At 47.9% G+C, this 71,782-nt stretch overlaps 1 protein-coding gene across 1 annotated transcript; it reads left to right on the top strand.

The window, feature by feature from the left end:
* The first annotated feature begins 27,255 nt into the window (after positions 1–27,255).
* On the top strand, positions 27,256–65,286 carry RSPO4 (R-spondin 4). The gene is made up of 5 exons (XM_088789211.1): positions 27,256–27,865; positions 57,276–57,464; positions 58,171–58,311; positions 60,686–60,871; positions 63,028–65,286. Exons 1-5 carry the CDS (start codon positions 27,787–27,789, stop codon positions 63,129–63,131), a joined length of 699 nt encoding a protein of 232 aa, XP_088645337.1. The 5' UTR covers positions 27,256–27,786; the 3' UTR covers positions 63,132–65,286.
* Positions 65,287–71,782: the final 6,496 nt, after the last annotated feature.

The raw sequence follows: 71,782 nt of genomic DNA, 5'->3' as shown, positions 1-71,782 counted from the left end.
CTCTGCCTCTCTTGGACACCCCCTTCCTCTCTGTGAGCCTCAGTTTCCCTGTCTGCCATATAAAAGGACTAAACTTGGGGCTGCAACCTAAGGTCCTTTCCATTGGTCTAATAACCCAGATTCCAAACTTTTCTGATTTGAAGTCTCCAAGAGTCTAGAATTCCAGAATTGTAAAATGCCTGGATTTTATGATTGCAGAATTTGACAAGTCAATGATGGCAGATTCTGAAATGCTGTGACTTTAAGATTCAGTGGCTCTAAGAGTCTGCCCATGAAACTTTCTATGATTTTGAAATTCTGAGTCTCAATTATTTTAAGCGTCTGAGGCAGTGCAGTGTGCCTTCAAGCCAGCTGGCCTGGGTTTGTCTACTGCCAGCCCCACCCACACTAACTGGGTGAACTTGGGCAAATTACACAACCTTCTGGTGCCTCGATTTCTACTTCTGTAAGTAAGGAGTGTAACAGTTACGCCCCATGGAGTGGTTATGAGGACTAAATGAGTTAATATTTGTAAACAGTGCCTGGAACATAGTAAGCACTCAATAAATGTTTTGCTCCTGCCATTATTTCAGATTGGAAAGTTTCTACTCAGAGTCTGAGATGGGTGGTTCTGAGCTTCCAAGACTCCAGGGTTAAAAGTTTCAAAGAATCCATTGTTTAAAGATTCAGGGATGCACTGATTCTGGAAGCTGGCTGTAAACATATGTTTCGGTGTCCCTATCTCAGGATCAGGGGGGTTTGCCAGGGCAGGCTGAGAAGCCTGGCTGGTTGGCCTGATTCTGGCACACTCAGCCACCAGCCCAAAGAGCATGACAAGCTTGGGACACACAACCTCTGAGATGTCCCCTCCTCTGCCCTCAACACACACATGCCCCTGGAGATAACTTGACCTTCTGGCCAAAGGTTCATTGACATTGACTAACTCCTGGAACCCAGGGAGACACAGGAAGACAGTTACCCCCATTGCTTGGAATTCCCTTTCTCAAGAACCGCCTGTGGCTCCCTGTTGTCTTTCAAATCAAATCCTATTTCTCAGCCTGGCTTTTGGAGCCCCTTTATACCTTGTCCACTTCAAGGTAAGTTGAGGTCATCTGGAATGGGGAAGGGAGAATTGGGATGGTTCCTTGGGACGTTACTTCTAGGTCCATATACCTTCATTCATTCATTTATTCACTCCAGAAACACTTATTAAACATCTACTATATGTTAACCTGTGTTCTAGACTCTAGGGACATAGAAGTAAATCAGGCAGACAATGTCTTGGGAACTTAGGTTGCTTTTGGGAGCCTACAAACCTCATTTCAGCTCCCACTCACTGTGGAGAATTGTGCCCAGAGGGTAAGAGCACAGGCTATTTCCTGACTGTGGAACTGTAGACCAGTGTTCTGTGCCTCATTTGCAAAATGGGCCAATCACACCATCTACCATGTAGAGTTACTGTAAAGATACAAAGAGAACGTGATGATGAAGAACTCAGCACAGCATCCGGCACACAGCGAGTCTGCAATCCCTGGAAGCTGCTATTATTGCGATTATTGTTGTTGTTGTTGTTGTTGTTGTAACTTGATTTCTACCCCCAGCTCCCTTCAGAGCACTTAATGGGTAGGTTAAAAGCCAGACAGTCCTGGGCTCAAGTCCTGGGATGTGAAAAAATGTTATAATCATAGTGCCTGCTTCCCAGGGCTAGCTGCCTGGCATGCTGGGCATACCCAGCCAGGGCTGAAATTGTAACAAAAACATATTCTCACTTCCCTCTAGCTCTCTCTGAGAACTCATCCCAACCAACCTCACCACCCGCACCAGTTGTCACACAGCACACAACCTGACAACTTCCTTTCCCTTCTCAGTTCTAGTGTCTGCCACCCAGGGCCTGAGGAAAACCAGCTCTAAGACATAGGCTGAGACCTTTGGGCATGATACAAAGGGCAATAGGGAGCCAAGGCTGGCTCTGGAGAGAGGGAGTCTCCAGATGAAGAGCATCCCCTGTCGTCCAGTGGCTCTTCTGTACCCTTTGCATCTTGTCCTCAGAGGTGCCAGGACCTCCCGCCAAGTGCTGGCCATGAGTCCTTGCTATGTCTTAGGGTGAGGTTATTTTTTCATTAAGTTTGCAATTATCTTAAAAAATGCATTGAGTTTGCAATTATTTTTTAAAAAATGCAAGTCAAATTGTGACGTGCTGAGCAGGATGGAAGTTAAAGCTTTTTCCCTGCCTGCAGCCCACTGGGCCCCCAACCTATTCTGAGTAAAGGGGAACATTTTCGGGGAAATAAACAAAAAGGCCTTGATCATTTGGGGACTTTATGAACTTGACCCTACCCCCACTCCACACCCCACCCCGTTAACAGGCTTGGTTGCTCTCCCTGTTAATTAAAGGGAAGATTAGTTTCCAGGGCAATTTCAGCTCTGGCCAAGCCTGTGCCCACATCCTTGACAGGGAGACCATGGTGATTGGGTGGCTGGTGGCCTCGGAGGTAACAATTTGTCCTGAGATGGAATCCACTCCCCAAATAAAGGGACTTTGTGTTCTCTTCCTTTCTCATAGCCCCCTGGCTTCCAAGAAGGGAGTTATTAGAGGGGGGAAAGCTGTGGTTCCCCAAGAGAAGGGGCTGCCATGGTAGGCAGCTTGAGACCCACTGCCTGGACCAGCAAGCCTCTCCCTGCCCCTCAGCCGCCATCTGTGTCCTCAGAGCTCCTGCCTTCTCATAGAAACCTGTGCAGTCATATACTCATTCATTCACTTGTTCGTTCAACACCTCTTTATTGAGCATCTATTGCAACAGGCACTATGCGAGGCACTGGGCATACGGAATTGAAAAAGAGAAACTCCCTCCCATAATGGAGCTCACATTCTAGTGGGTAGACAGACACTAAAGATGAATTAGTCAATACATGATCCATTGCCAGGCAGTCAGGTGAAGACAAAACTAAGGTAGTAGGTAGGAAGCGGTGGGTGGGCAGGAGTCCTCTCTGAGGAGGTAATGTTTGGGCAGAGACCTGCAGGTAGGGAGGGGCGAGCTGTGGGGACAGTGGCACTTCTGCCATTTCAGAGACAGACTGGCCTCGTGCCTCCACCACTCTTTTCCATTTCTGAGTTTTGCCAGGCTTCCTGGATTGCCCTTCTCTCTGCTCTGCCTAATCAGGGATGACTTATCTAAATTTTCCTTAACATATAATTCGCTATTTTATTAACCGTATCAAACACATTTGTAAAAGCAGAACACAAAGCCATCTGGGTTCTAATACAGGCAGTCCACAGAGAGTCATGAAACCCAGGTTGCTGACCCACATTGCTCAACATCATGGCGATTTTACCATTTCAAACTCTAATAAAATGGCATCTTCAAGATGGCAGACTATAGGCATTTCTGCTCCCCTTCTCGATCTCCCCAAAACAAGAAACAGAAACACAAACTCTTTGAGAAACCTTGGGAGATATTGTAACCCTGAACCACAATATACAAAGAAGAAAATGAGTAAAGAAATGGCCAGTGACTTAGCAGAGAGGAATAAACTCAAACCCAAATGCTTGGGGTGTGTGGTCACTGTGGAGGTGGACTGCTATAAAGAGAAACAAGCAGATTTTCCTGAAAGGCTCAAAAATTGGAGATGCCAAGTGTCACAGAAGGTGCTTGTGAGGTGGTGAGTGAAAGCAGCGGGAGGGTTTGGAAGTCTGTACAAGGAGCACTGAACCCCTGGGTCCCTAACCCCTGCCCTTCCCAGCCAACCAATAGCTCCTCTCACATCCAGGCCAGCAAAGGGAGGTTTATTATTTTGAGAAAAGGAACCAAAGAAACTAAAAACAGGCTCAGATCCTTAGCTCCATTCATCTGTCTAGTTTAGAGTGTCGTTGGATGGGCTTATGCCCTCCTCTTACTCTGAGGCAGAAAATTATCTCGAGGACCACTTCTAAGACAAAGACCTACAGGTATGACAATTTGGGGAAGAGGGAGAGCGCTGTATAGAATAGGAAAACTAGTATCCACCTGATCCCCCAAAATACACAGAAGCCCACCAGTCCAGCGTCCCCACCCACAGCTTTCAATCAGATTGTTAATATGAATGGACAGACAAGGATCACTACATATTTAGAGGAATTTCCAACATGGAAGAGAGACCAAAGCAAACCATGGGGGTGAAGGGAAAGAACTTGGAGAAAGAATGCAGAGAACAGGAGAAAACATAAAAATAAATCCTACAATTAATATCCTTTCAGAGATGAAGATATTACATCCATAAAACACGAGCTGGAAGCTATTAAAAAGGAAAAGAGAACAAGAAAGTAGATTTAAAAATATATGTGGTGGGTTGTACAAATGGCCACAAGTTCCTTCCATCCCAGAACACCTGCCCCTTCGCCCCTCAGGAAATGGAGTCTGGTTACTTATTGCTGTAAAACAAACAACCCCCAAAGTTAGTGGGCTAATTTTTTGGGTTAGAAACTCAGAGAGGGCTGGTCTGGGTGATTATTCTGTTCCACCTGGTGTTGATGGAGGTCACTCAGTGGTTTTCAGCTGGTAGATGGGCTGGGTCTCTGGAGTTCAAGATGGTGGCACTCATGTCTGGTACCTTTGGCAGGGATGGCTGGAGGACTGAGCTCAGCTGGCACTGTTGACTAGTTACATGTGTGTTTCCAGCACGGAAGTGTAAGGTAGTCAGACCTCTTATAGAGGGTGGCTTCCCCCAGAGTGACAGTCCCAAGAGAACCAGGGGGAGACTACATGGCCTCTTCTGACCTCACCTCAGAAGTGATGTCACATGACTTTTGTGGTACTACTAAGGCTGGTCCTGGAGGATATGCTCCATCGCAAAGGGAGACTAAACCAAGGAAGAGGAATCCATGTACCAGTCAGCTCTTCCTATGTTTCAAACTGCCTCAAAACTTAATGGTTTAAAACAGCCACCATTGATTTGCTCGTGAACCTGTGGTTCAGCAGTACGGCCTGGGTGCCCTCATGTGTCTGCACTTATGTGTCTGGTGGTTGATATCAGCTGGGGTAATGGAGATGCTCTGGCCATGAGTCTCTTACTCCCAGCAAACCAGCCTGGGTGCACACCAGTTGATGCTGTCTATAGCAGGGGTGTCCAAACTTTTTTCAACTTTTTCACCAAGGGCCATATGCGGTAAAATACACAAACAGCCGGGCCACTCACTCGAGGTGAAGTACGTATTGCCTCACCTGGTTTATTTAAGTAAACTAAATATATTTTTGGAATTTGCTGCAGGCCAATTAAAAATGGATTGCGGGCCGCAGTTGGCCCACGGGCCGCAGTTTGGACACCCCTGGTTTATAGGGTTCCCCAGGGCTGCAAAGGCCAAAGATCCAAAAGCACAAATATTTTTCAATCCTCTGCTGTGTCATGTTTGTTGTTACCCTATTGGTCGAAGCAAGTCACATGACTGTGTCCAGCATCAGTGTGGGAGGGGCTTGGACAAGGGCTCAGACCAGGAGGAAACTGTGGGGTTCAGCATTCGGTAAACTTCTAGACAGCATGATATTCAGGAGACTGTGGAGAAAAGCAAAGGAATTCCTCGTGGGTACCTATATTCCAGGCTCAGCAAAACTAGTTGAGGGCACTAAACATCAGAGAGCCCAGAAAAAAGATGGCAGCATTACATTATTGAAGGAGTTTGTAAGGAAATCACATTGAGGGATGTTTTACAGAGCTGTTTTCAGGATATGGGAAAGCTTGGCTCAAATGTTCAAAGAAAACTAAACAGTTAAAAATAGGCAATAATTAATTCAAGGAGAAAGTGCTGAGAGGTTAAGAGCAGGAAACAATATTTGCATAGCCACAATAATGAAAACACTGATGTGAAATTAGCAAAAAAGTGGGTATTAGGAGGAGGAGAGAGGAGAAATGGGTATATAATTGAGTTAAAATCCCTCTTTTTTTATAATGGGCAGTCAACATAATGTCTAAAACGGATACATCAAGAGATAGCTATATATTTGTAAGATTTAGAAATATGGAAGTCAACAGCAGAAGACACAGCTGAAAGATATTAAAATATATTTTGGGTCAAGTGAGGCAATGGTTACATCCCAAAAAAAGGGAGGTAAACTTAGAATTTCACTACATCACTCAAGAGCACTATAAATGCCAGACTCCTGGTTATGCCACCATGTGCAGCACTCATATTTTAGAGCCACCCAAAGGGTATATGCTGAGAGAAACTTCCTTGACCCCCTACGCCAGCAGGGATAGGGACATCCCCTGGGCTCCCAATGGCTCCCACATGGGTTCTCTGAAGGACAATTACATCTCTTCATCACTGTATATTGGGGTCCACCTAAACTGAGTTGAATGTAGCCTACCCCTCAATTTTAGGGATGGGAGCTCTGAGAAGAAATTTGATCAAGACCACAGTGAGGCAAGGGACAGTTGACAGAGCGGAGTGTTGGGCCCACTAGTCTTAAGTTCTAGTCCCTGCTTTCCCGCTTACTTGGCTGTGTGGCCTTGAACCCCTAACTTCTCTGAGACTCAGTTTCTTCATCTGTAAAATGGGGTAATACATCTGGTCCTTGGGATTGTTCCAAAGGCTAAACAGAATCGTGTGATCAGGTAACCCAGTGGGTCTTTAAAGATCTTGGTCTCTTATTCTAAACAGTGAACATTCACCCCCACTATATTGTATATGTTACAAAGTAAAAACATAGATCACTGCACCAACATATCATTCATTACCTTATATCATACCGTATTTCCCTCAAAATAAGATAAGACCAGCTCTTACATCAATTTTTGCTCCAAAAGACGCATTAGGGCTTATTGTCCGGGGATGTCATCCTGAAAAATCAAGCTAGAGCTTATTTTCTGGTTAGGTCTTATTTTCAGGGAAACACCGTATACACAAAAGTAGAAATTTTTTAAAAATGAGATTTAAAAAATTACTAATTGTTTCTGGGGTTCCTGTTTAAGTTTTGCCCCAACTTTAAAAAATTGGGTTGTTCGTTTATTATTGATATGTTCTATATATGAGTCCTTTGTCAGAGAACTAAAATGTCTTCTCCCAGCATGTGGGTTGCATTTTTCTTCTCTTAATGACATATTTTGATAAACAGAATTCTTAATTTTAATGTAAACTATCAATTCTTTTCTTTTGTGATTGTGCTTTTTGTGTTCTGTGTAAGATATATCACAATTGTCAAGATTATTAAAATATTTTCCTATGTTTTCTTCAAGAATAGGTCCATTAGGCCCAAGAGGATTTATTATTATCACACATAACAAGAAATCTGTGGTCCCAGGGTTGATTCGGTGGGTCAATAATATCATTGAAGTCTCAGGCTCCTTTGATCACTTTACCACCATCAGTGCATGGTGAGGATGTTTCCTCATGATCACAAGATGGCTGCCATAGCGCCAAGCATCACTTCCTCACATGGCAATATCCAAAATCAGGAAGAAGGGGAGTGAGGGAGATAAGGGTAGGTAGAGAGAAGAAACCCTCTCAGCTTGACTCATCCTTTTGTCTCATTGGCCCAGACTGGGTCACATGACCACCCCTTACCACAAGGGAGGCTGGGAAAGTACCTGTCATTTTCTGCCTCTATCTTGAGAGATGACCTCTACCAGCATTGGAGAAGGGGAGGAGGGAGAAAGATAATGTCTGGTTGATGAACAAATACAATATCTGATACAGGGAATCAGTGGCAAACAATATCCAGATTTTTGCATTCTGCATCAGTGTCCCAAACTCCCACCGTCCCATTCTGTCCCCACCCCACGCCCATCCACGCCTCCTGCGTGTGTCTTGGTTAGCACGTTTTCATCATTTTCTTGGCTGTCCATTTCATCACCAAACTGTAAGCTACTGGTTCCGAACCTGAAGCCCCCCTGCACCAAGTCACGTCTCCTCTCTGGCTTGTAAGAGCAGGAGCTAATGCCTGCAAACACTTGGGGGGGGGAGTGGGGGGCGGGGATTCACACCTTGGAAGCTGCATTATCAGGAAAAATGAGCACCATCTGCCAAAACTCTAGTCCCATAAAAGCCTCAGCCAAAACCCAAAGAAACTCCAGCCACTTGGTCTGGGATGAGGGGTCTGAAACAGCAGCCTGCGACCTGCTCAGCAATCCCCATTCTCTCATTTTGTGAAACTCGCTGGTGTACTTGGTGAAGGCAAATTGTTGGTGCATACACATCGTCTGTGTGGATTTATCTTAATAATTTGTAATTATCCAACTCACATATGTAGAATACAAGTGATACAATCTCTTTGAAAATACTTGAAATGTACAGAAATATATCAGCAAAAAAAGTAAAAATAATGAAACCTGTAAACAGACCATTGCGTGAAAATAGCCAAACACAAAATGGTATCCACTTTATGATCCCATTTATACCAAGTTTGAAAATTTGCAAAAGAAATCTAACGGGATAAAGGCGATAGAAGGATAGTGACAACTCACCTTGACAGGATAACGAGCAGGGCTGTGTCGTACGGGCAGGAGGCTGTCATCTGAGTGGTGGTTACAGGGGTGTGTACAGTTGGTGAAAATTTACCACCTTTTACACTTATCTGTGTACATTTTAAATGTATGTTATACGTCAATAGAATTTTGAAGTAAAAATAGCCCTTTGCACACCTCCCTGTTCATTCTTGTTTTCAGAAGTTACCACTGTTAACAGTTTGGTGTTTCCTTCCAAAATATTTTTCTATTTGTTTATATTGATAGATTGGTAGATGATAAATCTATCGTCTGGATGGATAGATATACAGATGGATGGATAGACAGATAGATGATAGATAGATAGATAGATAGATAGATAGATAGATAGATAGATAGATAGATTTTTGTTTTTCCCAGAGCTATTACATACTGTCATTCTGTGACTGGATATTTTCTTTTATATGTTGTAGAGATTAAACCACATTGGTACCGTAGATCTGTTCTTGTACTTTTTAAGAATACACGTAGTATTCCATGGTGAGGATACCCCATAAGCATCATTGCAGTGCTCTTGGGCTTTTAGGTTATTTCCAATCTTTGCCATTTAAACAATGCTGCACTGAATGTTCTTCTACCCATTTCTTTGCAAATTTGTGTATTTCTATTGAGCAGATGGCTAAAGGAGGAATTTCTGAATCAGTGAATGTGTATTTAAAATTCTCATGGGTGTTGCCAAATCGCCTACCAAAAAATGTACCAGTTTACATGCTGTCCATTTATTCACTCAATCATGGCTTTGATAAATATTTATTGTGCACCTACTCTGTGCTGGGCCGTTCTAGGTGCTGGTGATTCAACAGTGAGCAGGAGGTCGTCCTCATCCTCATGGACCTCACAGTTTGGTAAAGAAAACAGCCCCAAATAAATAAACATATGAATATAGATAGCATGTCAGGTGATGAGAAATGCTAAAAGAAAGTAAAGGTGTCTGAGCATGCCTATTTCCCCGTACCTTTACCAACACTGGTATCGCCCTTTCTTTTGATTTTTTGGCTGATTTCATAGCTATTTCTTCTCGTGTGAATTGTATTGTGACTTGTGTCTTTATTTCCCTTCATCCGTTTTCTGAGGGAGTGCTTTGTCTTATTGACTTGTGTAAGCTTTTGATTGATTATGGATTTTAATCCTCTGACTTATATATGTTACAGCTGTTTTCTCCAGCCTATTACTTGCCTTTTATCTTTGCTCCTGGTGTCTCACAAAGTCCTTACAATGGAGAACCCCAGGGAATTTATTTCCAATTTTCATTCCAGAAAAAGTTGGGCTTCTTCTCAGGAATTGGTTTGGGGTTTCCCCCCTACGAGTCCACGTAACTGTGTTTCTCTTTTCTCACTTTGGCTGCAAGGAAGCTCAGAACAAACTTTTCTATTCATCTCTAGAAGCAGTCAGAACCTCCCAGCAGGCATTCGGTCACCTGATCTCATCCTTGAGTTCACATTCTTTTCCCTTCTCATGATTTCATTGTCCTTTTCCTAGTCTCTGGTTTTATAATATCTGTAAACTGCCTGAACTCATTTTTGCAACAAGATGGGACATACAGAAATGATTTTATTTCCTGCTCATAGCAGCCCATTTCACAGATGATGAAACTGAGGCCCACAAAGGGGCAATGACTTGAGACAGGGCTGCAGTGAGTGAGTCAGCAAAGAAGCCCAGACTCCCACTCAGCCTCTCTATGTCTGCTATGCTCCTTCCCTATTCTATCTGTTTCTACAGAGGAAGCCTGTCTCTGATTTGCTGACTGTATTAATTGTAATTCTTTCAGTTGCTTATGACAGACATCCTGTTAAACAAGCAAAGGGAATTTATTGATTCACATACAGGGCAAATCCAATGGGCTGCAGGTACGTCTGCATCCAGACACATAGGCAATATTGGCAGGCCTCCCTCCATGCTCAGCTTTGCTTCTTTCTGTCTCTCTGATTGGTAGAATCATCCTTCCCTGCTTCAGACAGCATCACTTCACGTGGAATAAATATGACACCAGCAGCCCCCAAACTACATCCTGATAGCTTGAAGAAAGACACCCCCCCCCCACAGCCCCAAGAGAAAGAAAAGATTCCAAGTGGCCCCACCTGAAAGCCCTCTTATTGTAGCCAGAGTGACAGGCATTGACTGACAGATCCATCCATGCTCCTGGAATCAGGACAGAGTTCTCCAGAGACAGAGGAAAGCGGAAGAGAAAGTGTGTTGGGCAAACAAACTCTGTGCTGACCAGTGACCCAGGGAAACAGATCTCCCCAGCAGGGGAGGAAAGAGATGCTCATCCCAAGAACTAATGAGCCAATGAGTGACTTTGGTCTTTCTTTACTGGAAACTCAGCTTTTCCCATCCTGCTCGTGAGCTCTCAGTGGCTTTGCGGGGCTGATAGCCCATCATCCCCTCCAACCATAGCATCTTTCAGGTCAGTCCTGACTGCACACACTGACTTTTTCTGTTTCCACGTCCTGAATGCCCCCTTCTTACCACCTAAACAATTCCTAGTGCTTCTTTTCTAGGGATCCTTCCTTGAAGATGCCAACCCAGGAGATAGATGTCTCCCTCTTTTGAATGCACCACCCCATCCAAATACATTTTTCCAGCAATGGCTATGCGCTTAGCTCGATGGGGAGAGAAAAAGATGTGCCAAAGTAAGAAGGTACATCAGATTTTACCTGAAACGCCATTTCAGAGAGGTGGCTGGATGGTTTCTGGAAGACTCGAGTTCATGCTGGAGAAAGCAAACCACATTCCTACCATGGTCCCCAAGGTTGGTTAGGAGACTAAGTGAGAAGAGAAATGGGAAGAGTAGACAGTGACTATGTGCTATGGCAAGTTTTTTATATATGTGATCTAGTTTAGAGCGCCCCAAATCTCTGCCAGGTAAATGTTAATTTACAAACAAGGAAACAGGTGCTCAGAGAGGTAAAGCGGCTCACCCAAGATCACACAGCCAGTGAGTGACTTACAGAACTCAGATTTAAATTGTCCAACTGTCCCGTCCTCTTTCCACCCATTCCCTAATAAATGCCCCTCCATTATTAATTGATGGCTCTCACTACAGAAATGTCTCTTAATTACATTTGAAAATAGGAAAAGTATTTGGAATGTATTGTAAGGAGGCCAGCCTTAGCAGAATTACTTCCATGCCAAGAATTTGTTCCCCAGCTATGTAGCAGCTGGATAATTTTTTATTTTTATTTTTTGCATTTCTTTATGTTCCCAATGAGTGGAATGTAAGAAGCACAGAAGATGACCAGTTTCCACCCTTCACTTCCTTCCTAAGTTGCCTCAAACCCTTCATACAACAGAAACATAGAAGCCAATTGATCACTCAAGAAATCTATTAATGAATTAATAAATTCCCACTTTTACCAGATATGCTTGTTTTGGGGGCAGTTATTGACTCAGAGTCAACACAGCAAAGTCCTAGTCTCCATCCCCCCAAAACACAATGACAATCAGTGGAGAAATTTGGTTTCTTTTACAGTCAATAGTCTGAGAACACATGTGTTGTCAAGCTCCAAGTGAAGCCCTAAAATTGTGGAAGGAAACATGGGCTCTTTCCCTTTCCTATTGTGTAGAATTGTAGTAAAAAATAAGCTGAGTTTGACTATCCCAGCTTCATTCTCTCTAAGCTGACCTGAAGGGCAAACCTTGTCAGAGCCTCTGTTTCCACACCAGTAGAATGGTAGGTTATGTCAGGTGAAGATTCTCTCCAGAATTGGCCCTGAGTCTACAAGTGTCTGTCACACGGAGTCCAGGACACAGTAGGAACTCAAACAAACAATTTTTTGAAAGATTTAATTGAGTAGAGTGAAAAGGTAGAAAATGGGCAAATCGGGTGACACCTCATGACTTCTCAGAGCCCTGACTTTCTCTTCTGTCAAGTGGAGCTGAGGATGCCAGCTTTAGAAAGTGGTGAAGATGGAATGGACTAAGGTAAGTTAATGGTGCTTGGTAATGGTTGGCCTCACCCTTCTTCACCCAGCAAATGACAGACTCGTCTCCCCTGGAAGCCAAAGCACAGATCTCAGACTCCTAAGCTCCTATCCCTGGCACCAGCTTCAATTGCAGTTGTGAAAGCCACTGGGCTGGGTCGTTGAAGAAGAGATTGGGAAGTGCTGATGCCCAAAGCTCTTTGGCTTCTTCTCTGGCAGGTGAGAAATCACTCTATTATTGGGGAGACTGTGGGCCAACTCACTTGAAATAAAATCTCGTCACAGTGACCGACAAGACCTGATGTCATCTCCCCCAGAATGGCCTCTTTATCTTCTATGGCTCCTTCCCTCACTCAGCTTCATCCACACCAGCCTCCTTGCTGATGTTCAAGGCCTTTGCACAGCTGTTTCCTCTGCCTGGAATGCTCTTCTCCCACGTTGTCACAAGACTTGCTTCCTCACTTCCTGTAGAGTTCTGCTCAACTGTCACCTTGACAGAGGCGACTTCCCTGACTACCATCTTACCTTAGTTACTCCTGGCATTGCTCCTCTGCTTTATTTTTCTTGGCAGCATTTAAGTCTTGTGGACAGTGTGTATTTATTTGTTTGTTGTCTGCCTCCCACAATCAGAACGTGAGCTCCATGACAGCAGTGCTTTATGTAGCTCAAAGTCACAGCTCAGTCCCTGGCATGGGGATCAATGGCTGTAGCCTCTCAGTAATTATCAAATAGATGGGTAGGTGGACGCATGGGCAGATGGGTCGATGGGAGGATGCGTAGACAGGTTTGTGGGAGGAGAGATAGATCAGAGGATGGATGGATGGGAGGATGGGAAGATGGGTTGATGGGTCAATGGACAGATGAAAGAATGGGTCCATGGGTCAATGAGTAGAGTGGGAAGAGCACCAACTTCAGAATCAGACAGACCTAGGTTTTTTCTAATCCTCTCCCTACTCTACAGGTAACCTTAGCTGAGTTACTCATACTTTCTGATCCTTTCCCACGTCTGCAAAATACGCAACATGAATTCTGCCTCATTGGGCTGATGTGAAAACCAAGTAATAATGGACTTTTTCTTTGGTTGTTCTTGAGTTGTTCACTATTTCATTAGAATAAGAGCATTCCATTTGATGATCTTGAAGCCATGTTAGCTGCAACATTCTATAATGTTGAATATCTTTTCCTTGCTTCTCTTTCAAGCAAGTGTACGGGAGGCTCTTTGCATCATGTGTCTAGAAATTACTACGTACCAGGTATGATGCCAAATGCCTTACCACACAATGTTCTTTAAGCCCCTCTACAACCCTGAGATGAGGAGGCTGAGGCCAAAGGAAAAGACGTGAGCTGGCCATGGACGTCTGTTAGCAAAGACCAAGCAGGAACTCAACCAGTTCACCTGACATCGAGATCCAGATATTCATGAATGTCGAGAGCTGAGCAAATGACATCATATCTTTTTTTTAATTGATTAGAAATAGGACTTGACCTAGAAGTGTCATTGTGGTGCTTTGGAGTACATTTAGGGCCTTCCTATGGCTCTGGGGTTATCCCTTGCATCTCTGTCTTCCATGAGGATGACCAGAGGAGAGGTGAGGGTGCACAGGGTGGGTAAAATCAAGGAATAGCAGCAGAAAGCATCACCTCTTCTGAATCTGTCTCCAGGTGGGAGACCAGATGGCCAAGATAAGACTGAAGCAGTGGGGCTGGAAGAGCGGAGGTGTGGATGGCAAACATATTGGGAAGGGAGGCGAGATAGGACCAGTGGCTCACTTGATAGAGAGTCCAAAGAGAGGATGGAGCATACACACGGATTTGGGGGGAATCGTGTACCTGCAGGGAAAGTGGGACCATGTCCCCAGCAAGGGGAGATCTAAGTCAACCCAAAATGATCCTGGATCCCAAGCCACAGATCATTTGCTGGAACTCTGGGATGATTCCAAGAGGCAGCCCAGTTGTTAGGAGTAAGGTTTTGGAAGACAGAGGGACCTGAGTTCAAGTTCTAGCTCTGTCCCTGACTTGGGCAAGTTGCTGCCTCTCTCTAAGCTCTGGTTTCCTCAGCATTTCTGAGCTGATGCATGTAAAGAGCTTCACACTGCATTGTTAAGCTCTCAGTGGTACTATTATTGGCTTTGTTCTCACTCTTTCAGATGTATTTACAGGGATTTACTTAAATGCCTGGTATGCAGAGGCTGCGAATAAAAACTTGTTTAATTAGTTGATGGATGTTCTTAATCCCATTTTACAGATAAAGTCACTGAGGCTCAGAGAGGTGAAATGAACTTGCTCCTGTTCTGCCTGACTGCAAAGCATGCATTATTCGTTTCTAGAGGATGGTGAAGTGTCACATATCCCGTCAGGATGAGTATATAGCAGGGCAGAGAGCCACAAGCAGGTTGCAGAGAAAAAGTAGATCTTATGACCGAGAGGGACTGGACCCTCCTGAGTGAGCGGTCCTCGGAGCAGAGAGAGGAGAGGCCAGATCTCCAGAGGGGCTGGACAGAGACAGGAGTGAGAAAGCGGCCATGTATGTGGGCAGAACTTCTAAGATGTTTCATGATGAAAGGGAGAAACAGAGATCAGAGCGAAGGAGAGAGGGAAAGGACAAAGACTGTAGGCAGATGGAGGGAGGAGGCGGGGAAGGCCTGGCTGGACACCCTGGAAAGGATGGCGGGAAGGAGGGTAGTAAGAGAGGGTGTGGCGTCCCAGAGGTGGAATTCAGGATCGTTCAGAACTGCAAGCAGCTATCCCTCTACCTTGCACAAAGAAGGACCAGAAAATGGGCATGCAGAAAACAGGGAAGTGGGGCCAGTGGCTTACCGCTGACGACTGAGGCAAAGACCACCAGGCATGCCCTGTATACAAACTCCCTTTCTCTTGGGTAATAGTATTTCCTCTGATGTTTAGCTGAGTACATGGCTGCCCTGATGAATATTACATTTCCCAGCCTCCCCTGCGGCCGGACGTGGGCTGTCCAATCCCAGCAGGTGGAATATGGATGTATTGGAGGCTATCTCAGGCAGCTCCCCTAGAAGCCATGGAGCTACCAGATGGGAAGAGTCCTGCACCGTGCAGACACTCCACCAGGCTGCTGCTCACATCTGCACTGCTGTGGGACAGAGCTACACCTGCACCTACTTAAATCAATTGTATCCCAGCTTTCTGTTCTTACACAGAACCTAGTCATCCAAGAGAGCGTAGCCTCCTGCTCCCCGTGCCCCGCCCCTGCTGGTCACTCTCTGCCCCAGTTTTCCTCTGTGGCATTTTCCACAACTGGTCCATCATATGCCTTTTTCCCCCAGCCCCTGTCCAACCAGACTATCAACTCCAGGAAGGCAGGACATCACCAAACTCACAGCTAAACACGGAGGCTGCTAGAGGGCCTGGGGCAAGAGGCCCAGCCTGTGCAGACAAAGTCCCAAGACCACAAATCAACCAGGCCAGTTCAGATGGCTGGGAAATGGTCTACAGGGAATGAAGCAGGCTAGGGGATGGTGTGTGACGACAAGGGAGAGGGAAGTCTTGATTCTAGTGATGAAGGAGGGAAGGTCTCTGAGGAGGTGACGTGCCAGCTGAAGGCAAGGGAGACAAGAGCGAGCTCACCGTGAGAATACCTGGGGGTGCTCCAGGCAGAGGCAGCAGTAAGTGCAAAGGCCCTGAGATGGGCCCTGAGATGGTAATGAGTGGACGTTTTTGGAGAACAGGAAGGTGACCAGAGTGGTCTGCAGCAGAGAGGTAGAGAAGAGATTGGGGGCAGCGGAGCCAGGTCCTGTGGGCCTTGTGGGCTCTGGTAAGGAGTAAACAAGGCAAAGCATGGGTAGGTTTTAAGCAGGGGAAGGAGATGGCCTGGTTTTCTTTATAGCAAGATCCCTTTGGCTTCTTGAGGGGGTGGGCAGCTTGGACCAAATGGGCAGTCACAGTTGTCATGGAAAGAAGGGGCTCAATTTAAGGGCTAGTTTGCAGGTGAAATTGACTAGGCACGGTAATTATCTTAGCAGATCTGGAAATAAGAATTCAAGTGCAAATTGGTTACTTGGAAGCTTATCCCAGAAAGCAAGGAAGTGACGAAGACAGGAAAGAAAAAAAAGCGAATATAAGGAGTAGTGAGGATCAAGTGGGGCAATTGGGCTTCCATCCCACTGGGAGCTCTGCAGACAGAGTTGCCCCCCTCCCAGGGCCAGGGAGCTCAAGGGGTTCACCCACCAGCTCCCAGTATCATTGGTTGGGGGCTGCTCCTGGGGGGTGTTAACTCACCAGCACTCCCAGCCTGCTCTGAGGGTGGTTGGAGCCCTGGGTTCTGGCCAGCAAGTACCTGAATGGTGAACGCCAAGATGGGTGTGGGCAGGGTACCCACTGACAGAGCTAGAGAAATGGCGAGAGAGGGAGATGTGGGACCAAGTACTTTTGTCAGGTCCTTTTAGGAGCCGAACTGATCAGAAGTCATGAGGGACTGAAGGAGCGCAGTGGGGGCCACAGCGAGGGACTGATCCTGGGATTAAGGGGCTGAGGAAGAGCAGAGGGTTGACGCCTATCACGTCCTCTTCAGCCCAGTTTTGGCTGAGCTGGCCAGGAAGGAGGTGGCCATGGGCTTGGGGGGCTGGAGGAGGCTCTGGGTCCTGAGGGTCCTTAAGACTGGGAGGCAGAGGCCAGAGAAGACAGGGGGAGCTCAGGGAGCCAGGGCTCAGAGCTGGAGGCAGCCAGATCTGTGTCCTCTTAGTGTGACTTTCTGGGACCTATCTCCATATTCCTACCTGTAAAATGGGCTGTTGTGAGAATTAAGGGGAAAGTGTGGAAGAACCCAGAACTCCAGCCTTTCTCATGCCAGAGTCTCTTCTTGTCCCTCCTCTGTCAGATGCTACTCAGTGGCTTTCAGAGAAGGTTGGAAACCCTCACCTATCCCTAGGCAAGCAGGGCCCCTCCCCGTCCATCCTGGCCCATCTCTCTGACACCAGCCCTGTATTCCTCTGAGCGCCTACCCCTTCCCACCTCCTTGGGATACACTCATACAAGGCCATGCACCCCAACCCCACCACCCCTGCTGTGGTTCTGCTCCTGTTCCCACACACCCTCACTCTCTCCACTCCAGCCACACTACCTCCCTTCACTTTCATGACCCACCTTCATTCCTGTCTCTGGGCCTTTGCATCTGCTGTTTCCTCTGCCTGGCATGCTTTCTCCCCTGATCTCCACACCACTCGCTCCTTCACTGCATTTAGGTCTCTGCTCAGCGTCACCTCTCAGAGAAGCCTTCCCCGACTGCCCTTGTCATTCTCCATCCCCTTACCCAACTCTAGGTCTTTTCACAGCACTCGCCATCCACCAACGTCATATTCTGTGTGTACGTCGTATTCTATGGATACGTATTTCTTTGTTGTTCCTTGTGTCCCTTCCTGGGCCGTAAACTCTAGCAGGGCTGGAGCTGGACCCGTTGTGTTGTTAAGAGTCCTCAGCTATGGACCGGTGCTCAGGAGACATGTGTTGAATGAATGAATGAATGAATGAATGTTTAACTTCTGCGAGCCCTGGGCTCAGACTTCAGCTCCTGTAGGCCTTTCTCCAGCACCTCCCCTGGGCTCCCACAACCCCTCTTTCTTGCCTGGATTTTAGAATTTATTCGACTTTGTTATTATCTCCCGCTTTCCTTCTGTCTCTGCACCAGGCTGTGAGGGTCTTATGTCTTTAATTCTCACCTCTCTCTGACACACAAGTGGTACTTGGTAATAAATGAATCAATGAATTAATCAATTAATCAACTGCTAATGGCCAGAATTGGGATGGAGGACATGGGGCAAGAAACTTTGGGGGTCTAGTTTCCTTTACTGTACCTCATGTGAAGTAGTTTTTCTACCCCACAGCCCGCACATAGTAGGGATGCATCAAATATTTTTTGAACAAATAATAATAGCTAACACTTATTAGGCACTTACTATGTGCCAGGCACAGTTCTTAGTACTTTGCATGTATTAACTCATTCAATCCTCACAATAACTTGATTACCACCCTCTTTTAACAGATGAGGAAACAGAGGCTCAGAGGGGTTCAGCAACTTGCCTGAGGTCACATAGGTAGTAAGTGGTAGAACCAGGGCTTGAGCCCAGGCAGTCTGACTCTGGCCTCAGTGTACCAGTACGCTCTCCTACCTCTCAGCTGACAAACAGATGCAAAAAATAACAATGGCAGCAACTACTATTATTTGCACCTGTTCAGTGTGGGGCCTTCTGCTGAGTGTCTGCAGCCACCAGTCTTTTGATCTCCAGAGGCTTCCTTGGGCAGGTGTTATTGTCTCCATTTGATAGACGAGAAAAGTGAGGCTCAGAGTTACGGGCCCACAGTGAGTAGGAGGCTCCAGGGTTCGGCTCCTTCCAGAATGGGAACCTCTAGCAACCTGAACAGTGGTTTTCTCCTCCACCTTCCTGCCCTCAGTTCTCCATCTCCCCACCTCCACTGCTACCACGGTTTAGACCCCGAGCCGAGGCTAGCCCCTATACCGGTCCCCTCACTATGGAAACCTCTCTTTGTCCTGCCCTTCTCTCCCCCAGCCAGTTACCAAGAGATCAACATGATGGTGAACATATTTTGGAAACATTTTCACTGTTGTTTTTAAACATTTTCCTTTGTTTGAAAGAGTGTTACAACTGTTCAACCGCAGGGGGAAGAAAAACCCTACCCCAGCTGATCAGGGCTGCGAATGTAAAACCAGAAACAACTGTATTAAATAATCAGAACTGAAAACTACCCAAACAATAGAACTCAGAGTTCTGGTGTCAGGACTGGGGTCTTTGCGGCTGCCCCGGGGTGGGGTGGGGGGGTTTGCAAATACTAGAGAGGAGCTGGGGTCTTGCTCCCTAGAAGGGGTTATAGATCTTAACTCTGGTGCCTGGGCCTTCTCCAAAGGGTGCTGAGAGAAGTTTTCTTTTCCATCATTATCTGGGTGATGGACTGAAGCCGGGAGTAGATCGGCAATTGGGTTCATACAGCAGAGCCAGGATGGGGCAAGAGGGAAAGTTCCAGGTTAGAGGTTGCATTGTGGGCTCCACCTGGGGCCGGAGCTAAGGCTCAATATGGAACCCTGATTGTGAGTCAGTAGGAGACTAGGATTCTGACTCAGCCTACAACAAAGACCAGGGCTCAGTATGCCACCAAGTCTAGGCTCAATCTAAAGTCAGGATCAGGGCTCAGTCTGAGGCTGGAGTCAGGGCCTCATCTGAAACAACATTCAGGGATCTGATTGAAACCAAGATGGTGGCTTAATATGGAGCTCAGTCTAGGATCAAGAATGAGGCCAGAGCTCCATCTGGGACCAAGATTATGATTTCACCTAGGATGAGGGTCAGATTTCAATGTGTGATGAAGGAGCAGGGCTCAGTCTAAGAGGAGAGTTAGGGTTAAATTTGCGGTCATGATCAGGATTCATCCTGGGTCCTCAAACCACCAAACAGGCGTCTACCACTTCCTGAGACCATGGGCCAGTCAGTTCACTACTAGGCCTCAGTTTCCTCTCCTGTAAGCTAAGGATAATCATAACCCCTGTCCCAAATTCTTCCATAGCTAAATGTCAGGCTAAATAAAATAATGGATGTCAGCAAGCTTTGCAAACTGTAGATGTCGGGCAGATGTTTATATAAACACCCCACAAAAAACCCCAAAGAAGGCTCATTGTGGAAAAGTCCAAATGTCACTAAGCCTCCTACTCCATCTTCTCTCCTAGTTTCTCTTCCGCCTGTAAAACTAATAATAGCTAACAGTTACACAGCATGGCCATGCGCCAGGCACTGTTCTATGAGCTTCGTGTAAATTTAATTTCATCCTCAAATCCCCTATGAAGTGGATACTAATATTATCCCTGTTTCCAGAGGGGGAAACTGAGTCAGAGATGCATTAAGTAATTTGCTTAAAGCTGCGCTCGCTGTGTAGGAAATCTCTGATTCAAATCCCAAGTCTATGCTCAGTGTAGGAACTGAGGTGAAGGGAGGAGTCTGGGGGATTCTTCACGGAGCAGCCGGATGCCGGTGAGAGGTGTAAGTCAGCGACAGGCCTAGCGATGCCCCGTGGCTCCCAGCAGCCTGCCTTTGCCCAGGACGCTGAGTCTCTCCGTGGACTCCACTCCCACCCAGGGACAGACATAAAAGGCTGGGGGAGGGAGTTGGCGGGTGGCATTAAGGCATCTCTTTAAACTTGTTTGTTTATGGAAAGAAATTTCAGGCCAGCTGCTGAAAACCTGTATTTTATGGGTAATTTTTCAATTTATTTCACACTGGCATTAGAAACAATAACCCAACCTACCATGGAGGCTGTGATTGCACTGGGCTTGGGGAAGGAGGGGTGGCTGGCTTGAAGCAGCTTCTTTGTCTGCCTGAGCACCCCAGGGACAAAGCTGCTCGCCTTCCCTTGGGAAAAACCAGACGAATCACAGAATGGAGACAGGGTTGCAAAGGTCATGAATTAAGAGGAGAACAAGATGAAGCCCAGCAGAGAAAGGTGGGGGGTTCCATGCCTCTCTGTTGTGGATGATGAAATTGAGGCCCAGACAACGAAAATGATTAGTGAGAACTTATTCTGGGTTAGACATTGTTTGTTACCTGCACAGCCTCATAGAGGGACCATGAGAACTGTCTTGATTTGGGGTTGCCAAGAAGCAGACCCCAAGACAAAGGTGATTTGAGCACTGATCCTGGGAAACACGGGGCTGAGGATACAGAGTGAAACAGAATGGGAAGGCAGCCCATGAAGGGTGGGTCATGGGACAATTACCACCGGGGACAATGAGAGCTCAGTCCTGCTGAGGAGTTCTGGGAGGCAGTAGAACATGCCTCAGGCTCTCCCACTGGTTGAAGGAGGGAGTTGGGATATTTGTCCATCGCGGACATCTCCTTTCTTCTATTGAGTTCATCCGCAAGTTTGTTTTTTTTTAATTATTGTATTAGTCAGTTGTATAATTTACATTTAGTTCTTTTTTATAACTCCTATTTCCTTGCTGATATTTTCTGTTTCCACTTGTTTTAAGAGAATTTACAAATTCTTGTCAAAGCATTTTTATGGTGGCTGCTTTAAAAACCCTTGTCAGATAATTCCAACATCTGAATCATCTTGATATTAGCATCAGTTTATTGTCTTTTCTCAACAGAATTATGGTTTTCTGGCTCTTGGTATGACAGGTAATTTTCTATATATCCTTGACATTTGGACTATTATATTAAGAAACTCCAGATCCTTTTTAAATCTTTCATTTTAGCAGGCAGTCTCACTGGTTAGGTGTAGTAGGTAGGTTCTCACTTACTGGGGGTGGCTGTAGTTGCAACGACAGTTTAGTTTCCAGGCCCTTGCAATGCTATATTGGTCTGCTTTGTTCTTCTGGTGCTACTGGGGCTAGTATTATCCTGATACCAAAACCAGACAATGATAGCACAAGCATATATAGAGCTCAAAATCCCTCATGAATATAGATGCAAAAATTCTTAACTAAATATTAGCAAACATAATTCAGCAATATATGAAAAGAATTATACACCATGGCCAAATGGGGCTTATTCTAGGAAGGGAAGGTTGGTTCAATATTTGAAAACCAATCAATAGTAATGCATCATATCAACAAGCTAAAGAAGAAAAAAATCACATGATTTTATCAATAGATGCAAAAATAAAGCATATGACAAAATTCAATATCCATTCATGATAAAAAACAAAAACCCCTCGGAAGAAAATGTCAATAGGAACTTCCTCAACTAGATAAGGGGTAAAAACCCTATAGCTAACATCCTACCTAATGGTGAAAGATTGAATGCTTTCCCACTACGACTGGGAACAAAATAAGGATGTCTGATGTCATCACTCTTATTCAGTGCAGTACTGGAAGTTCTAGCAAGTGCAATAAGGCAGGAAAAGGAAATAAAAGGCACATTAAAGAAGAAAGAAAGGAACGGAGGGAAGGAGGAGGAAAGAAAGAAAAGAAGAAAGGAAGGAGGAAGGAAAGAAGGAAGGAAGGAAGGCAGGCAGGAAGGAAGGCAGGAAGGAAGGAAGAAAGGAAGGAAGGAAGGAAGGAAGGAAGGTAAGAAGGAAGGAAAGAAGGAAGGAAAGAAGGAAGGAAAAGAAACATGTCCCTATTTGCGGGTGTCATGATTGTCTATATTGAAAAACTCTAGAAATCTACAAAAATACTCCTAGAACTAATAAGTGAATTCATCAAGGTGGCAGGATACAAGATCAACACATAAAAATCAGTATATTTCTATGTACTAGGAATGAACACATGGGCAGCAAAATTAAAAACACTATACCGTTTACAATTGCTTAAAAAAAAGAAATACTTCAGTGTAAATCTAATAAAACATGTACAGGATTTGTATGCTAAAAATGACAAGACACTGATTTAAAAAAAGAATCAAAGAAAATCTAAATAAATGGAGAGGCATACCGTGTTCATGGATCAGAAGGCTCAATATATTACTAATTAAGATGTCAATTCTTCCCAAATTGATATACAGTTTTAATGAAATTCTGATTAAATTCTCAGCAAGATTTTTTTTAGATAGAGACACAATTATTATAAAATTGATATTGGAAGGCAAAGAAATTAGAATAGCTAAAACAGTTTTGAAAAAAAGTAAAGTGAGCTGGATCAGTCTACCCAATATCAAGGTTAATTATAAAGCTACAGTAATGAAGATAGTGTGATATTGGCACACAGAACAATTCCTAGTCTGTGGAGCAGACAGATAACCCAGAAATAGATGTGCAAAAATATGTCCAATTAATTCTAACAAAGGAGCAAAAGCAATTCCACGAAAACAGGACAGGCTTTTCAACAAATCATACTGGAGCAACTGGACACCCATAGGCAAATAATGAACCTTGACCTAAAACTCAGTCTTTATATAAAAATTAATTCAAAATGGGTTATGGAGTTGAATGTAAACCTATATAACTTCTAGAAAATAAAATTTTTTTTAAATCTTTGAGAATTGGGACTAGGCAAATGTTCTTAGACTTGACACCAAAAACATGATCCATAAAAGGAGAATTTGATAAAGTGGACCTCATCAAAATTAAAAACCTTTGCTCTGTGAAAGATGCTGGTAAGAGGCTGAAAGGACAAATTACAGACTACAAGAACATATTAGCAAATCACATATCCAATAAAAGACTTCTGTGTAGAATAAATAACTCTTAAAATGCAACAGTAAAACCAAAAAAAAAAAAAATCCAATTAAAAATGTACAAAAGACATGCACAGACATTTTGCCAAAGAGGATAAACAGAAACTTGTACACAAATGTTCATGGTAGCTTTATTCTTAATAACCCAAAACTGGAAACTATCCAAATGTCTTTCAATGAGTGAATTGCTAAACAAAGTATAGTACATCCATACCATGGACTACAACTCAGCAGTAGAAAGCAACTACGAATACACGCAACAACTTGGACGAATCTCAGGGAAATTATGTTGAATAAAGAAAGCGAATCTCAAAAGGATACATACCGCATGATTCCATTATATAATATTTGTGTAACAACATAATTATAGAGATGGAGAACAAATTAGTGCTTGCCAGCGGTTGGGGTGGAAGAGAGGGTGTGGGTGAAATCATAAAAGGGTGGCGGGGGGCGGGGAGTGTCTTGTGATGATCCAGTTAAGTATCTTAATGTGATGATGGTTGAACAGAGCTATGCACAAGATAAAATTGCATCCCAGGAGACTCTTCAATCACTGGCAAACCAGGACAGTTGGTCCCTCTAGCAGGGGCCATCCTGCAACCCTTGCAGCTCTGAGGAGTTTGGGCTTCACCTAGAAGAAAATCCAGGCCCTCTGGCTTCTTAGGAAGAAGAGCTTATAGGCATCAGAGCTAGAAGGAGCTACTACATCACTGGGGCAAGAATGAGAGTGGCCCAGTGTGACAGACTGGCCAGATATTCACCAAACTCTTTGGTTTTCTTCCTGAGCATGCGGCTAGACTACATTTCCCAGCCACCCTTGCAGGTAGGTGTGGCCATGCGATTGAGTTCTGGACAACAGGATATGGGGAGACATGCTCTGTCCCTTCCATAGGTGGTCCTCTGAGCCCTGTCCCTTCCACAGTGAGCTTTAAGCCATGTACTGAAGAATGCAGAGCACAGGCTGCAAGGGACCTAAGTCCCTGCTAGCCCACAGAGTAGGATTTGCTGATCAGGAACATGCACTGTGAGTGTAACATATTATACCCATTTTCATCTATTTATGAAAATGTCCAGTGGTTCCTTAACTGACAGCCCTGGTGTGCACACCTCCTGGGGATGCCAGCACCACCTGGATGCCTACATTGGGGGAGTGGATCAGAACATACTGGGGTTCCCTGACAGCCTCCTATAACTACAGAGAACCCAAGACCCTCTAAGCATCTCAGGGTGGCCTGGGACCCTGAATTCTGGACCTTAGAATCCTAGAAATATCTGATTCTGAAAGGACTGGAAGGGCTCTCAGAGAACACAAAATCCCATCTGTGCCATTGAATAAACGTGGGAAATCAGCCCATGAGAGCAGGAGGTACTTGAGGTGCTACAGTGAATCAGAGGATGGGTGAGTGATCGCTCATTCATTCTTTTATTCGTCCCACAAATATTTATTAAGCACTTTCTCCGTCAGGCACAGGGATAAAATAGAAGATGCCTGCCGTCATGGGACTCACAAACAAGTTATAAACGTGGGGAGGCTGGGTGGTGCTTGGTACTAGGGAGAATAAAGCAGGACAAGGGGACACAGGGAATGGGTGTTCTGCTTTACCCGGAGTGGTCAGAGAGGTCCTCTCTGAGGAGGTAACCTTGAACAGAGACGGCCCCTGAGGATATCTGAGGGAGAATTTTCCAGGCAGAGGGAACAACAAAAGCTCTGCTAAGGACACATGGCAGACAGAGTTTGAGAAACAGGAGGCTTAAGTAGCCGGAGCAGAGGGAGTGGGGGGAGAAGGGGTGAGAGGCTACCGCCTGCAGAGCTGGGGGGCTGTCGAGTAGCCCTGGCCTCTACATGACTCTCGACTCACATTGCTCCTTTCTGGCCCTAGCACCTGGGGCTGTCCTGCTCTGGACCTTAGAGACTTCTGGACTGGGGGAGGTTGGGTAGGAACTGACTTCCAAATTTCTAAAGTTTGATCTTCTGGGGTCACTTCATTTTTCCAAGTACCTGAATTTCGTGTATCAGCCAAGAGACTCCTGCATCTGGAGAATTCATTCATTCACTCATTCATTCATGCATTCTACAAACATGCTGAGCACCTGTTCTGTGTCTGTCACATGCTGGGCTCTAAGGACCCAGATATGACCTCATCTTTGATCTCAGAGAGTTGACAATTTAGAGGAAGGGACGGACACACTCCTAGTTACCAGCTGGTGTGATCAAAGCTGTGATAAAGAGATTGTGGGAGCCCAGAGGAGTCACTGGACCTGGACTGAGAACCAGAGAAGGCTTCATGGATGAGGGCATATGCGGGCTGGGTCCTGAATGAGTCAAGGAGAAGGGGGATGGGATGTAGGCCGGCATTCCATGGAGAGGCCACACATGAAAGGTCCAGAGGTATGAGACTCCTGGAGATGTGTGTAAAATACTGCAAGGAGTTGAGGTCTCTGGGATTTAAAGGAGTGAGGGGAGGGGGTAGTGGGGAAGACTGAGATCAGAGAAGTCAGAACAGGGCCTTGTAGGCCATGATGGAGGGGACCGAGCTGGGACCTCTGGATGCCCATCTCAACTCTGTCCCAGCCTGAGCTAGGCATCCCCAGTCCCGAGGCCTCAGTAACACCGTCTGTGAAATGGAGCCATTTGGGTGGGATGGCTCTGACATTTCCCCAAGATCCTCAGGATGTTGTCTGTCAGGGTTCATGGACAGAGCCCCACAGAAGGATGGCCAGGCCAGAGCTTCCTCACGGTCTGTGTGTGTCCCTCCTACTGGCATGTCCTCAAATGTCCTCATTGAACTGAGGACGTGCTAAAGATGGGGAGAAGGAGCTGAAGAAGGCGGCACCAGCATTTACCTTCTGTTTCTTTCCGATCAAACCACACACATAGTAAAAAGGAAGGACAATTGCTCAGCAGGAGCACGTCAAGGCTCCGTTCCTCTGTGTCCCAGTGGTGGCTAAGAAGGCAGGCACCGAACCCAGGCAGACTGCTGACCTGCTGTGTGGCCTTAGGGCAGTCATTGGGCCTCTCTGAACTGCATTTCCTCTCCTGTAAAGTGGGGCTAGTCAGAATAGAACCTCACTGGATTGTTTTGAAGATTAGATTATGTGAAAAGTACTTAACATGGCACCAAGCATATAGGCCTCAAAAATGATAGTTAGCATTATTACTGCTGTTTTTGTTTTTAGTGGGTAAGGCACCAAAAGACAGGAGTGTGCAGTTGGGTGGGTGGGTGGAGGGATTTGGCTCTGAAAGGGTTAATATGAAATTAACTGCTCCCAGCCCCGTAGATAAGGTTGGAGAAAACACAGTCCAGCTCCACAGCCCCTTCACTATAGAATTTATGAGGTGCTGGTTCCTTTGAGTCAAAGATTAGGGGCTTCCGCCAGGCTGTGCAAGAAAAATTCAGGGTCAATGGCCAGAAGGGACTCAGGACTCTTTCGAAAGCGACAGAGCAGAGAGAAACAGGCAGGCAGCAGGGAGCCCCACATACACCCTCACTCTGCAGGTGGAGAGCAGAGAGATGGGCGCGAAGAGACAGAGAGAAAGCAGTGCCAGTGGACCAGCCAGGTGGAGACGGAAACAGTGAGCCAGAGTGAAGAGAACGTTGGCAAGAAAGAATGAAGGAACAGGACACGGGGCGGGGTGGGAGTGGGGGGCGGGGGGCGGTGAGGGAAGAGGCAGCAGAGAAAGAGAACACGAGACAGACAGAAAGAGAAAAACAGAGCAAGTGAAGGAGTAAGGGCCAGGCGCGGAGAAAGAAAATCGGAGGCGTGGAGTGGGGTGGGAGGAGGCGCAGAGAGCAGAGGGATGTGGTTCACAGGGCAACCTTGTGTCTGTACCTGGGTTTAGATGGCAGTAGGTACGTAAGAGGGACCGTGCATGGGCGGGAACGACGCCAGACCGCGGCCTGCGGGACAGACAGACCTCCTGCGGCTGGACAGACGCCCACCCCTCTCACCCCCAGACCGCGCGCGCGGGCCGGGAGCGGGTTAAATGCACCGCCCCGCCGCCAGCTCCTCCCCGCCAGAGCAGAGTCCCAGCTCCGCCGACGCCCTCATTCGACCTAGCTGCCGGCGCCTGAGCGGACAGCGGGTCCCTGCCGGCGGGACCGACCCCGCGCCCTGCGGATGCGCCCGGAGCGCCAGGAGCAGCCCTCGCGCCCGCCGTGCCGCCGCTGGGTCGCCGCCCAGCCGTCAGGCCTCCCCGGGAGCCCCCGCGGGCGCCACCTGGGTGCCAGGAGCCCCGCGCCTGCCCGGACCAGGCTGCCCAGATGCGGGTGCCACTCTGCCTGTTGCTGCTCGTCGCCCACGCCGCGGACATGCTTCCCCTGAACCGAAGGAAAAAACAAGGTACAAGGGCCACCGAGCAGGGTGGCCGGGCAGGCGCAGCGGGGCAGACAAGGGCATGGCACTTGGGACATCTGCCCAGTGTCCGGTGCCCTGGGCCATTGACTCCTCCAAACAGTCCCACTTTACAGATGGGGAGACGGAGGCCCCAAGGGCGTCCTTTGCGGAAAAGTGAACCAAGCAGGCTCTCCAAGGGGGGAAGGTCCTGGCAGGGCTCCCTCACTGTTCCCACTCCCTGTAGTATAGCAGTGTTGCTAGAAGGAAGGAGCGTGGCTCAATGCAAAGACAGGGTGCTCCGCTGGAGGGCACTGGGACGAGGGCATGGAGTTAGTGGCTTAGAAGCCATCCCAAGCATCCATGATGAGCCAGGAGGTGACATAAAGAGCCCTAGGCTGGAAGTCCAGATGCCCCAATCCCATTACCTACCCTGACTCACTGTGTCACCTCTGAGAAGTCAGTGATGCTTGGTGGACCTCCTTCGGGTTAAGGCATGAGCTTCAAGAGCACAGGGAGACCTGAGACTTGAGTTTGAGTCCCTTTATTCTGGGGATAACCTGGAAGAAGTCGAGCCCCTTCAAGAGTCTAAGTGTTTCCATCCTGACCTCCTAGGGCTACTAGGAAGATGAACCAAGGTTCAGACTATAAATGTACCTGGGGCAAAAAACCAGGGGCCCCTGGCACCCTCACCTCAGGATCCTAGACCACCACCCCTAACTGTGAGTCAAAACAGGAGGTGGGTTTGGGGCTGCAGAGCCAGGGTTGGCAGAGCCCACGGGCGGAGGAGGGCAAGCGGGCCAGCAAGTTTCCACCTGAGCCAGGCCACCCTTCAACCTCTGGATGCCAGTCTATGAATCAATAGTTGAATGCCCACCACTGTGCCAAGGGTTTTCCACACACTAAGGGAATCCCCACTACATCTTTACAACATAGGCAGTCATCCCACTTTATAAAGCTGGATGCCAGGTTTCAGACGGGTTAAGTAACTTGGCTGAATTGTCCGGCAGGTGAATGGAAGACCTGGTGCCTTCTTTCTTTTCAGCTGTGGTGTTAGGTCTGAGGAAGGCTACCTGGGAATGAGAATGAGAGTCTGCCCTCTGGGGGCTCCTAGTCCATTGGAGTGAACAGTCCTACAGGTGGACACCATCACTCCTGGAGGAGAGCAGGAAGCAAAGAGGGGCTGTGAGAGGACTGGGAGGTGGGATTGGGTGGGGCAGGGAGACTGTGGCCCAAGGGCTCCAATCCCAGGTGTGACTGGACAGAGGGACGCAGGGAGTGGAGAGCTAGGTGGGCTTCCGGTGAGCTGGGGGTCATAGGGACCTCCTAGGGACATGCCTCTGTAAATTGCCATGATTTAGTGGTTAAGTGCACGGGCTCTGAAGTCAAACTGCCTGGGTTCAAATCCCGGCTCCCCCAGTTACCAGCTAAGTGACCTTGGGGAAGTCATTTTGCCTCGCTGAGTCTTGGTTTACTTCTCTGAGGGTCTTTTTGAAGATTTCTAAGATCTTTCTTGGTTCTAGAAAAGACAAAAAATAAAAAATAAAAACTTTCTCCTCGTTGCCGCCTCTATAAAATAGGAATAATAATCTTAAGTCTGTAACTCACGGGGCAGATGTGGGTAAGACTGGATAATTAGTGGGCACATGTCAAGTGAGTAGCCGAGTGCACAGGCTCTTAGTGGACACTTGTTAGTATTAGTCATTCTCATTTCCTGTCCATTCTGTCCTTGGCTACTCACAACAGCCTAGCAAAGGAAAAGGGAGATATTTAATTTCAGGATGAGGAAACTGAGATTCAGAGAGGGAAACTGATTGTCCAAGGTTGCACAGCAGGTAAAGTAGCAAAACAGGCGGAATCCCAATCCCTCTGACAGGACTCTGAGGTGTCTTCTGAGCTGTGTTGTCTGCCTTTCTCAGAGCCTCAGTTTCCCCATCTGAAGAGGAGTTGGTTTAGATCTTTAAGATGCATTTCATCTCTAAAAAGACATACAACCAAAAAGAAAGAGAGAGAGAGGGAGAGAGAGAGAGAGAGAATAAAGAAAAATTCCAGTCCCTGCCCACCATTCCCAGTTGCTCAGTGAGGAGGTCGGGCAGGTTACTCCTGATGCAGCCCCAGTTTGGTGAAGAGGCTCTTGGCGCCCCTCCCCATGGTAGTTAATCTCGTGTGTGGGACACACACATTCCCAGCCCAGCATCTTCAGAGAGAGGCTGTGGCTCCACTTGTCAGCCAGGTGCAATGGAGGTAGCCGTGGATTTCAGTCCCACCCCCCACCTCTTTGTATTGGGTGATCTTGGGTGAGTAGATTCCCCACCACCACCACCCACAGCCTTGGTTTCCCCATTGACACTGGAGTGAGGGCTGGGAGGTAGAAAAACCCTTCCTGTAGCATGTTCTACAAGGTGGCCATAGGAATCCTAGCCAAATAGGTTTGGGAAATGCTGGGTTTAGCATATTTCTTGACTGCAGAGCGTTTATGGTGAAGAGGTGAGGATACAGACTAGGACCTTTCTTTCCCACACGAATTACACTTCAAAGACCATTTTTCATAAGACATGAGATCCCTAAGTAACTTACCAGCTTTGACATTCTGGTCTAACTAGCAGGAGAATGTGTTCTGAAGGCACCAGGGTATTGGCAGTGCTTCATTTGTCCGTTCATTCATTCACTTGTTCCTTCAGCCAAGTGTTATAGGGTAGACTCTGTGCTGGGCTGTGTGTTGAGAACCAGGAGGAATGCAAGGTGAACAGACCTGGAGCCTGCCCTTGAGGAGCTGCCAGTGTGGAGGGATGCCCTTCCTGTGCCCTCCCCCAGCCTCCCCTCGGTGCTCAATCCTTGGTCCCAGCCTCCTGCAAGGTCAGGAGGAACGACTCCCAGGTCCCAGCAGCCACCCCGTCTGAGCCATCACCCTCCGGCCTGCCTCCCACAGACCCACACTTCCTCAGGCTTCGGCCTCACTGTTTCTTGATGAAACCCAATTTTTCTGTGTCTAAGACAAGAAAGAATGAAAAAAAGCCTCGAGAAAGTTCTTGGATCTCAAGTGTCTATTACAAAACAATATTTTGATTAATTAAGTATAAATAAATCAGAACCAGATGGAGACATTTCTCTTAAAACATGCTGGGGTGTCCTGGCAATGGGACAGTTGAGGGGCTAAGGGGACTCTGGCCTGCACCCCCAACCCCGACCCAGAGCTTCGTTTAGGCAAAGAGGAGAAGATAGGCTGTGCCTGACTTTCCCCGATGGAAGATTGTGAAGCAAGAGGCCCCCACATGCTCATGATGCTTTTAGATCCTTCTAGACCTGAGGCAGCAAGGGGCACAGGGAGGAGCTATGGAATTCAGATAGCTCTGGCTCCAAATCCTGAGCCTTCTCCTGCTCTAGTGTATAACCTTGGGCAGGCCACGTGCCTTCTCTTATCCAGGGTTCCACATCTGTGAAATGGGAACAATTGTAGATACCCTGTTGGCAGTTGGAAAGATTCTGCACAGTCTCAGAGGGAAGATGCTTGAAGGTGCTTCCTAAGGTTTCAGCCACTTCCCTCTCCCACTTCACAGCAGAGTGGGATGATTCCTGGACTGGGAGGAGGGGAGTCTCTCGTGGGTTGAATCTCACCTCTGCCCCCTCCCCTCTCTGAGCCTCTTTTCCTTTATTTGAAAAAGGACTGTGCCAGTGCCCAGTCCAGAGGCTTGTTAGGTGGACTGAATATAATAATTCTTTGTAAACTGCAAAGCCCTGTGTGGATGGCCAAGCAGGCAGCAGGCCCCTGTGCATGGAGACAGAAGCTCAGACCAGGTAAGCAGGTGCCTGAGGCAGTAGGGAGAAGCCCGCTTCTTGTCTCTAGGTCAGGGCCATGGCTGGGCCCAGAGCAAGACGGGTCCCCTTAAACACTGGCATCCAGGTGAAACCAGGAGACGATGCATGTCAGGGGCAGTTCTGGAAGGGGAAGCAATCTTCTAAAGGGCTGAGTGAGGCATGGGAACTGCATATGAAACGCTCAGAGAATGGTGCTGTGTGTCAGTTGAATGCTACCTTGGGCAAGTCCCTGTGCCCCTCTGGCCTGGGGTTTCTTCGTACAATAGGGATTGGTTGAGAAACGGGAAGCAGAATATTTGACACATAGTAAGTGCTCAATAAACTAAGCTCTGCTCACCAGCTGTCTCCCTCTGCAACCAGTTCTGAAGCCAAACTTGGGGCTCAAAGGACATGCTGTTTTCACCTCCCATGGCCCTTAGCTCCCAAGGCAACCCACCTGCCTCTCCCATGGGTGGAAATCACTCAACCCCCACCCAGCCTCTAGAGGAGACCCTTAAGACCACTTAGTGAGGACCAGCCAAGTGCAGGAGCTCTGCATATGGGTTGTAAATCCTCACTATGGAACTGCCTTGTGTTATACCCAGTTCCCAGACAAAGGAACTCAGAAGGGGGGCTCAGAAAGGGGCAGTGACCTGCCCAGGAACTTCCAACAGCTGAGCTGGGATGTGACCCAGACCTTTGGAGGCACCAAAGTCTGTTCATAGAAATAGAAGGTGAATCTTGTGAATGACTTGCCAAGGCCTGCACAGCAGAGGCATCTGAGAGGAGCCTTATTAGAGGGTTAGGATTTAGGCTTTTGTCAGGCATAGGTGGCAGCAGGGTAGGGGCTGGGGACTCTGGCAAGAGGAGGGGAGGCTCTGGCCATGTGGGAAGGGTTCAAGGAGCTGTGTGGCCAGAGGAACTGGAGGTCTGATTGCAGGCAGGGCCAGAGTCCGTCACGGAGGACCACGGATCCACTCGCCTGTTACCATCGTCACAAAGAAATATTTATCGAGCCCTACCTCTGGGTCAGGCCCTGGGCTACGTGTTGAAGCTCAGAGATGCGCTCTACCATCTTGGCTGTCAGAGGGCCCAGCGTCTCCTTGAGATGCTAGGAAAGGATCCATCGGAAAAAATGACATGGACAGGATCCCGCGGCCCCTTCAGCCCAGCCTGGAGAGGCAGGTCAGTGGTGGTCCCAGTCTCAGCTGAGGAATCTAAAACTCAAAGATGGGACATTGCTTGTCTTAGACGTCACGTGGATAAGGTGACCTTCTTCATTTTGTTCACCTGCCTCATCTTGTCTATCAGTCTCCTGTTGATTCATCCGTCTTTCCATCCTTCCATCTAGTGAAAAAACTGAAGCTTGCATTAACTCAGTTTTTCAAACTGAGGTTTTCAACCCATCAGCAGATCAGGGAAATAAATTTAGTAAAGTGCAGCCAGCATTTTTTAATGAAATGGAGTGGAACGGAACGAAACATAACAGAACGGGATAGAATAGAATAAAACAGAGTGGGGTCTGCAAACATTTTTGTAAAGGGCCAGATACTTAAGATTTTAGGCTTTGCAGCCATATGTGATCTGTCACATTCTCTTCTTTGTTGTTTGTTTGTTTTTTCCACCCCGTTAAAAATATTAAACCCTTCTTAGCTCACAGGCCATACAAAAACAGGCTGCAGGCCAGATTTGGCCCATGGGTGATAGTTTGCCAACCTCCTTTTTTAGAAAATATCAAAGTGCATTGCAAGTGTTAAGACAAATTAGTATTTTGAGAATGTGTTAGAATTCACACATATATGTGAATGTGTGTGCGAGTGGGTGAATGTGCACACACATGTGTATGCAAGTGTGGACATGCGTGCACATGGGTGTAGGGATATGCGAATGAGTGTGTGTGTACTCTGTACCGTGTGAAGTAAGAGAAAATGTAATTTTCACCATTGTTATAAAAGTATGGAGGCCACAGTACCAGCTGAGCCAATGCAATCCTCATGACACCTCTAGAAGGAAGGTTCTAGAGGGATCCCAATATTGCAGATGGGGAGACAGGCCAAGTGGGTCACACAGCAATAGGTGTGTGAACCCAGGGAGTCTGGCTCCGGAACAACAGAGGTGACACCAAATTGCCTTAATAAGCAGAGACTGCCCCCGACACAGTTTGCAGGTCCTTAGTTCATGTGCTTGTTTCTAATGGCCCTGGATATGAAAGCCGCTTCCTTCCCAAGGTGTGTGGATTTTAGCCCTGGAAGGTGTCGTGATCCCCTGGGCCTAAACATCCTCCTGTAGCAGACACCCCTGAGCAGCCAGTGAGCACCATCTCTCGTCCTCCTTCCACATTGATCCTCACCAACCCGTGTCCCCTTGCAGAAGAGGACGGCTGGTGCCAAGAGGGGAACTGGCTTGTCCACGGTCACCTAGCACATGTATTTGTGTGACCTGGGTCTTCCTGATTCCAGAACCACAGGAGCAAACCCTGCCTACTATAGACTTCTCCAGAAAACTTATCTAATCCTGCCATTAACCACCCTCTCATTTATATAGCACTTTACAGTTTACAGAGCAGTTCAACTTTCATTTTCTCTCTGGAGTTCTGGAGAAGGTTATGAATAATGGAACATCGGGACTGAAAACGCCAGTTGAGACCTTTGAGACCAACACTTGTAAAAATGGGACCGACCTCAAGGTGGGGAAGCTCCTCAGCCAAGGTCCCCCAGCTGGGTGCAGGAGACATAGGGGTGAGGGTGGCTTTGGGTAGGCAGAGGAAGGCAGCTTGCCCCAGAGATGGAAAGTCTGGTTTAGAGCTTCTCAGAGTCTCAATTTCCCCTCGTGTGACTTGGGAATGCCTGTCCGTGTTGCCTTTCTCCCAGGTCTTAGGATAAATGTTAGATGAGAGGATGGAACCAAGAGGCCGTTCACAGTTGGAAGGCTGTCTGCAGAGGTTTCTTAACAACCAGAGGCCAGCCGGGGTCGGGAGCCTCGAGGGGCCTCTAGAGTTACTTGAGTTTCACAGAGGGTCTGTGGCCTGGCTGTGTGGGTCCATGAGAGGGTTCTGGAGGCGGTCTGGGCCAGACATAGAGCCACCACGGCCTCGGGGCCACTCCTTCCTTCAGAGCCTCGGGCTGTGGGACTGAGGACACAGAATGGCCCCGGGTTTGGTGAACACCCAGGAGCACACTTCTCATCTATATACTGACACACACATATATGTTCCTGAAAATATACATTTAAAAAAGAAATACTTAATTTTCACTGGCACCAAAGATTTAGAAATTCTCTTTTTGATTTGGTTTTCTGGTTGAGCATTTATTCTATGCCAGATGTTTTTGTATTATTTTATTTAACAATGTCAGGCACTGTTCTAAGTACTTTATACGTATGAACTGATTAAATTTTCCTAATGAACCTATGAGGTAGGTACTGTTATCCCTATTTTACAGATGAGCAAATTGAGGCACAGAGATATTAAGTAATTTTCCCAAGTTCACACAGCCAAGGTTCAAATCCTGCCTGGTCCCAGAGCCCAAGCTCTAATTACGGAGCTCAGGTACCTCCCAGCCTTATTTAATCCTCACAGCAACTTGTCAAAGGACTTTTATTATCCACATCTTACAGAGGAGGAAACTGCATTAAGCGAGGGTCATTAGTTGAAGTATATGAAATTGCCATTTTTATAGGTCAAGAACAGCCAAATATTAGCAATTTCATATGGTTCAGTCCAATAGCTTGGCAAGTAAGCTTGGCAAAGTCAGGATTTAAACCCAGACAATTGATTCCAAAGCCTGGGTGCATAGCCACCCTGCCGGGCCTTCTCCCAATTCACCCACATAATAACCCGTGAGTTGGTTTGATCTTATTCTACAGAGGAGGCCTTCCAAGCTCAGAGAGGGCAGTTGACTTGCCAAAGGCACACAGCCAGGATGGGGAGAGGACGGGATGTGCCCCCAGGTCTCCATGGCCAGACCCTCCTTTCTTAGCCCTGTGCGGCATTCAGTACCACCATCTAGGACACACATGCCCTTGGCCCACCCTTGGGGATTCCTCCAGGTCCCATGGGGAATGCTCTGGTTCCCATGGATGGGTGAAGCTCACTCCTCTTGGGCACTGCTGCCTCTGGCCGGGCCACTACTGCCTGCTATGGAATGATTTCTTGTAGTAATGCTGCGTGATTCATAAGGTCCTGCACTGTGATCCGTGGCGGGGGCTACATTGCACCATTGTGGGGGGTGGTCTGTTTCACTGTTTCACCAGCTCAAAAGAAAGGCATTCCCAAGCCTGGGGGACCTAGACCACATAGGGAAACCACTCCCTTTCACCAGAGCCTCCACTTTCCCTGAAGCCTGTCAGCGGTGCCCACATCCGCAGGGGTGGAGACGCACAGAGAAGGAATGTTGTGACTACCCTTCCAGAGCCTGCTCTGGGGTTAGCAAGTGGGCACAGCTGTCTCTAGCAAGTCCCAGATGAACAGCGGAGGCCAGCGGGCTGTCACAAATGCCATGGGCTCTACTGTTCACTAGCTGAGTGACCTTGGGCAGGTCATATCTCCCTTCTGTGCCTCTGTTGGCTAATTTGCAAAATGGGGCATGAAACGCATTCCTAGCACATAGGGAGTGCTCAGTTAGTGACTATGAAGAGTGTCCAGTGCCAGGCATCGGGGGTGAGATTTGGGCTGTGGCAGGCCTGGGCTCAGCTCCCAGCTCTGCTGCTGCCATGCTTGGGTAAAAATATTTCCCTCCTGAATCTCAGTGTTGTCTATTGGTAGTGTTGTCTAATGGGGACAATAATAGCATCTATATCATATAGTTGTCCTAAAGACCAAGAAGATTTTGCATGTAACTCACCTGGGAGACAGTTGGTGCCTACTAAATGGTGATAATGGTCATGAGTCACGGGGGATTGGCTCATTCTAGTGTTCAGAACATTCCAGCATCATGTCAGATATGTCCCTGCCTCTGTTTTAAAGTCCTAGGAAGACCTAAATCATCACAGGATGGTTACTTTGAGGAGCCCAGATTCAGAGGTAGGGTGGTCCTAAGTGCTGTGTGTCTGTGGCACAGTGACTCACCCTCTCTGAGCCTCTGTTTATTCCTCTATGAAAGAGGACAGCAGTGAGAAAGAAAGGGCGTGTGTGTGTGTGTGTGTATGTGTTGCCAGCACATTACAAATGTATAAATGATGTGATGGCTATTTGTGGATAAGGCCATGGTGGGGCCTGTTGGCCTACCCCCTGCACACAACAGGCTGGAAAAATCCAGTCAGATGCTGCCTTTCAGACAAGTTTTTTCTTCCTCCTCCCTGCTTGCCCCGCTTCTGGCAGTCAATCAGACTCCTTAATTCATAGCACATTATCAGCATCAGTCATGCAAGACCCTGCTCTTGTTTTGTATTTTATTTTCCTTTTATTTTTTTAAATTGTTACAAATTGCTGATTTTTTATTTTACTCTTAAAATTTATTTTATTTATTTAAAAATTTTAAATTTTATTTAAACATTTTCCTTTTATTTTTAGTTTTTGTTTTTAATTTTTAATGTAATTTATTACATTTACAAATTTTTAATTTTATTCTTAATTTTATTTTGCTAAGTTTTTATTTTGTCATTGAATTTAGTTTTTAAATGCTATTTCACTTAAAAAATTTTTAATTAATTTAAATTATTTTCTTTAATTTTATTCCTCTTATCTTAATTTTTTACTTTTTACTTTTTTTTTCATTTTTTAACATTATTTTTCCACTTTTTTATTGGATTTCCTGAATTTTTCTTGTCAATTTATATGACTTCTTTGCACTAGCTATATTAATATCCCCTGTTGGTTTTGATATGGAAGATATTTTTCTTCAGTTTGACACTTATCTGTTAAGTTTGCATGTCCTTTGGAGAATAGAAATCATTTATGATGGTGCTGCTTTTACGGTCAAATCTTGTGAGGGTTTTGGGGGAAGAAGGGAGTCCTTCTGCCTTATGGTCTGTCCTTCTTGATCTTACTAAAAGTCCTATACAAAGGTCTCCTAAGAAGAGCATGAGCCCCCAATTCTCTATTCCTTGAGCAGAACACCCTGACGCCACCTTCACGGACCACCTTCCCGTGAGCGATTCTTCCTTGACAAGTGTTGCTAGTCCTAATGTAGCAGCCCTCGGCCCTTCCCAAGGACGCTACTGGAAATCTCAAATGCAGGTGACACATCTCTGTTTACCCTTGTTCCTGAATGTCCCCTGGATCACTGCATTGCAGTCCGCACACATCGACTGAACACTTGCTGTCAGCCAGACCCTGTCCTTGGGGGCCCAGACTGATGGAGGAGGCAGGCCCAGCAGAGCAAGTCTTAATGTAATAGTAGGAGAGATGTCAGCTGGAGCCCCTGCCCCTGGGGACAGGTGAGTTGGCTTGAAGTCCTCCGCAGGCGCTGAGCATTCAGTCAAAAGCAGACATCTTCCTGAGGCTGCTTTTTGGTTGAATCGCTTCACTTTGTGGATCGTCTTATTCTTCTGTATCAACAACCCTGACACCGCCCCAGAGGAAAAGAAAGCAGACACTCAGGACGTTTTTGCGTAAAGCAGACTTTATTGAAGGTCTGCAGAGTGCTGCTAAGGGCTCATCCTGCAGCAGACAGATTCAGACAGAAAATCGCTGAGTTGTTCTCACAGCCCTCTCTCCTCCTGTCTGGAATAACTCCTGCTCCTGTCAGTCCTCACAAACAGCTTGGGCCCAAGAGACGTATGGCTTTCAATGACATTTCTCTGCTTTTGGAGAGCCACCGGGCGGGAGTCAGCAGGGAGGCACGTCCCCCAGCAGTTAGGAGCTTGGGCTCTGGTTTGCCTTCTACCTGACTCACCTCGCTGTGGGTTCTTAGGTCAAGCACTTCATTTCTCTGAGCCTCAGTTTTCTCATCCATGAAACTGGGGGTAAGTACCAGTTTTGTAGGGCTGTGGTGGGTATGAAATCATTTGACACAAGAACTCGAGCAGCAGCAGACACCCAGCCAGTGTTATCCTGGTTCTGGTTCTGCCCATTTGCTGTCCTGGTCCCTGTGAGGATCTGCCAGAGCTCAGAGACCCACATCTGCAGGGGCAGCTGCCCATCTTGGTTCCAGCCCTTAACCCTGGTTTTAATGAGCAAGAAGGATATGGTTTCCATTTTGCAGATGAGGAAACTGAGACCTGCTGACGGTGGGTGTAGAATTTCCAAGTCCAAGTGCAAGCCCAAGTCTCTCTGACTGCCTGGGTTTTGGTTTGGTGGAGACAGTGCCCCAGAGCCATGAGATGTTTCTGAGGTAAAGCCAAGATTGTCAAAGCCCCCACCTCCCTGTGCTCCTGACGCCCCCACCACACATGGTGCCTATTTCCCCTTCTTTCATTCAATTCCTCCCCACTGGCATCATATCATTTATTGAGCACCTACAATGTGCTCGGTGCTTTGTGTGCACTACCCACCACCTTAGAACATTGATACCCATTTTATAGAAAGGGAAAGTAGGTCCCAGGTGGGTGAAGTCACTTAGCCAGTTTCCCACGGCCCTCGGAGAGTCTGGGTTGGAAGCCAAGCTGAGGCTCTGGCTCTTTTTCACTGTGCCAGGAATTGGTTAGCTAAACCCAGGGCAGAGCATGAGGATAAGGTTGGCTCTCAGGCATGGAGCCAGACACATGGCCGGGTGTTCTGCAGGTTACTGCCTCCCGTTATCCTCCAGGCAACTTTGGATAGCATCAGTCTTGTTTTGCAGATTAGGCGCTGGGGCTCTGAGAGGTCAAAGGGCCTTCCAGGGTCAAGGTGGCATCTCAACTTTGAGAGTGACTTAGAGAGCCCCCCAAGCAGGGCCTCAGGTTTCACCCCAGTTTGGGGGTGAAAGGGTGTAGTGGATTCAGGGTGTGCAACTGAGCAGTGGGGCTGCTTACAAACCATGAGAGGGAACACAGAACAACTACCTCCTCCTGATGGCCTGCAAAAGTCAAGAGGCAACAGCTGGTCAAGGAGGCACAACCGGAACCGATGAGAGAGACGTGAAAGCGATTCGGGCGTTTCCAAAGGAGGCTATGGGGCAGACGCAGTCTGGGATTCTCAGACTGGGTCCTTTCAGAGCTGAGTGAGGACAGGTAGCAGATCTGCTGAGCACCAGCTACACGCTACACCATGGACTAGGCCATTTACCTTTTAATTCTCATAATAACCCATGAGCAACGCTTGTCTATCCTCCCCACCTGCTTCTCACAGCCACCAGCCTCGTCCAGACCACCTGGCTGACCCCAGGCCTCTGCCCCTGGCTCCCACTCCTGCCCCCTGCAGTCCATTCCCCTCAGCACCAGAGGGAACTGAGGCAGACGGGCCTGCACCCCACCGTGCCTTCCCGTCTTGCTTCCAGGAAGATCCAGCACCATCCACACACCTGGGTCTGGCTCCATCCTCCCTCCCTTCAGACCTCCTTGCCTACCACACCCCCCAAACCCCTCATTGCACTCTGGCCTCACTGCCCTCTTCCACGCCAAGCTCTTTCCAGCCTCTGGACTTGTGCACTTGCTGGTCCCTTTGCCAAGAATGCTTTTCTTGTGTGTCTCAGCAAGGGCTTTCCTGGTGGCCCAAGCCCTCCTCCCATCACCCTGTTTAACTTTCCTTCACTCCCTGTCACTGTCTCAATGATCTCTCCTTTAGGATGCAAACTTCATGAGGGGAAGGCCTGTCTTATTCATTGATGGGTCCTCAGTGCCTAGCACATAGCAGGCCCTCAATAAATATCTGTGGAAGGAACAAGATTTTTTCCAGTGAATGGGTGATTGCCTCGATCTTACATATGAGCAAACTGAGGTTAAATAACTGCTCCAGGGAATGAAGTGTGGATCTGGGAGTTGAGAACTGGTTTGTCTCGCCCCACGCTGTGGGTTCCCACCTCCGTGCTCTCCTCCTTGCTGCTGAACAGCACTGACTGGGATCCTCGTCTATGGTGAGGAAGGGGTTATGATAGGAGACATGTCACCTGGAACAGCAAGGCCCCAGCCATCCTCAGCCACAGAACAGGTACAACAATGGGTATAGCGGGGCTGGCCTCCCCAGTCAGGGGCCAGGGGCCTGAGGCCAGGCTGTGCACAAGGCCAGACGGGAAGGACCAGCTGGCCAGAGATAAAAGCCAAAGGAACCCATCCAGAGACGAGTTCCAGCCCTGCCTCCCAGTGACCCACTCTGGCTCTGAACATGTGCCTGCCCCTCTCTGAGCCTCAGGGCACCATCTCTAAAATGGTATTACTACCTCACGGTACAGATTTTAAACTTGAATAGACACTGCCCAAATTCCCTTCTCAAAATGGAGCGCAGGATGCTGTCAATCTTTTACAGTTTGCCTGTCTGGTGGGTCCCATGTAATATTTCATTGTTGTCTTAATCTTCATTTTGAAAATCATTAATGAAGTGGGACAGCTCTTCATGTGTCCCACTGGCCCATTTGTCTTTCTTCTTTGAATTACCTCCTTGAATTATTATCTTTGCCCATTTTTTTACCTTGGGTTGTTCCCGTTTTTTCTTATTGATTTCTAGGAGCTCTTTGTATATTAAGGATGGTACTCCTTGGCCTACTTTGTATGTACCTGGCTTAATGATCAGTTGAATACATAACAGAAGGTTACAAACATGACATGTGCACTTATTTTCTCTAATTCTCCATTATGTTTCTGAAACCCAATCCTTAATAAGTTTTAGCAGATCTCAGAGCTTTCTAGTACTAAAAAGCCCAGTCCAGGGCTACATTTTAAAAATATAGGTCTAATTCAAAGCTTTCTCCTTTCCCACCACTGACCTAGCTCCTGACTCCATTGATCTGCCCTGTGGGGAGATGTGTCGTGCTCCCTCCCTTTGTCTTTTCCCTGTGTGTTGGGGAGCAGAAAAAGGGATGGGGACAGGGACAGCTGTCTCTTACTTCTCTGGTGCTCTTGTAACGTCACGACTCCCAGCGCCGAGAAAACTCAGGGCCCCATCATCAGTGAGCAGCATGCCCTCCGTGTGTGGTCTGCCTCCCTCCATGCCCTCCGTGTGTGGCAGGTGTTCTAACTGTGGCACAGGTGTGACTTATTAGGGCAGGAGCATGGGCTGGACCTGTTCGGATCTTCCTAGCTCCCTCAATACCCCATGGTCCCCTGCCGTAGCCTCTTGCCCCTTTAGGTGGGGAATCTGCAGCTCGAATCAAGTTCAACTGCCTCTTTCAGTGTCCACTTGACCCGGACAGAGAATTGGCCAAATGGTGGCAGTGCAGGCTTCCCTAGGATTGGCCCCACTCCTCTGCATCTCTCATTCATTCTCCACTTTCTCCAGCAGACATGGGGAGGGTCAGCAAGTGTGTGTCCAATCAGGGGATAAAATGTCCATCTCCATGGCCTTCAGATCCCCTCCAAACTATGAGTGATTCTCTTTCCACTTCACCTGGGTTTAGGGAGGTGGGGGAAACACTCTGCTCTGCCCCAGCCCCTGGGGGTTGGGGCGCAATCCTTGTTGAATCCTGTTCAGATATCTGTTTACACGGGCTGGGGAGGTGGTGGAGGGGGAAGTGGTGAAGGAGGAAGCCATGAAGGGAGAGGCAGTGAAGGGCACAAAGAGAGTTGGCCCCCCCCTCACTAAGTCCTAGAGGGGGTGTCTGGCCCCAATTCCATGCTCGTGAGGCAGCTCTCTTTAAACATGGTGGCGGGGGGCGGGGTGAGGAAGGATGCGGACTTTGTTTCCACCCTTAGCCACAAGTTTTGGAGCAGGAGGTAAGTCCTGTTCATTCATTCAGACAACAAACATTTACAGAGCGCCCAGCGTGCCCCGGGACTGTGCATGGCGCCAAGTGCCTGGGGAATTTACCTTCACAATCTAGTACCAATTTGTGCATCTTTCTAAAAGGTCTGTGATTTGTGTTTTAGCTTTGTTCAATGATTCAAATAAAAGCCAAGGGGGAGGGCTTTTGTTTTTTGTTTTCATCCTTAACATTCCTGGAGTCTAGAAAAGGGCGTGGTACACTGTATGCATTTAAGAAATACCCCCGCCCCAGATGGGTGGATGGATGGATGGATATTGGACCCTTACAAACACCAGTTTTAACCACCCACTTGACAGATGAAGAAACTGAGGTGCGGAGCAGGGAGGGACTTGCTGAGGACCCACAGAACTCATTGGGTCCACATCTGGGCTCTCTCCCTTCTACTAGTGTTTGAGAGGGGGAGGGAGCCTGTGGGGAGAGGCCAGGCCCAGAATAGGGCCCTGAAGATGCTCAGTCTGTGCCTGGTATGGCTGGAGGCCCAAACTGGATTCCTGACTCTCTGTCACCCCTTGCAAACTCCAGGTCCCCTGGCTGCTGAATGAGAGAGGCTCGGGCTGTCTCTGGAATGCCAAGAGGATCCGGTGTGACGGCCAGACTCAGGCCTGCCTCAGCCAGCCCTGAGGTTTAGACCCAGCCCCCCTCCCAGTTGCTAACTGACAGTGGGGCCCCAGGTTTTTCTCTGCCCTGGTCGCTGATCGTATACCTAAAGCTTCCTTAGAGCTTAATTTTTTGAGGTGGGGGGGTGGTTTATGTTGGACCTATTTTGAGGGCAAGGCTCTTTCCAACACATAATAATAACTACCAGTTACTAAGACTGCCTGGCTTTGGATCTTAGAGTGCCACTTACCAGCTGTGTGACCCCGGGCAACTTACTTACCTTCTCTGTGCCTTAACTTCCTTGTCTGTAAGAGGAGATAATAATACTTCATAGGGTTGTTGCAACATAGTTTGGCTATGTAAGACCGCCACACTGCTCACAGCTATCCCACTGCCATGTACCTACCATCTGCCAAACCCCGTTCTGAGTATCACACACCAACTTACTAAACCATCCATGAGGACAGTAATTATCCCCATTTTACAGATGGGGAAACTGAGGCTCAGAGAGCGTAGGTTGGGATTTGAACCCAAGCTGTCTGACTCCAGAGCCACTGCTCTTAACTGCTCCAGAGTGCTCCACCACCTCTCCTGCCACTGGCACTTTGGGGCTTTGGGGTTCAAAGGATGTTGAGAGATTCTCCATGCCCTCAGGGGCTGCCTCCAGAAGTGGGCAAAGGAAACCAAAAGGACTGGGCTTGAGATCATCCCCATCTAGGCCTCAGCCACAGCCGCTTAGCTCTTACCTGCCCTGTTAGCTGAGCTCCCATACCATGTCTCATCTTGGGGAAAAAGAAGGTTTTCTTGGCTAAAGAAAGTTCAAAAGTCCCTTATCGAAACCATCCTCTGTCTTTCTGCTAGGGAAACTGAGGCATGGGGTGATGCGGTGCTCTGCAAAGTCACACAATGAGTCTGAGTCTAGGCCGACCTGTGGTCCTTCCTCATTCCTACCCCTGAGCTCTGTTCATTGCGGGACTTCAACATGGCAGAATAAAGGAGGTCATTTGTAGAGCAGACTGCGAAACCTGGTGCCTTTCTCAGTCAGATTAACCTTAGGAATCATGGGCTTTCCAGGTCTTAGAAAGTTCCCCCACCTTTCCTGAAATCCTAGCACTCACATCATCTCTGGGGTTCAAGGGAGGCCTCCTGGGTTGGACCAGTGGGCATCGCTCCCACCCCCGGCATGTGGCATTGGGTCTCCAGATTGGCTGGATGTGTCCCTCCGTGGTCCTAACTGCTGCAGTCAGCCTTTCACTCAGCCAAAGCTGAAGTGTTTACAGCCTCCCACTCCCCAAGAGCCACGAGAAGCCTTCACATGCATAACAAGCCCCGAGGACTCATAACCTCCCCTGGGAAAGGAAAGGGAAGTAACAGCCAGTGTTTATTGCCCCCAGTCTTGCCAGGCACTTTATACACAGGTTTCAGGGTGCTTTACAGCAACCATGGGAGGCTCAGAGAGGATCAGAGAGACAAGAGACCTGCCCAAGATCACGCAGCCAGAGCATCCCACCCCGCTGTGGACAGAGCCAAAACTGGAAGAAGCCAAAACCCGAGTCCATTCCCCATCCCATAAGTCCTCACCGAGCACCTACTGTATAGCAGGCAGTTTCTTATTCTGCCCATACGGGGACTACAGCCACGAGCAAGCAGAAACAGGCCTGCTTCAGGAAGATTGCATTCGTGTGTGTGTGTGTGTGTGTGTGTGTGCGCGCGCGCGCACGCTGGGAGGAGGTAGTAAGATCTCTTGAGTACCTGCTGTGTGCCACACACTGTTTTGAGCAAAATGCATTTGATCTTCAAAATAGCCCTATGAGGTAGGTACAGAAGAAGAAACTGAGGCACAGAGCATTTCAAGGCCACTCACACACAGCATGCCTAGCCCTATAACATGAAAAGAAACTGTCCTCTCCGTATTTTTTCCAAAAGAATGGTAACCACACATACCCGACAACATGACAGTTTCACATATGGGACAATTGCAAGACAATTTCTTATACAATTTCACAAACTTGACAACTTTATGACACTTTATATACACAAGACAGCTTTGTGACAATTCCAAGACAGACTGATTTTGTGACAGTTTCACACTCAGGGCAGCTTTGTGACAATTCTCTATTGGATAACAGGGTACTGAGCTCTGGGGAAATCGGTCCTAGAAAAACCCATCTCCCTGGAAAACGACTCTCTGCCCCCCTCCTGGCCTCAGCTGGCTGCTCCTACCTCCAGCGTAGCCTGCCTCATGATGAAGGATCCAGTAATGACTCTTAGTTTTAAAAAACTATGATTTTCTGAAGGTCACTTGTGGCCACTCTGGGCTTCTCAGTGTCTCCAGGGCTCCCACCAGGAATAGCAATGTGACTGTTCTTAATGAGTGGCTAATGGAGGGGGGAAACATTTGGTGGGTCCAGGGTGGGACATTGAGGGATGGGGAAGCAGAGATTTGGTGTGATCGGGGTAGGGATGCCTGCTCTGGACTGTGTCCATGCCCCACCCCCACCTACCGGAAGGGCCAGGCCAGCTTGCAGTGAGGCCTTCTCCATGCTTCAACCCCCAGGCAATAGAATCCTTTGGATGTGGGTTTCATGGGTCAGCATATACCTACCACTGTCCCAGAGGCACACACAAACCCAACCCCTCCCCTCTCTGCCATGCTGAGTTTAGCAGGGGCCGTTCCCAACTTGGGCCACCTGGGGAAATACCCCTCCAATGAGTGGTGAGCAGTAGAAGGAGTTTGGAGACTCTGTATAGCTCTCCTACAGTTGTTAGCCCTGGAGCCTTAGTTTCCTCACCTGCAAAATAAGGAGTAGTAACAGCACCCACCTCCCGGCTTCTTAAAATGAGGCCTGGGGAACAGCTCCACCAGCATCCCCCAGGGAGCTCTGTCGGAAAGCAGAATCTCAGGTCCCACGCAGATCTTTAGCCTCAAAATCTACGTTTGAACCTAAGGTCCCTGGGCACTGTGTATGCACACTACAGTTTGGGAAGCCCTGATTTTGAAGATTACACATGTTTAGACACAGATGACCCCAGGCACACCATCATAAGCCTGAAACCAACAGCAAGCATATACTGAGAGGTGGCCAGCACCTCTGCTTTCCATAAGCAGCCCCAGGTGATTCTGATGAGGATTTAAATCTGAAGCTCACCATGGGCTGTGAAACAACAGCTGTGGGTGTGAACGCTGGCTCTGCAGCATCCTCCATTCCCCACCTCCCCAACCTGTGTAAAGCAGTGTCTGAAAGGATTCCCTGTGGATTTCATCAGTGACTGGGGCGGGGCAGGGCTGTTCCCCACCTCTCCAAGCCCAGCTAGGGGGTGGCCAGAAAATCACTCATACAGCGTTTAGGAGAGACCTGAGAGACGGGGAGAGCGGCATTTCACCCCGATTGAACAAAGGCATACTGAGAAGGAATGAGACACAGAAGGGGCGGGGTCAGCCCTGGGGTGACCTATACTGCCACTGTTGGCTAGTGTCCTCTCTGTTAAGGTCAAATGGACATTGAAGGGAGCAATGGCCTTAGCACAGCACTGGGAACTTAGCAAGGCCTTCATAAGGGGCTGTTATTCTGTGTGGAGGATTAAAGGGGGTGCAGGGATGTGACGGCAGCCAGGAGGCGGGGTCCTGTGGTCACACTGCCCGGGGCTGCCTAGCCGCTGCACCTCTTACTAAAGGACTTCAGGCAAGCAGCATCACTACACTGGACCTCACTTTCCTCCTCTTTGAAATGGGTATGATAGCACCTAAATGAATTTTGCAGCAGCTCTAAAACAGAATGAGGCAGCGATGTGCCCTATTCGTTAGGATAATTTAAGTGAGCAAAGCCAGGTGCTAAATCGTCTGTTCCTGCTGCTGGGGTTTTCCCTCTGCCCATCTGGAGCTCACCTTTCAGTGGTGGAAAAGAGACACCAAACCCTCAAACAAACAAATGTAACACAAAGCAGGTGGGGATAAATGAAGAAGAACAAAGCAGGATGGGGGGGTCAAAGACGTGGGTGCTACTTCAGGTACCGTGGTCAGGGAGGCCTCACAGGGAAGGGGACATACCTGCGGAGACCTGAGGGGATGAGCCTTGTGGGTGAATGTGGGAAGGGCATTCCAGACACAGGGAAGAGCAAGTGCAAAGGCCCTGAGGTAGGGGTGGTCTTGGTGTGTTTGAGGAACAGCAAGGACGAGGCCAGCGTGGCCGAAGCAGGGTGGGTGCAGGAGCAGGGTCGGGAGCACAGAGCCTGGGTCTTTGCAGGGTGACGGTGGCTTGGACAGGGGAAGGGTGACGGCACAGTAAGTGGAGAGAAGTGGTCAGATCCTAGACATATTTCAGAGCAGAGGTGGAACTGACGATCGATTGCATAAAGGCTATGAGGGAAAAGGAGAGGATGACTGTGGTTTCTGACTGTGAGTGGACTGGCCATGGTCTAAGATGGACAGGAGATGCGGGCTTGGAAGGCAAAGGATAAAAAGCCTCTATTTTGGATGTGTGACTATTATTATTATACGCTGAGGGTCTTGTCCATTAACCCTTTAGGGGTCGTGTATTGACACATTAGCAAGGGTTTGCTATCTGCTCCTTGCCCAAGTTTCCTCATGCCACCAACTCATATATCATCTTGTACTCACCTCTCTTAAAAACCTTTCATCCTTCTACACAAACTAGTCCCGCTCCTGTCCCCATATTGGCCTCTCCAGAAAACAGCCCTGCTGAATCCAGTCCCTGAGCCCAGCCCCACCTGCCTGGGTCCTTCACTTGGCTCTGAGCTCGGCTGGGCAGACATCATTGGCATTCTTTGCACTGTAAGATCCTGCTCCTCCCGAGACTGCAGGCTCCCTAAGAACTGTTTTGGAGAACGTTTATTAAGCCACTATTCATTCATTCATTTAAGAAATAGCGGGCACCTGCAATGTGCAAGTCTATGGACATTTGAAGGAGAACAAGCCAAGCTGGGCCCCACATTCGGAATGTGAGGGAGCACATTCCGGTGTCTCCGTGCAACTCCTGTGACTCAAGTAATAAAATAGCGCTCATTCATCTGCCATGAGCTGTGCAAAGCACTTTGTGTGGATGATCTCATGTTATCTTTACAAGTACCTAGAGGTTATTGCTACTATTGTCCCCACATTACTGAAGAGAAGACTGAGGTTCAGAGTAGCGAAGGCACTTACCTTAGATCACCCCGCCAGGAAGTGGTGGTTTATCAGGCCCCAAAGCCAAAACCACCTCAACGTTTCTGCTAAACGTGAGGCCCTCCAGGTTCCCTCCTGGGTTCTGAGAAGGGTCTGGTGGGCTGTACACTTCTAGCGCCCCCCCCTCCTCGCCCCAGGCAGTTTCAAAGTCAGGAGTCATCTCCAGGGCCCATCCCTTGCTGGGGATGATGCAATCTGCCCCCTAGGCAGGAAAGTGCCGGGGGCTCCTCTGATCCATCATCCAGTGGCAGAGACTGCCTCCCATATGTGGTGGCTGAGTGGGCAGGCGGGAGCCCAGATGTTGTTTATTTCCTCTGGTCATCAGTGACATGCATCCCCCATTGCCAGGCAGGGATCAGAGGAGGCACTGCCCAGCACTCTCTGCATGGGGCCTCCCTACACGGTTCTGGATCCTCCCCAAGGACACAGCAGGGCCCAGAGCAGAGCCTGGCCCTCCTCAGGTTGTACTACCCGGGGCAGGGAGCAGGGGTCTCTTTCTTTCCTTCCCCATCCTTCTCACCCCCAGGGGGTCCTTCAGGACAGCTGTATTAAATCCTCTGTCCACTGTGACACACGATGTTCTCATGCAAGACACACTTCTCTGGACACACCCCAATTATGAAGCAACTCTACCAAAAAAAAAAAAAAATGTTGACGTGAAAACCAAAAGTTCTGCACTTGCTACCAATGCAAGTCCAGGATCACAAACACCCATTACATGGAGGCATGTAATGTCACAGGTGGTGACAGTAATACCACTGAGACCTTCGTAAGTGTCAGGCTTGTTCAGCTCCTCACAGGAGGATCTATAAGGTCAGCCAAGGTGATTCCTGTTTTACAGATGGGAAAACTGAAGCACAGAGAGGTTAAGGCACTAGTTCTAGGTCACATGGCAAGGGTAAGGGGCAGAGCCGGGATGTGAACCCAAGCAGTCTGGCTCCTAACCCTACTCCACTCTTAAAGTGTGTTTCCCAGGATGGCCTGGGAACCTGTTAGCAATGCACATTCTCAGGCCTCACCCAGACTGACCGAATCAGCAGCTCTGGAGGTTAGGCCCCACCATCTGTGTGTTAACAAGCCCTCCAGATGAATCTGATGTCTGCCCAAGTGTAAGAAGCCCTGTTCTACATGGTCTTCTAATGTGAGGGAGTGAAGTGGGTATAAGAGAAACAGCAGCTCAAGATGATAATACAGATAATACATAGCAGCTGACCTGTGCCCTCAGTGTCAGGGACAACAGGGAATGGTGGGGACCGGGGCATACGTACCATCTATGTAACTCCAACCAATTCTTGCCTTGCGGGAATACAGGCCCGGTGTTGGCAGATATTCTGACTTTCCAGAGAAGCCCAAATTCCAGCTTTTCCTGTGAAATTTGATGTTTTTAAATGTTGGCAATCTATCCAAATGGTTGGGGGTGTTTTGCTTTGTTTTGTTTTGAAGTGTGGAGCTGAAGTTCTTCACTTGGGTTGAGGATTTTTCAGTGACAGACTTGCTGTGAGCTGCTGAACACATGAACCTGTCCGGGAGAATGTATACTTTTCAGGGTCTTGGATATCACCTTGTGCCTTTTGATCCCCTCAAGTTAAACAATCAGAGTGAAGGTGGTGGGAGGCATGACATTGCAGAGATGATCATGAATCTACTCCAAATCCCCAAATGGAAAAACATAGAGGTCACGTGCAAATGTAGAGCCATTGACTTCAGTCACAACAAGGTGCTTGGGGTTTCCTAATGATGTGGGTCACCCTGAGGTTGGGAACCTTCGTTTGAAGAGCAGGTCATTCCCTGATCCCAACAGAAAGAATAAACTGCCTCCACTCAAGACCAAAACTGCCTCCTCATGTCTCTGTCCTGGGTTCTTCACTATCCTGAGGGTGGACAAGCAACCATCTCCCTGGAGATGGTAGTTGGTAGTTGCTGTCCACCGATGCCTCTGGCCCTGTTTGCTCGCCTGTGAAAGGGGAGGAGGATCCAAAAGTGGGTTCACAATCCCACCGTGTGTCGTGACCATGAAGGAAGAGGAAAGGAACTTACGTTTATGGAGAAGCACCTACTATGTGTCAGGTGCTTGCTGGTTTGTTTGCACACACCTCATAACAAGGCCTACGGGGATAGGAATTGCTGCCACAGTTTTTCAGATGGGGAAACTGAGGCCCACAAAGATGAGGATACTTGTCCAAGGTCACTCAGTGAGTAGTAGAGCCAGGATTTGGGCACCTGCGCCGTAACACATGTCCTTAGATTTTTGAGGGCAGAAGACATGTCATTGCTTCAGTAGAATGACAATAGCTCCAGTTTACCGAGGGCCTGCTGTGTGCCAGGCTCTGAGGTAAAAGTTTTCCCTGTACCATCTCCTTTAATCACAACAACCCTGCAAGTTGAAAGTTATTGCTCCTTTTTACAGCTAGAATAACTGAGGCTCAGAAAGTTAAATTTTGCCCCCCAATCATAACCATTGAGCCCCTAGCACTGGACCTTAAACAGACTAAGAGCTCAGTAACTACTTGTTGAATGAAGGGATGGATGGATGAATTAATGGATCACTCAACCCTGGGCTAATGCATGTATTCAGAGTTGTTTTCAATTTGTATCCCTTTATAAACTGCCAAGCCTGACGTGATGGATTCCACTGTCCTTGTCCATAAAATGGACATCCAAGTCGCAGCTCATCCCTGGGTGGCGGAAAGGCGAAGTGACTCAGATGTCATTCCAAGCCTCCCCCGTCACCCAGCTGCTGGAATAACACAGGGCCATACTTTTGGGGCCAACTGACATTTGACTGGGGAAGGATGGTCTTGATTATGGGAGACAGTTATTAAGGGAAATCACAAGCAGTGTCAGCCCCTATGGTGCCCCAAGAAAACTCAGGGAGGTTGCAGTTAGAGCTCCAATGCTTTCATTTAGAAACGTGCATTTGAGCTGGGAGAGGGAAGTGAGGAAGGCCAGGAGCCAGTTGATGTATAGAAAGACCCAGGGGTTTTCAAAGTGTGCTCCCTAGAACCCCAGGGCCACTTGGGGTGCCATGCTGGTCAGGCTGTGTGGGTGGTGCTCCAGGCCCCTAATCCTTGCTGAAGCAGAGTTGCTATACCATGATCTGTTTCCTCTCTGGTGACTTACATCATTTTGATTGACAGAAGGAGAGCTAGCTCAAGTGAAAATATGACTTTCTTTGGAGCTATGGGGTAAGCCAAGCCTTAGGGGGACTGGAACCGGGGCGTGGAAGATGGTCAGAAACTCTATCTCTTGAGTCCCATGAGGTTTCTGGTTGCTGTTCTCTCTCTGCATCTGATTTTTTGTTTTCTCTCTTTCTCTCTCTGCTTCTGTATTGGTCAGCAGTCCTTTGGTTGCAAGTGACAGAAAACCTAACTCAAAGTGGCTTGAGAAAAGAAGAGAATTTACGGACCTCCCACCCCCAGAGGTGGGTTCAGGTGCACAAACAATCTCTTGGCTCTGCTTCCACTGTGTGACCTCCATTCTTGGGACACTCTCCTCTCATGTGGTGCCCACCAGCTCTGGTCTACATCTTCCCAAATCCAAATAGAGTGGAAAAGAACACACATTCAGATACGTGAGCTCATGTGCATGTACACACACACACACACACACACACACACACACACACACACACGTTGACTCAAAAAAATATCCGAAGACTCGCACCTGTTGAGACCCGTGCCTGAACCCACCATGTAGTCAAGGGGACCTGAGGCTCTGATTGGCCCAGCTCAGATTAAGTGCATCTGGGTGGCGGGGGCCCCACATGAACCTCAGACTTGGAGAGCGCTGAGGGATGGGACCTCTGTCAGCAAAGAGAGGGGCCCCAGATGCTAATGCCTACCAAATCTTGTCCACGTGTGTACTGCAACAGGCCATCTTGCCCTCCTGCAAATGTCCTTAGGTCAAGAGGCCAGATGAGACCATTGTCTGTCAACCAAGAGTCAAAATTCTCGAGAAACAGTCTCATTGGCCCAGCCAGCTTGCGCTGTTCAGCCTGGCTCAGCCAGCCACCAGGGAGCAGAGTCATGCAAACACGGTTGCCAGGGCCAGTTCTCCGGGAAAGGAGACTGTGAGCAGGGAAGACATTTCCAAAATGTCTATTACATTTATTTTGGATTTGTTAAAATGTGCATTCCTGGGTGACACCAGACACTTTACAAGCCTCCCTGGGGATTCTCATGCACAGTCAAATTTAAGAACCATCAAGTTTGGCTTTTCTAAAGCAGCATCATACAAACTCCAGTTGTCATCACTTATTATTCATAAAATTGGCATTCAAGTCTCTACACACTTGACTTTGGGAATGGAGGAAAATAGCACTGCTGTTTTGAACGAGTTATGGAGGTGATGAAAAAGCCCGAGTGAGACCATCAGAATTCAGAGTCAGAGGTGCCATTACAACAGAGGGACACTAGAGGGCACCATAGCCAACTGCCAAGACTAAGGCAGAGCCACCTCTTTTCAAAGACCTGGGGTTGAAAGATGCTAGTTGAGATCCATCGCGTGGGCTCGTCACACACACACACACACACACACACACACACACACACACACACACACACACACACACACACACACACACACACACACACACACAGACACTGTCTGAGGACAAGGGGAGGATCCTCGCCGGGTTCTTTTGTCTTCAGAATGTTGAAATTAGCGCTCTACAAATATTAGTGATGTAGTTCTAACTGGGGCGTCTTTGCTGTTGACTGCCTGGTCTGAGGAAGGTTCCACACCCTCTGACCTCAGGGTCCCCCTTGAAACTTGTAGGGGTCATGCTGAGTGATCCCTAAGCCCTTCTGAAAGATAGTGGTTAGTAAAGTTTTGCTTTGTCCCACCTATGTTGCTATCAGTCACTTCTGCCGACTTCAGTTCTCCCATGAGCTCCGGTAACAGCCGGGCCGTGTGAGGCTCACCCCTGAGGCCCCAGGCTCTGCGTGAATCAAAGGACGCCCTGGACAAATGCTCCAAGAAGGCAGTGTAGGGCCTACTGACGTGGTCCCTTCCCCAGTGATTCTGCGGCACCCCTGAGCATATGTCACCACTTTGCGCCTCCTTTTCTCACCTACTTCGGGGTGTGAGTCCACAAATTCAGTTTGCAGGAAATGTCATTTCGTTTTTCTGTAATTGAACATAATTTCTCATTTAAACCCCTATTCTGCCAGATGGCAGGGATTACCTCAAGCGGAGGGAGGGTCCCTTTGCCCTTTGTTGGTGGGGTGGCATCTCAGGCCCAGCGGACTTACATAGTGCCGAGGCACTGCGGAGGGGCACCCTGGTCTCCACGACATCACTCTGTGCCCACCTGCGTGGCTGAAGACCCAGCATCGTCAGTCATTGTCATATAGTCCTTGGTATCTGTCAGAAAGGCCCAGTGGCCTAAACAAGACGGACGACACTGTCCTCCCTCTCCTATAAAAGAATCTGGCATAGACAGTCCTAGGTTAGCATGACCTCGCCACGGTGTCTCTCTGTTAGGTCCCTCTGCCACCTGCATCTGCCATGGTTCCAGCTACCTAGTCCTCCATCTCACAGGAGTAAGGACGAAAGAGAGGGAAAGAACGCAGCCCTTCCTTTGAAGGGTATTTCCTGGGTGTGGCACAGGACACGCCCATTGGACAGAACTTAGACACGTGACCACATACAGCGGCAAAGGAGCCTGGGAAACGCTGTCTTTATTCTTGGAAGAGAGGAACCCCGCTAAAATTTAGGGTTCCAATACTGAGAAGGAGGGAGAGAATAGATATGGGGAACTATTAGCTTAGTGCTCAGGGGCTCAGGTCTCCAATGCTCTGAGAATTTCTGTCACCTTCCCCTGCCCAAGACCTCAGCTTGAGGATGAGCCAGGGCGTGGGGAAGGGATCTGGGAGGAGAAGTAGAAAACGAATGTGGTCCTCTCCCCCCACCTCCAACCCCCAGGACACAATAGAGGCTAAACTCTTTTTTTCTTTAAATATATTTTTATTATGAAGTATTTCAAACCTACAGTTTGAAAATCTGCTTCAGATTTTTAATAAATTAAGTATTACAGATACAAGCAAGCTCCCCAGTCTCCTTCCCCAATCCCTTTTCCCACTCACCACCTCAGAGGTGTTACATCCTGAATTCAGTGTTTATCAGTCCTTTGTATGTCTTTTACTCAATATAAATTTATGTATCATAAATGTTACAGCGTATGGTTTTGCAGGTTTTTTAACGTAATATAAATGGCTCCTTATTGTACGATTCATTGTGCAACTTGTTTTTTTGCTCTCAGCACGCTTTAAGATATAGTCACAATGACAACTGTAACTCTACGTCCATCATTCATCACAGCTGGGTCATATATGTGGTTCGTGTCTGTGTCGTACGACTATACCACAATGTGTTTACCTATTCTTTGGATAGATGATTAGGTTTTTGCAATTGTTTGCTAATAAATAATGCTGCAATAAACATCTTGGTACATGTCTCTTTGTACACATACACAAGAGTTTCTCTAAGCCGGTGGTTTTGAGAGTGTGGTCCCTGTGTCAGCATCACCTGGGAACACGTTAGAAATGCAAATTCTCAGGCCCCATCTCAGACACTCTGGGGTGGGACCCAGTGATCTGCATTGTAATAACCCTGCTAGGAGATGCTGAAGCCTGCTGGCGTTTGAGAAACACTGCTCTAGGGTTTATACCAGAAGCAAAATTGCTGTTTAGAAAAGGTACATCTTTACATCTTAAACTAATACAATGTTATATGTCAGTTACGATTCAGTAAAACTGGGGAAAATATAAATAAATGGATACATAGCTAGGTGAATAAATAAAAGAAAATTTTAAAAAGAAAAGGCACATCTTTAAATTTACTAGATGATGCCAGATTGTTCTCCAAAGTTTACACTTCTATCAGAAAGGAAAATTTCCTCTCATCCTTGCCAGCCCTTGGTATCATCAGAATTTAAATTTTTGGCCATTTGGGTAGGAGGTCTGGGCTCTGTTCACTTCTCAGTTGATGTCCTCTGTCTGGCCCTGGGAATCCCTCGTACAACATCACACTGTCTCTCTGCCAGGTCTACAGCTTTGGAAACACACAATCCTTTACTCTGCTCCCTGTGGCAGTTTCTCTTCCCAGGGGCATCACTTAATGTGTATCTCCATATGAGCCTGCTGGAGCCGTCAGTGGTTTCGGTCGTAAGCAACAGCAATAGGAGTTATGAGCAGGATGTACGGGTCTCACAGAGTCCAATGAGTTGAGAGCAGATTTGGTGAAATGACAATTCTAATCCCAGAGCAGGAGGGCGGGGGGAACAAGAAAGCTCCCAGGCTGTTCTGGGCAGAGTCAGCTGTGCATGCACTGTGAACCTCATCCCCGCCTATCCCCTCGCTCTTTGTGTCTAACTCCCAGGACTTGGGGTCGTGGAAGTGAGTGTCTGCTTGGCCAGGTTTGGGTCAATGCCCCCTCTGCTGACTGGAAGAAGGCTGGGCCTTCTTGGCTTCTGTTTCAGGGGCAGGCACCAGGATCTGCCCTTCCCTAGGGCCTCACACAGTGGGGAATTTTTCTAAAAGGAAAATGGGGCATAAATAGGAAACGGGCAGGGGTAGCAGAGGCTGATAGCTGGAGAATCAAGAACGGGTTTGCTGGGTGGCCATGGGCTCAAGTAAGCCAAGGTGTGTGCCTGGTTTATTAACAGTCTGACCTTGATGGGTCATAAAACATGAAAGAGTTTAATGTTTCCCCCAATTTCTGACTCTAAGAAGCTTCCCAGCTTTTTCCTGTCCCTTAGTGCTACCTGGTCACTTTCTGACTCTCCCCAGCTTCTACCCCCAGTGGTTTGCCCTGTTGCCTCTTGCTAGGGTACCTGCCAACAACTCGCCTTCTTGGGTGAGGCAGCAGCAACAGTGCTTAAGCCTGGCTACTTCTAGGGGGCCATTGCCACTGAGAGCCGCCTGATGTTTGTCATAAAGGACATGCAGTTTCTGCTACTGCTGCCTCCCCTTTCGGCTTTGCCCTTCTCTCTCCTGGTCTCTTTTCTCTGCTCAGAGGGAAGGAGCAGATCTGCCGGCCTACAGCACAAGTTAATATCCAACCAGAACATGAGATGCTGGCCATCCCTTCTTGCAGGCCCCTCTGTCTCTGTGAGGGCTAGCCTTGCATCCCCCCTTACTTGATTTTTCAGGTGAGAACAGAGAGAAAGCCACAGCAACCTCCTCTCCCTCAGGCTGACAACTCCAAACTCCCATGAGTCCCTCTCTCTGAGTGGTCAGTTTTATCAGGTGATCTTCAGGTTGACAGAGGGAAGGAGCAGATCTACAGGACTCCCTATGAGCCTAGGAGAGGGTCTCTTTCCATTCTAGGGTATTTGCTTCCTCTTTCTTCCCAGCTTTGGGGTTCTGGTTATCAATTGTGGAGCAACAAAAAAGTTCCTTCCCTCAACTTGCTATAGCTGATGATATTGGGAACCCTTGATAGTGGTGAGGAAGGGAGTATTGTTAAAAGACCAAGCAGGAAGATGACGGTTCCCTCATCCCCACCCGTAACATGCATATGCCCCTCACACACTCAAAAATACACACTATTTTAGTAAATATTAAGTTTGTGAGTGTCAGAGAACTCCAAATAACAGTGGTTTAAACTAAATAGATGTAGATTTCTCCTCATGTAACAACCCATACAGGCCATCCAGGGCTGGTACAGCAGTTCTATCTTCCTCAGGGATCCAGGCTCTTTTTATCTTATTTCTCCACCACCCTAAACCCACAGTTTCTACCTCATGATACAAAAGAGCTGCTTATGCTCCTGCCATCATGTTCACATTCCACCCAACAGGAATGATGAGGGAATGGCAAAGGGTACACACCTGCCCTTTAAGGCAATTTTCTAGAGGTTGTACACACTGCTTTACCTTATACCCCTTGGCCAGATTTTGGTCACATTACCATACCTAATTGCAAGGGAAGCTGGGAAATGTAGTCATTTGTCTGGTGGCCATGTACTCAGTTAATATCCCAATGAGACAGTCTGACCTGCTCACACATATAGTTTGACCATCTCTCTCTCCCTTTCCCCCATCCTTCCTCCACTCTGGTCTGGCTGGCAGTGGGCACTGGTCTGGGGGGCAACTGCACAGGCTGTGTCATCTGCTCAGAGGAAAATGGCTGCTCCACCTGCCAGCAGAAGCTCTTCCTGTTCATCCGCCGAGAAGGTATCCGTCAGTACGGCAAGTGTGTGCATGACTGTCCCCCCGGCTATTTCGGCGTCCGTGGCCAGGAGGTCAACAGGTGCAAAAGTACGTGGCTCCTCCCTTGTCTTGTGCTAGTGTTGGGCTCCTGGGCACCTATGACCCACATCCCACCTCTTACCCCAAACACAGTCACAGGGAAAATAAACGTATGCCTAAACCCAGATTCATATTCTTGCTTGGTCTCAGCCTGGCTCTGAAGCCCTAGACAAGTCAGTGCCTTCTCTAATGTCAGCAAGGAACTTTCATGTCTGCCCTAGTTTGCTGTGTGGCCTTGGGCATGTTACTCACCCTCTCTGAGCCTAGCTTAAATAGGAAAAGGAGTCCTAACTCCTAAGTCTATTTTTTGTTGTAACCTGGGACAAATTATGGCCATCTTTGAGTCTTGATGGAAATGGAGCAGGAAGCCCTCATTCCCAGACCAGATTTTCTGTATGACTTTAGGCAAGTCACTTGCCCTTTCTGAACCTCAGGTCAAATAAGAAAGTGAATCTTGAGCTTTAAATCCGTACAGCCATGTTACCTTGGACATGCCACCTGCCCCCAATGAGCCTCAATTCAAATGAGAAAGGGAGTTCTTGAATGCAGCCTCCTTTGACCTTGAACAAGTTTGGGCTTCCAAGGAAACACTAAATCCTGACCCCAGTGCTATAGAGCCTGGGGCTGCTCAGAGACCATCCCACCTCAGGCAGTCCTAGAGGGCCCCCTCCCTGAGCACCTGCCCTCACTGGGGGTGGCCCTGGCTCTATTACAGAATGTGGGGCTACGTGCGAGAGCTGCTTCAGCCAGGACTTCTGCATCCAGTGCAAGAGGCGGTTTTACCTGTACAAGGGAAAGTGTCTGCCCACCTGCCCACCGGGCACTGCAGCCCAGCAGAGCACACAGGAGTGCCAGGGTGAGTGAGGGCCTCTTCGGCCCGCCCCTTCCCCTCCCTCCTAGGAATAGGGGCTGGTGAAGGGTGTCAGGACACCTGGAAGAAATCACAGTAGAGTGTCACGTGGTGATCAGAGGCTTAACACCACCATGTCAGGTACACATAAGAATCGTTCAATATGCTGGAACCATTGTAAGCACCGTTAATCTGATTTCTATTACTACCAACATGGCGTCATTATTATTACCAAGGGAGGCAGCTGAGTACAGAAGAGGACTGATTTGGGGGATAAAACAGACCTGGGTTCAAATCCTAGCTCTAAAATGTACCCGTTAGTGAACTTGAGCAAGTTATTTGAGCTCTCTGCCCCTCACTTTCTCCAAACATTAAAAAAAAATTACATAGAACATAGAACCGACCTCATAGTGGGAAGGTTGTTATGAGGATTAAATTAATTAATATGATTTAAAGTACTTAATACAGTGACTAGCACACAGTAAGCGCTCAATACATGCCATTATTATACATGTCATATCAGCTGTCACTATGCTTTCTCACTGCTCCTTTTCTCAGTGTTCTCACCTGAATCGCAAATCTCTGCTCACACATTCTCTCTGGGCTCATGTTCATGGTCATTCCAAAAGCTGATGGCTCCTGACTCACTGTCCTTGGCCAAATCCCTCCCTGAGCAGTAGACCGCATCCCCACCTGCCCCCTGGATGCCGCCATCCCTCCCTCCCCACCCCCAGCCTGGTGCTTCATCTGTCAATGACCAGCTCCACAACCCATGCTGGCCACGCTGGAGACATGGACATCACCGGTGACTTCTCTCTCATCCTACATCCAATCTAATTTGCTCATTTATTCACCAAGAAATATTTACTAGAACATCTGCTATGTGCCAGGCACTTCCTGAGGTACTGAGGACATATTAGTGAACAGAACAGACAAAGCCTCTGCCCTTGTGGATGTGACATGTTACTGGGCAGACAGAAGAGACACAAGAAAAAGGTCCTGTGGACCTTGCTGGGGTTATTCCTTCCCCTGGAGCACTTCCCCTCCTGCCCTTCCCTGAGCCTGGCTAACCTCTCCACCCCCGCTTCAAGACTCAGGTCAGGAGTCTTCTCCTTCAGGAAGCCTTCCCAGTCCCCTGGGCTGGGACCCGCACCTCCTCTGGGCTGCCCTAGCTGCCTGTGTTTCCTCCATGGCTGCACAAGCACCCTGCCCTTCCAGCCTGACTTCTTCAGGAGGCAAACTCCAGGAGGCAGACCGGGCTCTGTCTTGTTGCCATTGCACCTCAGCACACAGTACAGCACCTGGCATGCAGTAGGTGCTCAGATTTTGCTTGTCAGATGAATGCATCTAGCAGAAGGACCATTGTCCTAAGGTCTGAAGACCTGGTTTCTGGACCCAACTGGATCTTAAATCTGCTGTGTTCTGTCATGTGAGCCTTTTCTCTGTTCCCTTATCAAGCCCTACGTTAAGCCTCAGTGTCCTAACCTGCAAAATGGGAGTGTTAATAGCTTCCCCCTTCTCTCCCTACCTCTCAGAGACTCTTAAAAGCATAAACTGTGAAAGAATATAGATAGATATAGATATAGATAGATAGCCATAGATATAGATATATATAGATAGATAGAGATATATAAATATAGATATATAGATATACACACGCACACACACACACACACACACACACACACATATATTTCTTTCTTTTTTTAAATAGTGAAAGAGCAGTTTATTAGAAGAGAAAGTATACTCCAAAGGGTTAGGATTGGGCCCGAGAAAAAGAGTGGCTCAAAAGGCTTGTTTATATATGTTTTCAAATGATTCCCTACTAAGACCTTTTGCATCATGACCTCATTTTTCCTCACAACACCATTGGTAGCTGATCAAAGACACATGATCAAGTTCAAAACCTGTGTCCTGGCCCTGAGGGCTATTCAGCCAACTTTCTGGCCTCTTCTCCTGTCCCGCCCCTCCCAGACCTTTACCCTGCCCCCACTCTAGGGGCTCTGTCCCTTAAACTTAGTTTGCCCATCCCCACGGCTCTGCATGCCTGCCTGGAAGTGTGTCCTTCCATCTCCACCCAATGAGCTCTTCTCTCTCCCATTAGCTCCTGTGTCACCTCCACGCCTTTAAAGCCAGATAGTTGGTCCCTCTAGCTTCTGGCCCACACAGCCTGTGCATGCTTTAGAATCATCCTCATTCTAGGCTCTCATAAGTAGCAATTTAAATGTCATCCCTCTGTTCCTTGTATAGCCTGTGAGTCCCCTTTATGTAGAGATGGAGCCTTCAGGGAACTGAACCCCTCAGACCATGCCCTTGGATCTGAAGGACACTCCCTGCCAACTGAGCCCGTGTGTCATCTGTCTCTCCCTCCACCCCACAGAGGAGTGTGAGCTGGGCCCCTGGGGCAGCTGGAGCCCCTGCACACACAACGGGAAGACCTGTGGCTTCGCCTGGGGCCTGGAGACCCGGGTGCGAGAGGCCAGCCGGGCCAGGCAGGAGGAAGGCGCAACCTGCCAGGTGCTGTTCGAGTCCAGGAAATGTCCTATCCAGAGGCCCTGCCCAGGAGGTAAGCACCACCAGGCATGCAGGGCTGCGGTGGGCAGGGCCCATGGGTTACTTTGAGTCTCCTCAGGACACTGGCCCCACAAAGAGTACATGTCAGGCTGCCTGAAAGTCCATTAGCAATACCTTCATGTGGGTTAAGCACTGCCCTCCCTGCGGTCCTTTCAAAGGAGGGTCTTCCTTGCTGGGGTCAGTCCCAGATGGGTAGGCAGATGGAGCTGTCCTTTACATCAGGGGTTCTCAACACTTTCAATCAGAAGGAATGCCCTCTTTACTACTCTGAAATAAAATTCATGCATCATGTAACCTACGTGCACAGGTCATTTTTTAAAAATCAGCATCGTGCCCTAACCATCATATAAAAGAGAAACAAAAGAAATATCATTATGGCAGCGCTCAGGCCCAACACCCCAGACAATACCCAGTGAAGTAGAATCACGGTGACAGTGATGGCCGAGGTCAGTGTTCAAGCGCACAGCCACATTGCCACTAGAGACACAGTTTCCCTAATGCTGACCCGCTCTTAGTCATGTCAACAAAACTGTCTGACCTCTTGATTGACACCACACTGGCAGCCCTGGACTAGTCAGTGAATGGGACAAGTGTCCCAAAACCATTGGCATTCACACGCAAGAGGGAGTTCTGCTCCGAGCAAAGCAGATTCCTTAGCTATGTGAGAACTGGATGGAATGGGGACAACTCTTCTTTGTAGGACAGGGATCAGCCCCCAATCCCTGTCCACTGAATGCCGCTGAGGTCCCCTTCTTTGTGACAACCAAGATCCCCACGCAGATTTCCAAACTACCCCTAGGGGCTCTTAAGAACCGCTGGTGTAAAAAAGAGAGGCCACAGAGTGTGGTAAGACGTGAATGGTGAGTAGTAGTTAGCCACTACGGAATTAGCTACCATTAACTGTGTGCTTACTGTGTGCCGGGCACTCTGCTAATTCTCTACACTCATTAAGTCATTTAATCTGCACAATGACATAATGAAGTAGGTACTGTTATTATTCTCGTGTTACAGGTAAGGCGTTTGAGGCCCAGAGAGGTTAAGTTACTTGCCCAAGTCTCACACAGCTAGGGAAGTGTGGACCTGGAATTCACATGCAGGTCTATGAACAAAAAGGAATCTAAAGTCATGCTTAAGGCTGAGGAACCTGGAGCCAGGTGACCCGAGCCACACAGTTGGGATATAGTGGACCTGGGACATGAACCCAGGGACACCTCTGGTTTCAGAAGGACTTGTGGTATGTGAGTTGGTTGGAAGTATAAATAACAGAGGTGGGGGACTCTGGGAGTCATGGTGGGCAGTCGGGGACAGAGGGTGAGATTGAGATGGGGCCAGAGACACTAAGAGAGCGCAGACCCAGGGAAGCAACCAGACAGACAGTTCTCTATGACATTTGTTACTGTGGCCACTCCTCTCATGGCTTCTGAGAGCTGGTAGCTGATTGGCTATGGGGGGCTTGAGGGAGGAAAGCTCTTCCCCCAGATAATAATCATAATAACAACAACAACAACAACAACAAAAACAGCAGCAGCAACAGCAAACATTCATAAAGCACTTACCATGTGCTGGGCGCTGTTAAGTGCTTAGTATTCACAACTCCTTTAATTCTCACAACAACCCTACTGTGGGCTCCTTGCATCATCCAGGTCTCAGCTCAAATGTCTCCTCCTGAGAGAGGTCTTCCAAAAGCTTCCCCCTACCAAGAGTCACTTTCCATCACATCACAACATAGCACTTACATCTTTCTGCAACGATGGTGCCATTCTTGTGTATGCTTGTTTAGTGTTCATGACCTCCAGTGAGAGCAAGCTCTTTGTATGTCTTGTTCAGGGCTGCCTCACTAGTGTCTAGAACAGGCCCTGGCACATAGCAGGTGCTCAGTTAACATTTGTCGGCTAGATGGATGGGTGGGTGGATGGGAAGGTGGGTAGGTGGGTGGGTGGATAGACAGACATCAGGCCGGCATAGGGATGGGATGGGGACCCAAAGATACTCACCCCATATTCCCACCTTGAAAGCTGGCAAGGGCCACTCAGGCAGCCCCTCACCCTGTCCCCCAGATGCTGTCCTCACCTGAGGGCTGACACAGGATTGAGGGACATCCCAGGGCCCAACTGGCCTCACAAACAACGCCCTATGCTCTTGCTGCAGAGAGAAACCCCAGCCAGAAGAAGGGCCGGAGAGACCGGCGCCCGCGCAAGGACAGAAAGCTGGACCGAAAGCTGGACATGAGGCCTGGCAGGCCACAGGCCTAAGGAGCCCGGGGCGGGCCTGCAGCCATGTCCACCCTCCTCCAAGCCGGCTTGCTTTCTTCCTCATCCCTTCGCTTTCTTGCTGCTGCTGCTTTTCTTTCCTTTTATCTTTCTCCTCCACCTCTTCTCTCTTTTTTCTGTGTCAATCTACCTTTTTTTCTCCTTTATTTCCTGTATTTCTTCCATCTCTATTTCCCCCTCATTCCTCCTTTTCTCCTCTCCTCCTTCCCTCTTCCTTTTTCTTCTTTGTCACTTTTGTTTTACCTCTTCCTTTCTTTTCCTTTCCTCCTGTTTTGCTTCCTGTTCTTCATAGTATCCTTCTCTCTCTCTCTCTCTCTCTCTCTCTCTCTCGCTCGCTCTCTCTCTTTCACACACACACACACACACACACACACACACACACACACACACACACACATACTTTGACAGATCAAATGCCTGTTCCCTGCCCACCCACCCGCTCCCAAGCCACTCTTTCTATCTACACAGCAAACATCTTTTTCTAAACCTTTCCCTGACCTTGTACTGACCCCATCTTTGCAGAGAAGGGGTGTCCAAGGGCAGGACCCAGGCCACAGCACAGGCAGGATGATTGAGTCCTGGGAGCCCTGCTTCTGCGCCAGAGGAGACCCAGACCCCAGGGCTGCCAGCACCTCCTGCTCCGGCCTGTACCTGGAGGCCATTTCCACAGCCCTCGGCACCAGCTCCCCTAGGAAGCCTCCGGAAGAGGCTCTGGGGCCACCCAGTGCCCAGCGGGCCATGGGGGAGCCATGCTGGGGCCTCTGGCTGGACAGCCAGCCCAGTGCCCCTGTGGCAGCTGAGTCTGCCCCCCTGGAATCTGCCTGCTGTACCCCATCAGTGCTCCTTCAGCATCCTCCCTCTTCCCAAGCTGACTGTACTCCCATGTCCTTTGGGGACCCAAATGCTGCAGCAGGTGGGGCTGCCATCCCTGGGACAACTGGCTCAGCCCAGAAGAGGCCATCAGAGCTGAAAGGAACTTGGAGATTATCCAGACCACTCTGTTCCTCACCCTGGAGCCTCCTACCCATTGTACCCAAGGGGCAAGTGAGGCCTGAGAAGGAAGGGAATTGTCTGAGGTCACAGAGGGAACCCAAGTGCTGTGCCTTCCACCTGTTAGTTGCCCTGCTCAACATGTCCACAGCTGAGAGGAGCCTTTGGGGGGCTTTGGGGAGGAGATAGAGAAAGTTGTTGGGTCCGGAGCAAGAGAAGATACCCCATTACCCACACCACCACTGACACCCTGAGCATTTGTGTTTCACTGTGATACCTCACATGCCAGGCAGAAAGAAATGGGAGGAGTCTCAGGCTAGACCAGCTTAGAAGTAGGTTTGTCGTCACTGGCTGTCATTCCATCATCAGGATACCTCCTCCTCCTTTGTAACCCCAAATCCCCAGGAAGTGGCGCTCCTGATTTGCATTGGTATTACTGGCTGGCCTGAACTCAGAGGGTTCAGCAGTTAGGAGCAGGAAGAATCTGAGCCCTGAGGGGCTCGGGGCGGCTGGAGAAAGTGGTGTCAGCAGTCTGGGGCAAGCTAAGGTGATGAAATATCACTCCTCCACCCCAAGAGAGTGCCTGGCCTCAGGCCTCCCTCTGCCAGGCACATGGGGATCCCCTGACCCCTCAAGGCCCACCCTCACTTTCACTTCCCCCTCTCACCTCTGTGAGGACAGCTAGAGCCCCTCCTTGCCTGGCCAGACCACCAGCTTCTATTCTGCAAAAGTTTGTGCCTCTGAAATGCCCTATTATTTCAAGACCTCAACTTTTTTTTTTTTTTTAAATAAAGGGAAGAGAAAAAAAAAACTTGCAAATGCTTCTTGGGCGTCCAACGGGTGTTACAAAACCATGATGCTGATGAGTTTAGAGTAGCCAAATCTAAACCATGTGGGTGGTTTGCACTGGAATGCTCAGGGCAGAGAGGGCCAGGGTATGTCAGCCCCTCCAGGCCCCTCTCAAGAAGGGGGCTCTGCCAGAGACAGAAGAGAACAACACTGTGCTCCCTCCACCTCCAGTGACTCTCAGCCCCATGAGCACAGAAGTGGCCCCAGGAACCCATCCGTGTTCTGTACGGCATGTCTGAGGGGCCAGGGACACCTAGGAAGTGTAACAATCCCACAGAACCATTTAAACACCCTGGGCTGCTGCGGAGAGGGGCCTCATCATTGGAAGGCACAGGTTCGAGTCCCAGCCTGTTATCAGCAGTCTGTGGGGTCAAGGCCAGATCATTTTCTCTTTCTGGGCCTCAGTTTCCCTATTTGATAGAAGAAGAGAAGGTATGATTGGATTGAATCCATTGCCCAAATCTGAGTAGCCCAACAGCATTCTCTGTGGTGCCTTTTTAAAAATTCAAATTTCACGGCCCCACCTCTGACTTAATAAATGCGAACAAGTTTAAAAACAGACTGTGAGAGCTCACTCCTTCCAGGACAAGCTCAGCGGAGAAGGTGGCTCTCAGATGACCTCCAGCCCCAGAGGGCTGGGGTCTAAATTGAGGAGGTTGCAATGCTCATTCTGACCTCAAGGCTCAACAATCTGATTTTATAGTTTGACAAATATATATGTATATATATATATATATATATATATATATATATATATATATATATATCAGAAAACTGTGTAGACTATATACATATATTCACATACGTAGAATATATACATATATTCATATATGTAGAATCTATACATATATATGTATATATGTATAGATTCTACATAGTTTTCTGATAAGATTCAAATGCTAGAGTGCTGAAGTTTCTAAATTCCACAATTCTAAGAGACCAGGACAGTAGTGGCAGTTTCCCGTCTGGTGTTCCCCTGACCATGTTCTTTCCCTCAGGTGAACTAGTCCTGTCTCCAACTGTGGTCTGTGGACAAGGTTATTTTTTAGGAGATAGAGTCTGTTCGGGGCCTAGGCCCTTCCTGTATAACCTTCCGAGCTCAGACATTCCCTCCCCTCCAGCTCATAATCCTTTCCAATCCCAGCCTCTCCCATGTTCTCCTGAAGATTGAGGCGTTTTACTGGAAAGGAGAGCATCCCATTAACTGCCTCTTACAGGCTAAGCTCATAGAGAAGCCCAGAAACTGGCCCGGGGCACCCAGCCAGAGAGGGCAGTGGGCAGAGCCCAAAGGGAGGTTCTAGCTGCCGGCCCCTCCGATGCTGTCCCAGTGGGAGAGAACAAAGGCTGGCCGGAGCTGAGGGGTTCCTGACAAACTTCTTCTGCCCGCACCCCAACGGGGCCACACCAGGGTCCCCTCAGCACCCGTTTCCCCACCCACTGCTCTCACTCGGCCTCCATCCCAGTCAGACACCGTGGCCCTGTCTGTAGTTCCCACCTCTTGCACTAGAGGGCGCCACCCAACCAGCAACAGGGCAGCAGCTCAGATTGTTAAGGGGGCGCTTTTCTGAAAGACAGGAACTTACTGCTTTTCTCTGCTGCCTAGCAGGACCTAGGAAGGGTCGAGGAGGCTGCCTGAAGCTAAAGGACAAAAATTGCGATGGTGGCTTGGCTGAGTGGCATTCAGAGGAAGACCCAGGCCCAACATTCCACAGCCAGTAATCATGACTGTCCCTGACCTCCTGCCAAGACATCCAGACATGGGGGGGGGGGGGGGGGTGCCAGCCCTCAGGACTCGTGGAGCATTGTATTTCTCCATTTTCACTTCAAACCATCCTCCTGACTCAGGAAATGTGCATTCTTATAGTAAAAAATAATAATAGTAATCATGATCATGATTATTAATAACAATATCATATATATTGAGCACCTACTATGTGCCAGACTGTGCTAAGTGCTTTAGAGGCAGTATTTCATTTCCTTTGCTTAACTCTCTTCGATATAGATCATAAGTCCCATTTTGCTGACTTCCTTTTGTGTGAGAACATTTTCACATCCTTATCTCCTGCCACCCTCACAGAGACCCGCAAGCTCTTAATAGAAGAGGCTCAAGTTAAAGTCATTCAAAATTCATCAATTTCAATTACCCATCCATTCGATAAATATACAAAAGTGGCTGCTGTGTGCCTGGTATTGTGCTGGGTGCTGGTGATAAAGACCCAGGCCTTGTCACTTGGGCTTTCCTGTCTAGACACAAGTCAATTACAATGGTGTGAAAAGGCCTTCTACAGAGGACAAGATCTAGGAGGAGGAACAGAAAATCCATCTACAGCCTGGGGGGGGTGGGAGCTCCTCCTCTAGGATCAGATAACTAAGCTGACAACTGTAGAATGAGGATGAATCAATGAGATGAAAGGGGCGGGTTCAGCTACAGGACACAGAATTTGCAAAGGCCTGGAGAAGCTACTCATGAGGGTGCCCACTCCAGAATTCCCAAGACTCCTGGGCTACCAGATCCTAGAACACAGGGACTTGCCTCTGGGGACTGCTGGTTCCCCAACCCTCCATGATTCCCTTCCTCACCTATAGTCTTTCATTCAACCTGCTACCCACAAAGGTAGAATAGATCATCCAACCAGACCTGCAACTGAAGAAGCCATCTTGGAAGCGGGTCCTGCAGTCCCCGCTGCTCCAGCCCCCAGCTATAGCGTCTTCCCAGCTAAGGCCCCAGCAGAGATAAGTTAGTCCACTCTGCCCCATCTGAACTCCTGATCCTCAGACCCATGAGGATAATAAATGGTTGTTGCTTCACGCCAGTAAGGTTGGAAAGGTTTGTTTTGCAGCAATAGACAACTGGAACAGGGGTCTATAGGGGTTGATAGTGGCACTGCTAGGATGGAGGGGCAGGGAATTGAGGCAGGTAAGAGCCAGACAGCAAGGCCACAAATCCCACCTCCACCGCTGATCAGCTATGTGCCCTTAGGCAAGATCCTGTACGTTTCTTCAGTTTCCTGTGCCTCAGTTTCCTCATCTGTAAAAGGGAATAATAAGAGTATGCCTCATGATGTCACTGTGAGGTTTAAGTAAGTGAATATATGAGAAATGGTTTACATACACAGTAAGTGCTCAATAATAGTTTTTATTGTTATGTATATTTCATTTATTCACTACACCAACATTTCTCAAGCACTAAGTCTGAGCCAGGAATTATGTCAGGCATTTAACATTGAAAACTTAAATCCATTCTTCCCAGAGCCCTCGGAAGTGGTTTTTGTTATTATTCCTACTTCTCACAGATGAAGAATCTGAAGCTCAGAAAGTAAGCAGTGGAATGGGAACCGAAAACTTTGCCCTCCCCCAGGCGGCTACTCCATGTGCCGGCGCCCACAGCGCACGTCCACGGGGCACATCCCACTCAGCCCAGGAAGGTGAGGATCACATGGAGGAAATGCACCCAGAGCTCCACTGCTGTCTTTCTGCTCAGCATCTGGAAAAGGAACTCCAAGTGGCTCTTACACAGAGGAAAACATGGTCAACCTCACTCAAATTAAATGACAATAAAGTCACACAGAACTAACATTTTTCACCTATCTGATTGGCAAGGAGCCAAAGTTTGAAACCACGGGGCTTTGGCAAGACTATAGGTGAGCTGGCGCTCTCCCTACCTTCCTAGGGGGAGGGACATGGCCCAATCTCTATAGAAGACTAGTTGACAATATCACTCAAAATTACAATGCGCATGTCCCATGACCCAGCAATCCACTTCCAGGGATTCATCCCCTAATTAGCCTCATGCAGGTGCAAACTCACAGGTGTACCTGGGGCACATCTGTTCTCTGCAGCCTGCGTGATTACAAAAAACTGAAAACATCTTGAGTGTCTGTAGAAGATCTGATTAATTTAATCAGCTTACAGGTTGCAGCTCATACTCTGCCTCCTCCTGGAAGCCTTCCCTGACAACCCCCTGGGTAGGCAAGGTGCACCTCTCCCATCAGCTCTGCACCAACAGGCCTGTGTTGTCCCTGACTCGGTATGTCTATCTTGCCCCTAAACTGGGGGCTCCATGAGGGTAAGGTCTGGGTGTGACTCATATCTGGATCCCAGTGCAGAGTCTCAGTCAGCCACAAGGGTGGGACCTAGTCGCTGTAAAATGGAGGAATGAATGACCCCAAAGCGGCTCTGGGTAGGAGTGATACCTGTTTTACCTGGCAAGCAGCAGCCACTGCCCGTGCCATCCACAGGCTGCAGCGGAGCAGGCTCCAGCCACTTCCCCAAGGCCCCAGGAAACAGCCTCCAGTCTGGTCATCCAAACCCCACTTCCCACTCCCTACTCACCCTTCAAAGACCTGCGCTCACACGATGAGGGTGAATAAATAAATTAGTACAATCTCTATCTCTGTGGATATTTGGAAATAGCTATCAAATTTACCAACACATGTATGGTTTTCTTAAATATCAGGTTTATTGAAATATAATTTACTACAGTAAATAAAATTTATCCATTTGAGATGTAAAATTCATTGCATTTTGACAAACATATACAGTGGGGTTCCTACCACCACAATCATGATCTAGAACAGTTCCGTCACCCCAGAAAGTTTTCATGCCTCCTGGCAGTTGATCTCGTCCCATCTTTACCCCACCCCCACCCCCAACCCCCGACAAACACTAATGGGTTGCTTTCTGCTATGTGGCTTTGCCTCTTCCAGAACATCACGTAAGTGGGAATATACAGTATGTAGCTTTTGTAGTCTGGCTTTTCCCCTGCACATCATGCCTTGGAGATTCTTCCATATTTTTGTGTGTATCAAGAGTTCATTTTTTTCTATTGCCGAATAATATCCATTGTTTATCCATTCACCTGTTGGAGGACAGTTGTTTCCAGTTTTTGATGATTATGAGAAAAGCTGCTGTAAACATTTGTGTACAGTTTTTTCACAATTTGCACTTCTCTTGGGTAAATACCTAGGAGTAGGATTGCTAGGTCATATGGTAAGCATACATTTAATTTTATAAAAATTTGCCAAATTGTTTTTCCCAGTTTCAGTTGCTATGTCCCCTCACCAGCACTTGGTATTATCAGTTATTTTAAACTTTAGCCAATTTAATAAGTGGTATCTTACTTATTAGCTTTAATTTGTTTTTACAGATAACATTGAGTATATTTTCACGTGCTTGTTGGCCTATATTTTAGCAAAATATCTTTTTAAATCTTTTGTCCATTTTTATTGGATTATTTGTTTTCTTATTATTGAATTGTGAAAGTTCTTTATATACAGAGGGTGCCAAAAAATGTGTACACATTTTAAGCAAGGGAAAACTTGTATTAAAATTGTAATACTCAATATATACCAATAACAAAAGATGAATACAAGTCACATTTGACATCTGCAATTACAAGAGGTGCTCAAAGTGGTCACCATCAGCGTAATTTTAAAACAGTTTTCTCCTTTCTTAAAATGCGTATACATCTTTTTGGCACCCACTGTATATTCTGGATGCAAGTATTTCATCAGATATAACGTTTGCAAATATTTTCTCCCAATCTATGCCTTGTCTTTTCATTTTCTTAGCAGTGTTATGAATAGAGAAGTTTTTAATTCTGAATAAGTCAAATTTATTATTTATTTTCTTTTATGGTTCATACATTTTGTGTCTTGTCTAAAAAACTCTTTGCCTGACCCAACGTCACAAAGATTTTCTCCTATGTTTTTGTCTGGATGTTTTACAGGTTTAGGTTTGACGCTTAGATCTATGGTCCATTTCAAGTTAATTTTTGTATATGGTGTGAGGTATGGGTTGAAATAGTTTTTTACATATTGATGTAGAATGCAATTTCACCTCTAGAAAATTATCCTACTTATGTCCCCCCACATACATACAAAATGAATATTCATTGCTCCTTGACTGAAAAAGTAAGGCATTAGAAACAGCCTAAGTGCCATCACTTGAAGACTGGTTAAGTACATGTTGGCACATCCATACAATGAAAATACTGCACAGACGCAGAGTGCCAGCCATCCAAATCGAGCAGCTGTAGGGGTTGTGCCCTGCCGGGATCCATTCTAATTGGTCAGTGTCCATGCGGACAGCTCTGCGATGTTTTGAATGTCATCTTGTTCCTGCGTCAAAAAGAATGAGGCGCTTTTTAGGGAGTGATGTAGACAGATCTCTAAAGTGTGTTGTTAAATAACAAAAGGACAGTGCAGAATAGTGGGTGAAGTTTGCCATCACGGGATAAAAAAATTCCTGTGTGGATTTCCTTGAATGTGCATAAAATAACTCTGGAAAGATTTACAAGAAATTGGTGAAAAGGGTTTCCTCAGGGAAGGGAGGCTCTGGGTATGTGGAGGACAGGAGTGGGAGAGAGACTCACTTTCACTGTCTCCCCTTTTGTACCTATGAGATTTTGTGCTATGAATCTATTATACATTCAGGAAATAAGTAAAAAGAGAAAATTAAAAACAAAAAATTTTACTAACAATTGTTACCCCAATAAATTAAAAAAAAAACACAAAAATAATAAATAAATAAATAAATACATACATAAATACATAAATACATAAAGTTCTACTTCCTCAGGGGCGGGCGCCTGGTCTAGGAGATTCTGTCCTGTGTGCACAGCCCTCCACAGTTTGGAAGATCCTCTCATGTTCCTCCTCAGGTTTCCCAACATACAACAGCTCTGCCAGGGCAGCTTGATGGAGAATGCCTGTTTTTCAGATGAGGAAGCTGAGGCTCTGAGCAAGGCTGACATTCCCAAGGTCACCTGGCCCAAACCCAGGTACCTTCTCAGG

The sequence above is a fragment of the Rhinolophus sinicus genome, chromosome 13 (assembly GCF_057876585.1).
Source record: "Rhinolophus sinicus isolate RSI-liver-muscle chromosome 13, RSI-T2T, whole genome shotgun sequence".
Classification (NCBI taxonomy): domain Eukaryota; kingdom Metazoa; phylum Chordata; class Mammalia; order Chiroptera; family Rhinolophidae; genus Rhinolophus; species Rhinolophus sinicus.
Note: the sequence above shows the minus strand (reverse complement) of the source record. Positions and strands in the feature narration are given on the sequence as shown.

Coding starts and splice junctions, on each gene's coding strand:
- RSPO4 (XM_088789211.1), top strand. CDS start 27,787: ATGCGGGTGCCACTCTGCCTGTTGCTGCTCGTCGCCCACGCCGCGGAC. Junction 27,866..57,275: donor GAACCGAAGGAAAAAACAAG/GTACAAGGGCCA, acceptor TCTGGCTGGCAG/TGGGCACTGGTCTGGGGGGC. Junction 60,872..63,027: donor CCAGAGGCCCTGCCCAGGAG/GTAAGCACCACC, acceptor CTCTTGCTGCAG/AGAGAAACCCCAGCCAGAAG.